General features: G+C 42.7%; 1 long non-coding RNA gene and 2 other non-coding genes across 10 annotated transcripts in view; 2 read left to right on the top strand and 1 right to left on the bottom strand.

The window, feature by feature from the left end:
• The window catches only part of LOC144305956 (uncharacterized), a 22,182-nt gene extending 4,704 nt beyond the window's left edge, over positions 1 to 17,478 (top strand). For 4 of the 8 annotated variants that reach the window (XR_013372985.1, XR_013372990.1, XR_013372988.1 and 1 more), the window contains exon 4: positions 1 to 160. This exon is cut by the window's left edge and continues 104 nt beyond it. This is a non-coding gene — a long non-coding RNA (uncharacterized LOC144305956). Of the gene's footprint in view, positions 161 to 14,575; positions 14,643 to 14,778; positions 17,107 to 17,210 lie in introns of those variants that run through there. The other 4 variants (XR_013372987.1, XR_013372986.1, XR_013372991.1 and 1 more) reach the window with 4 other exon arrangements.
• A 34,614-nt stretch (positions 17,479 to 52,092) lies between these two features.
• TRNAF-GAA (transfer RNA phenylalanine (anticodon GAA)) lies at positions 52,093 to 52,165 on the top strand. Its single transcript has one exon. It is a non-coding gene; the product is annotated as a tRNA-Phe (tRNA).
• A 14,970-nt stretch (positions 52,166 to 67,135) lies between these two features.
• Positions 67,136 to 67,282, bottom strand: LOC144306285 (U12 minor spliceosomal RNA). Its single transcript, XR_013373360.1, has one exon. It is a non-coding gene; the product is annotated as a U12 minor spliceosomal RNA (small nuclear RNA).
• Between the last annotated feature and the right edge of the window lie 4,807 nt (positions 67,283 to 72,089).

The following is a 72,089-nucleotide window of genomic DNA, read 5'->3' as shown; positions in this document are numbered from 1 at the left end:
CCACATAACCAGCCAGATGAGCTGGATCAACCCTGCTGATCAATGTGATGACAGATGTCACAGCCATCTTGCCCTCACATCCTAGAAGTGTGATTTTTAAAAATTCTTTAGCTTCCAATTTTTATTTTTGATGTTAATAAATATTTTGCTTTATTTTAAATCTAAGGAAAATATGCAAAGATAGAAAATATCAAAACCAGAAAATACCAGAGCATTTTCTCATACTTAAAACTAGTTTTCAGATAAGAGGATTTTTTAAAATTCTCTGATTTTTAGTGCCTACTGCCTCTAAACAAGGTCCCAAAAGATTTGGTGTACATCCGTTAGTCTCCAGTCTCTTAGTCTATGGCGAATAATTATTCTAACTTAGAGCAAATTAGCTTAAACAGATAAACAAAAATCTAAGTCATCCCATCTGAAAACCAGGCCTTCCACTTTTTTTTTTTTTTTTTTTTGGCATTCAAGCCTTGCAGCCTAGAGATTATGTTTACTGTAGAGGTAACAGATTCTCATTTTCTTGGACCATTTTGAAGGATGGGCCACTCCTTGGAAGGGTGAGGTCCTTTCCAAAGTTAACTGGGAGGGAGAGAAGTCTCTCATAACCAAAGCAAGAACTTCGAGCCCACGTGAACTGCAGGGAGGGGATCCTTCTTGGATTCGTCATGTAGATATCACCATGTAGGCAGCAGGTCTTAAGTGAGGGGTGTTAAGGTGGCGCCTCCACATGGAGAGAGACTGGGAAATTGTGCCAATTCTTTGGAGCTGAAGAGGATACATCATCTATAGTAGTCTTCTCGGGCTGCCATAACATGATTCCACATGTCTTGTGGTGCAAACAATGTTTATTTTCTCACAATTCTGGAGACCAGAAATTTAAGATCATGGTGCCAGCAGATTCAGTTCTGGTGAAAGCTCTCTTCCTAGCTTGTAGATAGTCACCTGGAAGTCCTTCTAATGGGCATGCACTTGGGGTGGGGGGGGGGAGAGACAGAGACAGAGACAGAGAAAAGGAGGGGGGGAGAGAGGGAGAGAGAGAGAGATGGTTCTCTAGTGTCTCTTCCTATAAGGCCACTAGACATATGGAATCAGGGCCTATCCTTATGACCTCATTTAACCTTAATTACTTCATTAGAGACCTTATCTCCAAATGTAGCCACACTGAGTTAGAGCTTTCAACATCTGAGTCTGAAGTAGGACACACAGTCAGTTTCATAACAACATCCTAGGATGGTGTTTGGAGCAAGTCACCTGGAAGCCACCACTAGACATCATGACAGCTTCGTGATCATGCCCAAGTAAGAAATCCTCCTTCTTTGCAGTCCCTCAGGGCTCTAAGTTCTTGTTCTGTTGTGAGAGGCACATAGGGGCAGGATCTGAAAGTTACTCTTTAAAAAACATGCTGCATTTAACCTTTATCTGTAAAGCCTCTGGATTTATTTCTCTTCTGCTCTCCCTTGGCATATGTAACGTCTGCTCTGAGTTCCCCTTGTCTGCATTCAGATAAACTAAGGGAAGGGGACTGTGGCTGCACTTGGGCTAGAGATCCGGGCCATGGAGCACTGACTTCCCAGAGTTACCACATACAGTCATCACTGGGGGTGACAACTAGGAGCCCAAGTGAGCCCCAGCTGGAGCCTCTCTTCTCAGGTCAAATTCTGAAGGTTCAGAGATTATTAATTTAATAAATTAGGAAGTGTTTTCCATAATCCTTCACTTCTTTTTCTACTGTTATTTCTCCATTATTTCCCTTGGTCTTAGAATCTCAAAATGTGAGCTTTTTTGGAGATACAGTCTTTACAGAGGTAGTTAAGTACAACTGAGTTCATGTAAGTGGGCTCCAATCCAATATGACTCTAATCCAATATGACTGGTGTCCTTATGAAAAGGGGAAATTTGGATACAGAGACACACACACACAGGGAAGATGACGTAAAGTTGTGCACCTAGGGTGGCACCGTGTGAAGACTGGCTTATGGTACCTGAATCCAAGGAATTACCAGAAGCTGGGCAAAAGCATGAAGCAGATCCCTCCCTAGCACCAGAGAACATGGTCCAAGGCCAACAACGCCTTGACCTCAGACTTCTAGCCTGCAGAACTGTCAGACAATACATTTCTGTTGTCTAAGCCAGCGGCTTGTGGAACTCTGTTACAACAGCTCCAGAAATACTTCGGTGAAACAGGTTGAGGCTGGTTCTCATTGGCATTAGATTATACAGACCTTATTTGTTCGTTGCATTATTAGCCACTGATCATCTGGGACATTTATGGTTGATTGAAGAGTTCATCTTCAAAAGAAGAAAGACTGAACAGGGCCAGATGGGCATTTCAAGAGAACTGCTTTGAAAATATCAATTGCAAGGTAGTGAGGGAGAGTCTAGAGACAAAATTTTAAAGATGACAAAAATGATAGGAATGGAGACTAAGTCAGGGTTGCCAGGATTTAGAGAGGGAGAGAAGGGAGTGACTATAAAGAGGTCTAGGGAGTTCCCTGGTGGTGGCAGAGCAGTCCTGTGTCTTGATGGCTCTGGTGGTTGTACAAATCTGTACGTGGAATCAAATGTAATAGAACCATGCACACACTTGCCCAAAAAATAATAAGTGCACTCAAATGCTGGTGAAATCCAACTAACATTTACAATCTAGTGAGTAGCATTGTTCTAACATCAATTTCCTGGAGTTACTTAAGTTGTTGGTTACCATTGGAGGAAGCTGGCTGGTGGATACACAGGTCCTCTCTGTCACATTTTTGCAATTTTTATGTGACTCTGTAATAATTTCAAAATAATACATGTTTTACCAAAAAGAGAACTTGGCTGGGAGACAGGGGAGAGAGATTTTCTTTCTTTCAATTTCTACTACATACGTGGCTTCAGCCTGTGACCTCAGTGGCCCCAGTTTAACCAGCTGTTAAATTATTATCACAGGATGGGAATATTTGTATAATCCCAACCAGTTTTGAAGGACAGACTTCAAGGGCAGAGAGAGCAAAATATTGGGCATGTATCTTGGAACTTGTTAGAATTTCAGATCTTCATACAATATCGATTTAACCCTCTCTAGTAATTTCTGCTGTAGCTTGAACCCTGTGAAATAGTTGAAAATAATATAAAAAATGGAGCTCTCATGGAGCTGACACGGATGCACTCCAAAGTGACATCGTGTTTAATCAGCTGGCAGCTGGCAGTGGCTGCAATTATCAAGTGCAGATTATCTCTGATCCAGTACTGGCATTATTTTTAATTTTTAAAAAATGAAATAATTGATTCTGATAAGTGGTTCCAGACTTAGTCATTAGTATCTTTTGGATTTATCCCTGGTGTTTCTTTAGAGATCTGAGATCTAGTGCCCCTCAGTACAATTTTCAGGCAATATTCATATATTCCGTTTTCAAGATTTATTTTTAAAATGATGGTACTTAGGATACTTGGTAACTGAATAAACAAGGTAGAGAACAGGATTATGGATGGTCACATTTCTGTATGAAATATAAGTGCGTGGGTACATGCACATTGCATTTATTTTAATATATGCGTGGAAAGAATCTTAGAGAACAGACTCCATGCTGCTAACTGTGTTTATCTCTGAAGAACCGATATTGCAGGAGACTCATTTTCTGAGGAATATGTTTCTATAGTATTTAATCAATAAGGATTAAATTGTATTTGATGCCCCTTCCCAATCATACTGGCCAACAATATGCATATATTGATTCCATTCCTACATCACTACACGTGCGTGTGCACACACACACACACAGAATATATATTAGCACATCACTAACCCTGCAATAATGATGCACAGGGCAGTCTAGATTATAAGGGAAATCATGGGCATTTTACCTCTGACATTTTAATCCAGCCTAACCTAGCCATACAGCTCAAGGCTGCTGGTCCTGTTCCTAATACTTTGACCTCTTTGTCTGCCTCAGTACCTTTGGGATCGTCACACTGACCTCCAGTTCTCCTCTAGTCCTAGGAACTTGGTGTTGACAAGTAGTTTGTTGTGTTCAAACTGTAGCTTGTTTTATTCCTATGGCACAGAGATCCTTTGGGAATTCTTTCCCGGGGCACCATTCTTGCCAATCCCTGAGCCCTTCTGTTCTGCTAGCAATGGCCAGGGCGAAAGATGCCTAGCAGCATGGATAAGTTGTGAGGAAAAAGAGGGAGCTAAGTGTCGCACAGCCTGGCAAACACGCAGAGAGACGGAAGATGCTTGTTTTGGGTAAAGCATAACCGCAGCACCGTGACATCATTTACGCGAAGAAATTAAGGACATTATGAAAGAACAGAAGGTCACTGCCTGATGTGGCTTTTGTGCTTTTGTGTTTTTAAGTCTGAGAATTAAAGGGAGACCTGGAGCTCTCCATGAGGTGAGGAAAGCTAAAGACGACAAACACAATGTGTCACCAAGGTCTCAAAGAGCAGAAATGTGGAAAAGGAGCAGGTGGGAGGGGAGGGGCCTCCTGAGAAAGGGCCTCAGAGTAGCAGGCAAGCCTTCAAGGACTGTTGTCATGCTGAGAAGTTGGCCTTTTGGGGTCACCGACCCAGGACAGAGTATGAACTTACTGACAGCCTGAGTTCCCTTCTACTGAACCCCACTCCCCAGCCTGCATATAGAATTGAGTCAAAAGTTAAGACGTAGTCATGAAGAAAAGCCACAGGCCTTACCGTCTCTGGGAGAAGCTGGAGATGACAGCAACTAAGTACCAGCAATATTGTGGTGAGGGGACCCCAGCTCTGAAACGTTCATGAATCATATACTTGAACTCTTGATGAGAACCACTGCCCTGTCCCCCAGGAAACACGTCTATGCAGACTCACACGGATGTTTGCTAGTCTCAGGGATTTCAAGAACCCTGTTTAAGAACATTCAAATCAGTAAATTTCCTGGGAAAAGGTTAAAACTCAGTGGAAAAATAGAAAGTGGAATTTAGAATATGTAAGAAAAATACCGGGGGAGGGGGGAAAGAGAGGAAAATTAATAACAAAATAGAAGCCAAGATTAATAGGCTTAGCATAATAGCAAAAGCTCTTTGGACCAGAATTTGAACAGAAAAGTCATTTAGTAAAGCTGAATTTTTCTTCAAAGGAACAATAGAAAGACCCCATGGGTCAGTGATGGGAATGGGAAGCTATCTTCTATGAAACAAACAGGAATGAGAAGCCTGGTAGCCTATGCGAACACCTACATAATTTAAAATGACAAAAAGAAACTTGGTCAGCTTACCCAAGAGAACACAAGGGAGATTGCGGGTAATTGAGCTAAAATCAGAAAAAATAAAAGCTGGAAATGAGATGCAAATTGTAAGACACAAACAAAGAACTGTGCAAAGTTCTTTAAATACAGAAGGCATGAGAGACTGTTACAAGGATGTAGGCTTTTCAAATTGCTTTTTAATAAATGCCAATTTAAAAAATCTCTTAACAAAACTTAAAACTGTACAGGAATTGGGTTTGCAGAGTTCCTAGCCATCAATAATAACAAAATGGTGAAAAAAAAAAAAACAGTAATAGGCATGACACAAACCCTAAGCCTAAAACTTCATTCTCTTAGTTTTGTTGACTGTATCCTTTGCTGTGCAGAAGCTTCTTATCTTGATGAAGTCCCAATAGTTCACTTTTGCTTTTGTTTCTCTTGCCTTCGTGGATGTGTCTTGCAAGAAGTTACTGTGGCCGAGTTCAAAAAGGGTGTTCCTGTGTTCTCCTCTAGGATTTTGATGGAATCTTGTCTCACATTGAGATCTTTCATCCATTTTGAGTTTATCTTTGTGTCTGGTGAAAGAGAGTGGTCTAGTTTCATTCTTCTGCATGTGGATGTCCAATTTTTCCAGCACCATTTATTGAAGAGACTGTCCTTTTTCCAGTAGGTAGTCTTTCCTGCTCTGTCGAATATGAGTTGACCATAGAGTTGAGGGTCCACTTCTGGATTCTCTATTCTGTTCCATTGATCTATGTGTCTGTTTTTGTGCCAGTAACACACTGTCTTGATGACCACAGCTTTGTAGTACAACCTGAAATCTGGCATTGTGGTGCCCCCAGATACGGTTTTCTTTTTCAATATTTCCCTGGCTATTCGGGGTCTTTTCTGATTCCACACAAGTCTTAAGATGATTTGTTCCAACTCTCTGAAGAAAGTCCATGGTATTTTGATAGGGATTGAATTAAACATGTACATTGCCCTGGGTAACATTGACATTTTCATATTAATTCTTCCAATCCATGAGCATGGAATATTTTTCCATCTCTTTGTGTCTTCCTCAATTTCTTTCAGAAGCATTCTGTAGTTTTTAGAGTATAGACCCTTTACATCTTTGGTGAGGTTTATTCCTAGGTATCTTATGCTATTGGGTGCAATTGTAAATGGGATTGACTCCTTAATTTCTCTTTCTTCAGTCTCATTGTTCGTGTAGAGAAATGCCACTGACTTCTGGGCATTGATTTTGTATCCTGCCGCACTGCTGAACTGCTGTATGAGTTCTAGCAATTTTGGGGTAGAGTCTTTTGGGTTTTCTATGTACAGTATAATGTCCTCTGTGAAGAGGGAGAGTTTGACTTCTTCTTTGCCAATTTGAATGTCTTTTATTTCTTTTTGCTGCCTGATTGCTGAGGCGAGCACTTCTATACTATGTTGAATAGCCCTGGCGAGAGTGGACATCCCTGTATTGTTCCTGATCTTAGGGGAAAGGCCCCCAGTGCTTCCCCATTGAGAATTATATTTGCTGTGGGCTTTTTGTAGACGGCTTTTAAGATGCTGAGGAATGTTCCCTCTATCCCTACACTCTGAAGAGTTTTGATCAGGAATGGATGCTGTATTTTGTCAAATGCTTTCTCTGCATCTATTGAGAGGATCATATGGTTCTTGTTTTTTCTCTTGCTGATATGATCAATCACATTGATTGTGTTACGAGTGTTGAACCAGCTTTGCATCCCGGGGATAAATCCCACTTGGGCATGGTGAAAGACAACCTAGAGAATGGGAGAAGATATTTGCAAATGACCTCTCAGATAAAGGGCTAGTATCCAAGATCTATAAAGAACTTATTAAACTCAACACCCAAGAAACAAACAATCCAATCATGAAATGGGCAAAAGACATGAAGGGAAATCTCACAGAGGAAGACACAGACATGGCCAACATGCACATGAGACAATGCTCCGCATTACTGACCATCAGGGAAATACAAATCAAAACCACAATGAGATCCCGCCTCACACCAGTGAGAATGGGGAAAATTAACAAGACGGAAAACAACAAATGTTGGAGAGGATGTGGAGAAAGGGGAGCCCTCCTGCACTGTTGGTGGGAATGTGAACTGCTGCGGCCACTCTGGAAAACTGTGTGGAGGTTCCTCAAGAAGTTAAAAATTGATCTGCCCTGACCCAGCAATTGCCCTGCTGGGGATTTACCCCAAAGATACAGATGCAGTGAAACGCTGGGACACCTGCACCCCGATGTTTCTAGCAGCAATGTCCACAATAGCCAAACTGTGGAAGGAGCCTTGGTGTCCATCGACAGATGAATGGATAAAGAAGCTGTGGTCTATGTATACAGTGGGATATTCCTCAGTCATTAGAAATGACAAATATCCACCATTCGCTTTGATGTGGAGGGAACTGGAGGGTATTATGCTGAGTGAAGTAAGTCAGTCGGAGAAGGACAAACATAGGTCTCATTCATTTGGGGAATATAAAAATTAGTGAAAGAGAATAAAGAGCAAAGGAGAGAAAATGAGTAAAAATATCAGTGAGGGTGACAAAACATGAGAGACTCCTAACTCTGGGAAACGAACAAGGGGTATTGGAAAGGGAGGTGGGCGGGGGGTTGGGGTGACTGGGTGATGGACACTGAGGGGGGCACTTGGGATGAACACTGGGTGTTATGCTATATGTTGGCAAATTGAACTCCAATAAAAAATTTAAAAAAAACTTTATTCTCACTCATTGGTTCATTCCATCAATGACCAATTATCAGAGCATTTTAATGGACATCTGAAATTAATAAATCCACATAAAGCACTCATTAGTTATTGGCTATTAGCATTGTTATCGATGTTTCTGCTTGCCAAGCATGCATTTCTCCTGTTGTGGTACATGAGTCCCTTTTCTCCCTTTGGAAATCATTCTCAGTCCATGTGGATGGGATGCGGCTGACCTCTGCTGCTAGTTTCTGGAAGATCCCCTACTAAGAGACTAAGGCACCCAAGGTAGCACATTCCTCAGCCATGATGGTGAACTCACGGATGGACCTATGACCCATGCAGACCAATGAAAATCTTCCTTGAGATATTTGCTGATACATCCTCTAAGGGACAGGGTTCTGAAGGTCAGATAAGCCTGGACCACCCAGGGCCACCACAGTCCCTACAAAGGCAGAACCTGTCTAAGAATAAAAGAAAAAAATCACCCAAAGAACAAAGTTTGAGTCCAGGAACACAGCTAGGATGAAATCACCCACTTCTATCTCCAGCTTTTTCAGTTACATGACCCAGAGATTCCTTTTTCTTGCATGAATTGGTATGAATTGCATTTCCATAGCTCACAAACCAGAGTCCTAGCCTGAAGAGCTTGCTATGTGCATACGTGCTGGGGAAGTATCAAGGTCTAAGGCAGATGAGGACTCTGTCCTATGCAGCCCAGAGTCCACCAAGGCAGTCTGCAATGAATGACTCATTACAGTGTATTAGGAGTCATTAGAGAGGAGCTCAGGAGTTCAGGGCTCAAGTTTACTAACAGGTACATCTCACCTGGTCTTCGAGATGAAGGAAGACTTCCTCAGTGAAGAGACACTAAGTCTGAGACATGAAGGAGCGAAAGGAGTTCCTCTGGTTGAAACAGTCAAGGATACACATTACATGGAAATGAAAGCATCTACAGATTTTTTAAAATGTGAGATATATTAATTTCTGTAACAATAAGAAATTCTATATAAAGGAGACAGTGAAAGAAATATAGACATGTTCATGAACATACAATGTCAAAGATTATTCCTGTAATGAGCCTCTGGGGACCTGACACTGTCCAGGCAGTTTAAATGGCAGATCGGCATTCTACTGAGGAGGTGACACTTTAGGTGTCCTAAGAACTAAAAATTATGTTAGTGGCCTTAGAAAAGTCATGTAAGCTTTTAGGCATTAATTTTTTAAACTCTAAGAGCTCTTGCACTAATTAAATCCCATGATGCGTCTCCAAGTCTAGCTTACCACAGCTTAAATTGGACATACTGAGGTATCATTCAGATACTGACCAAGGGCTCACTTTCTCCAGTCCCTACTTCACGAGGGCCTTTTCACTGCATATCCTTTAGCTGTAAGACTGTAACTTATCTAGAGGTCTTGACTTTTAAAGAAAGGTAGAAGCTCAAGTCCAGGTTTCACATTATAGAACGTAGAATGCTGGCTTTTGAAAATCAAACAGCCCTCCCAGAGCTATTCACAGAAATGTGTCTGGATTGAGAAATGATAGGAAATTAAGTACGTGAGGTACAAGTATAAAATAATGTGTCTGGCTTCAAAACAAACATACCAGGTAGGATGGGGTCGTCCAAAGAAGTCCTGTGGGACATGACACCTCATCGCAGACACTCAGCTATACACAAGGTATTTTTGGAAACCACCTTTTTTGAGTTGCCTTTAGAGGCATTGCTTGTTCTTTTAACTACCATGATAGTGATTCAATGTGTCTTTCGGACGACTTTTTTTTTTTAAAGATTTTATTTATTTATTCATGAGAGACACAGAGAGAGGCAGAGACAGAGGCAGAGGGAGAAGCAGGCTCCATGCAGGAAGCCTGATGAGGAACTCGATCCCAGAACCCGGGATCACACCCTGGGCTGAAGGCAGATGCTCAACCCCTGATCCACCCAGATGCCCCCTTCGGATGACTTTTGAAAACAATGTAAAGGTACTTGGCTCCAAGTTAGATGAATAAAGTGGATAATCAAGCTGTAGAATTCCACTTTGACGTGAAACATGAAGCAGTGAGTTCGTCCCCCCAAACTGACTCTAGGGTGATTCCCTCTAAGATCTAAAAAGAGCAAAGTTTTGAATGATGGCCTCTTTTGAGAGTGTGTCTCCCACTAGGATGACTCCTCAAGAAACATTCCGTGTCTACTGACACATAGAACATTTCCCAATCCTCTGTTACACAAAGTTGAAGACATGTAAAATTAAGGTTGGGGACGCCTCTGATAATTCTGCGAATTCGTCATTCCAAAATATTTCAGAGCCTGCAACATGAGCCATGCCCTGTACACAACAAGCATCTAAAGAATAAGCACTATTGCTAACTTCAAAACAAGGCAAAAGCAAATGAGACCTAGAGCTCACCCCTAGTTTACATTCCTCTCACGGGACCCCTCACAGAGAGTGTCTGGCAATAGACAGTGACAACAGCCTGAAAATTCAAGACTAGAGTGATGGGACTTTCAAGAAATTAAACTTAATTTCTGAACAACATTGTGAAAAATAAATAGAATCCAACCAACTATATTATATATATAATATTATATTATATTATCAGAGACAAGAAAAGTTTTGTAAATTGTATTTGGAGTAACATCTTTAAGTAAATCCACAACTTCATATTACCTCTAAACGTCAAACCAAAGTACTGTAAGTACTTGAGAAATCTAGACTATGGTCTTTCCTGCATGTTTTCCTCTTTGTCAGTGTAAATCATTGTAAAAATTCAAAGAAAATTACTTGTTAATTTTTCTAACTCTAATAAAAAAATCATGTATTTTAGGGGTGCCTGTGTGGCTTGGTCAATCAAGCCTCAGTCTCTTGATTTCAGCTCAGGTCATGATCTCAGGATTGTGAGATTGATCCCCACCTCAGGCTCTGCGCTCAGTGCAGAATTCGCTTGAGATTCTCTCCCTCTTCCCTTCCTCCCACTTGCATGTGCTCCCACATTCTTTCTCTAAATAAATAAATAAATAAATAAATAAATAAATAAATAAATAAAATCTTTTAAATAATGATCTATTTTAGTATTCTAGCTTTCCCACTTTACTGAGAAATACTCAAAAGGGCAGTGGGAACAAAAATTTCCTCAATAATTTTAAATGCTTAAGATGCTTGAGGAAAAAGATGGATAATTTACATTACTCTTTTTTTTCTGAATCTATGTGTATACAGAGGTAAATTTTTTTAAATACTAAAAAATGAGAGAAGACCAAAGAACAGTGGGATGGTCATCTTTTACCAATAGCATACCCAATAAAACATTACACATTTACTCTGGCAACCATCTTTAATTTCCACTTGAGAGAACTTAAATGCCCTCAAATAGAATTTACTTCAGGTCAGAAGCCATCTAGAAGCATTTCTCTAAATTTAACCTTAGTTACTCATATTGAAGCCAACATTACTCTTAAAGCAAATACAGTAAGCACCGATACATGATTTTTTCCCCCTAAGACAAAGGAAAGCACACTTTACTTCATCCATCTAATAAAATAACCTGACTCAAAATTGTGACTGCATCAGCAGATCCATCTGCCCAATTCTCTGTTAAAAGATTAGGGATATGTCATTTCAGGGTGTAAATTCTGCAAGAGAGCTTGTACTGCTCTGCTCATATGGAATTGATTTGAGCCAAAAGTGATTTTACAAGACCAACATTTTCATGTTTTCCAGGTCAGCACAATCCCACAGAGTAGAGTGGTCCCAGAGGCATGGACCAACATCTCCAAGAACCTAAATACGGCCCCTGGGAAATGGGTCTCTTTCAGTTGACATGGTCAGCATTTCATCATTCTAGCTCCTTCTCATCCTTAAATTCACATAGAAAAAAATGTATTTCTAGAACACAGATCGAAGCTCTTCTCACCTCACTTGATATTCTTCTACAGTTAAACACTAAAATCATCTTGCACGTTTTCATGATTCACATGTTTTCTCCATCTCTAATCAATTGACAGGTACTAGTTGAGGCTGCTGTGGGGACCTAGGGGACATGGCCTTTGCCTCAGCTGGATTTCAAATTGTTGGGTAGATAGTTGGCACGTGGGAAAGAATAGCAACAGCTGTGGGTGAGTGTTCATTTGTGGGGGTTACACTGTGCGTTTAGGGGGAATTAAGAGACAGGGACCTGCTTGGGAGCTGTACTGTGCCATGAGCAGGGAAAGGGGTATTGGTACAGGGTGACAGATGAATGTCATGCTGGTAACATGGCATGTTCAGGACCCCATGACTGTTGCTTGCTTGCAGAGTGCTGGTTAGGCGAGCTAGCTCACTGCGAAAAGCGTCCATGTCCTTGGCTGTATAAAGAAGATAAGAACATTAGCATCTTCATGGGTAATAATGAGGATTGTTGGAAATGATGCTTAGCTATGGCACTACTGAGTAGTCAGGGCTTCAACAAGGCTTTGACTGATGGATAGGATTTTGTTAAATAAAGAGAGAGAAAATTTCACAACAGGGAATGTTATGTGAACAAATTCAGTGGCAGAAATGATGCTGTTTAGGCATAAACACTCCTGAGATTTTCAAGCTTTGTACCAACTTACATGAGGAAGATCTAGGCTCATAAAATGAATATTTCACATATTTAACCAGAGGAAGAATACAGATTCCTGCTCCCATTTCCCTGCAAATTCTGATTCAGTAGGTCTCTGGAGATATCCAGAAATCCGCCTGTTAAAACACATTCATGTATTTTGATCAATTTTGGAGACACACTAAGCCGATGGGTTGATGTCGTGCCCAGTTTTTCTATCACTCTGACACTCTGGCTGTTTCGTGATTCTCTGAAAGTACATTTTAAAAAATTATTATTGAAGTATACTGGATGAAAGTGTATTTTAGCATAATCATTAGATGCTAATTTAAAGAAAGATTAATAACTCATGGCTGTACATTCTAGAGACAGAGTGTGGAGTAGCTAAGAGGGAGCTGGAAAGTACAGAGAGAATCCCGGAATGGTGGGGTGACGGTAGTCACACACACCCCTGTGTTCTACAGACGAAAAACCTGAGACCCAAAGGAATGAAATGACTTGGAGGAGCTGGACTATCAGAGACCTTGGATGAGAAAAAGCCTGCTCTGTCACTTTGCATAAGCCCTTTAAAGACTCCAGTATTGTGCAGCGTGCGAGTTAGTGGCTGGACAGTAGAAGGCCCGGGACCTGCCGACTTGCTCAAAAGTGGCGCTTCAGCAGGTGCAGAGGCAAGGTCCTGAAAGGTACTAAAGAAAACAGGTAGTGATTGCCCTTGGATGCCATCAAAGGTGTACGGAAGGTGTCCGTGGACAGACAGGTGGCCGTGTAACGTCCCTGCCAGGCATGGAAATCCGCAACCCCGGTCCGCCGTATGAAAGCAGTGGCATCCCAGCAATCCCTCCCCGCTTCAATTTGGAATCGGACAGACTCTTAGTAAGTGGCGCTAATCACACCTAACTCCAGCCCTCCCAGTGACACAGGACGGGACTTGAGCCATTCTGCACACCTAGATAAAAACAAACTTTCGTAATACTGAGCACTCCATCCCATGCGTCGGGTTTGCCTTGGGCATGTGTAGTTGGTCTGTGATTTTGCCTGGAACATTTACTCACCCAAGTTCAGAATCTGGTGACAGATGTGTGTCTTCACCTCTATCCTAAAATGTAACTTTTCCTCTACTCATTTTTGGTTTATGACTACCCTGAATTGGGATGTTCTATTAACTGCTTAATTCCTAGAATATGTCCAGGCAAGGAGGATACTTACTAGAGTCTCCCAACTGTTGTCATTTTTAAGATAAGGTGACCTCACTAGGCGTGGGTCATGGTCTCACTCATCTTCTAACCTCTGTGGTGCTATGTCTTTTTAAATTGCACTCTTCTCTGAAACGTGGACCAGTCGGTGCCAGTCACATCGGCCGGAGACCCCGAGTTATTCCTGATACCTGCCCGTTTCTCACACCGTAGACCCAGCTCATCACCGATTCTCTCCAACATCTACTCCTCTCACCATCTCCGGGGTGGCACTGCTCTAACTGAATTAAACACACTAACACTGGGGGGACATTTGTGCACAGCACACCCCTGGGACCTCCTAGATGGCAAAGATCATGCTTAACCAACTGTTAAAGATCAAGATTCTTCCATCTGGGCAGAAATTAATCCTTGGCGAGGAAGTTTTTCTTTGGAAAGCACAAGGACAATGGAATTGCTCTGGAAAGAGGGGACTTTAGGAAAGGGCAGATTTTGAAGGTGAAAGATTTTGGAAGACCTGGAAGAGTGAAAGTGCCCAGGGCCCGGCACACCCCTTCTGTGCCACCTGCGGGGGGCTGGTGACCAACCAGGAGGTCGGGGCTCGCACTGCCTGCAGTCCTCAGCTTCCCATTTGCATTGGCCTCTCCAGCCCTTTCTAGCCCAGTGTCCTCCAACCTGATGTTTATCCCATCCCTTCCTCTCCATCTACAACAAGGAAGAGGAAAGAAAAAAAGGAAAAACAGCAAAGGGAAAAATATCAAAGAAAAAGATATATCTGTACTGTTTTTTATCAGTGGGGAGAAGAGGTTTAATTCACTCTGTCACCAGCTTTGCTTTCTTCCTTTAGTACCTTTATTGAATACTTAAGCCTCCTTTTCCCACAGACGACAGTCCTCGTGAACCTCTGCTCACCTCAGTGGATCTCCACCCTGCTGGGCGCTGGATGGGCTGGTAAGCTTTCTGGAAATGCTGATGTCTAATCCAGTGAGTGGGAGGTGGGGAGCGTAAAGCTCTCTCTCTATTTTTTAAAGTATCCTAGAGTCTCACCTCTGTGTAGGGCTGAGAAGCACTGTTTTTGTATGTCAAGGGTCTCTTGTAGCCAAAATGGAGGAAAAGCTGACAAAACAGAAGGAAGTAAATGGAGAAAGCAGCCCTGACATTGGGGGGAAAACAGGAAATGGGAACGAGAAAAGGTAAGAAAGCTTCATTTAGACTCCTTGGGAGATTCGGTCACGTGCAGGGCTCCAGCAGGAGTGAGGCCTGGGGTGGCAAGCCTTGTTTCCACCAGGCAAGGATCCTCTGGGCTGGGGCCTGGCACTGCTGAACCTCAGTCCATTGCTTTTTGACCTAGTGGGTTTTGTAGGGTGAACCAAGTTTGAATCAATGCCAGCTCTGGTGGAGTTGGGGGAAGTAGGTATTGGGAGGCAGGCGGGTCTACATTGGAGCTTGGGTTCATGGACGCCCAGAAAGATCTAGTCCCTGTTGTTCTGCCCTTGGAGCTGGGGTCACAGCCTGACCAGCTGGGTCAGGAAGATCCGAGGACCTGCAGGGTTGTGAGGAGGTGCCTAGGCAGGGAGGCAAATGTGGAAGCAGTCACGCGGAGCGAGGTCCTGTAGGTCTCGGCTCACACCAGCACTGCTGCCTGGACCAGCCTGGACCAGCCTGACCTGGCTGGGTCTCCCCGGCGAGCTCCACTGGGGACGGATGCACTAGAAGAACATCAGCAGGAATATGAAGCAGATGAGCACAAACAGGTAATGTGAAGCAAACCGAAAAGGTCTGCAAAAATGTAACTGCTAATAAGTTAACCAAATATTAGGATATAGTCTGAAGATAAAATGTGATTGATGAGTTCACATTGAAAGATCTTCTTTATAAACAGCATTTAAAATATATAAACATAATAGAAAGCTAAGTGATTTTGATTGAAAGGAAACAAATGTCTTGACTTTCCATTGGCTTCTGTTGAGATGGTTTTCCATTAAAGGTGCTGGCGGCCTCTTCACCCATTCCCATGATCTTCTCCTGGGGCCAACAGGGGACATTTGAGCCCTGATGGCCTGGGGTAAGACCTTCATGGCATAAAATAGAGCAGGTGGGGATGAAAGCTAGGGCTCCCTTCTCATTAGGATAGTACCCAGTCCAGACAGAGCCATGCCCAAGACACCTCAGTTATTTGATGAACTTAGTCTTCTCTTCTCTGCAAAAACGTCAAGCCTGGAGATGACCTTTAGCGTCCAGGAAAGGAAATTTGAGGAGATAGCATCCCCTGCTGGTAGATTTTATTATCACCAGAATTTGAGGTCTGAGCGTCAAAGGAAGGGTGGATGTGAGATGCTCAGCAGATGAAGCGTGGTTAGTGTGAAACCTTCTTGCAAAAGTGTGATTCCTTCCAACAGGTCCCCTGACAGCTCCAGAGCTTCACCTCGCCCTGCTTTCACATTTGGCCTGGTGCCTCGTTCATGTTTAGGCAGTCACCACCTCTTTTCTTTTCTCTAACCCAAGTACCAGGAAGAGTAAAGCCACGGGATGCCTTTGGATGCCAGTCTCCTGCTACCCCTAGCCTTTTGTTCTTTGAAGTAAAGATAAATGCCCTAATTTCTTATCCTTCAGTTGTAGATTATCTTTTTTTCCTCCAAATTCACTTTTCAGAGAATTTCCCTCCTTTCAAAAAAAGAGCTTTTCAACCCACATCGCAGAAATCTGCAGCCTAGCTCTAGAAAAACAAATCCCTTCTTATTCAAGGAGAGGGGAAAAAATCTAAATACAAATACACTGTAGTTCAGTTCTTGACATGCCCCAACACCACATCATGTCTTGGTTGGCCAAATTCTATGGAAAACCTCACCATTGTTTGGTTCATGGCCATGGCCAGCTTCATCCTCAAGACCTCCTCCCCTTTGGTTGACACTCCTTCTCCAGGGTGGGTGTTTCATGATGTCTCTTGGCTGCCTGAGACCCCCAGTGGTGGCTCCCACTCTCTCTTGTTCCTTTTGAGAGCTATCTGTTGTGCTCAGACTTTGTTCCTCCAATATCACTCTCCCTAGACTTAGAAACATTCATCATGGTCCCAATCCCCTTTCTTATGCGATAGAAAAAAACTCACCATAAACAACATCCCAAAGGAAACAACCTGTTCGAAGTCCTCTTTTCTTTCCAGATAAAGTCACCTTCACGTAAGGAAAGGACATTAATAATGTAAATGCAAGTAAAGCAAGACCGTCACGGCACAGATCCTCCCACACGCTCACAGTGCACTTACGGGAGAGCAGCTGGAAGCTTTGGAAAGTTTGCTGGGTAGGTCAGCATCTCCAGAATGGTGTCCAAAGTCTCTTCCAGTATCGGGTATTTGCTGTTGTGAGTGGCCATGGGTCTCTGAACTTGTTCAGTTCTTCTTCTCTAAATAAAATAAAATAATAACAGTAATAATAGGTCCATGCATTTAGTATGGTTTAATTGCATCCATTTATAGAATATAATTCTTTTAAGTTTGTAATTTTCTCTTTTCTAAAAATACAGCAAATCAAAGGAACTGCGAATTACAGCATTTTGCCAGGATGCCAAGAAATCAGTAGCAACAGAGACTTATTGACCACATTCTGTGATTCTTGATCTGTTAATCAACTGAGACATGGCTTTACTCTTTAAAAGAGGCAGGGAGAGAAATACCTCAATTTCTAGCTATGTTCCATCTCTGTGTCATCGGGCCAGATGAGATTATACCAAAGTTACAGAAACAAGACCTGGAACGCTGGCTGATTACTAAGTCACCTGTGAAAAATTCAAATATTCAAGCAAATTTTACCCAGAGCATATCTTTGAGGGTTTTTTTTTTGGGGGGGGGTGTTATGTTTTTGTTTGGCAGGAAAATTTAATTGAGTCATTTTAATCCTTTCTTCATTTTAATAGGAACATGTAGGCAGAGGCCAAAATTGCCAATCAAGAGTCTTTATCCACATGGGAAAATCCTAAGGACATTACTTATAAATGGTTTAGCAACATGTCAGATATTTGAAAGGCATGGGGTGGGAAATTTTGCTCCTCAAAAAACAAGAGCTTTTTCCTTCACTCCTTCGGAAACACCTAAATCATGGGTTCCTTCACTATCAACTCAGCAGCTGGGACTTACCTTACCGTTGCCCTATTAAGCAGCTATCACTAATCATATATCTGCAAGTACGGATGTCAACTAGGTCAGGATTCTCTCCTGGAAAGTCTCGTGTGGGGGATGGACATGGACCCAACTCCAGGTGGGGTGACCCTGTGTATTACGGTTCCACTTGTCAAGGTCATTCACTCGCTGACAGAAACTTCTTTCCTTACTAAGTGCATACTCACCATAAAAACCAGCTTTCACTTGGAGCGGTGCACTGCCACCCAAGGTTCGTGAAGAGGCTGGGGCATCTTATTGTCAACCGCACTACAGGGGATCCTCGTGAGAACGGGCAAATGCCCCCCACCCGTCATGGGTGAGCTTCCTGCTCTTGCCATTGCCACTCGGATGTTGGTGCTGCTGGCCCAGGTCTGCCTGTGGCTGAGGTAAAGGCTACAAATGCTCAGATTTCTCCAAACAAGACACAACACACTCTTAGGAAAACAAAACAGAGCAATAAGCTGCCTGACAAAGGCTCAACTCCAATATAAAAATGTGCATTTTTGAGGAGCATGTTGATACCAGGCCCCAGGTGAAAGTTTAATTCAGATAATCGGGATGACGGTGAGAGGTAAATGCAGGGACTGGCAATAATCTTTGTCATTTTCCGAAGTCTCATCTTGATCGTCTCTGTCCTCATCACTGCTGTGAAGGAGGTTCAAATGCCTGCCTTGTCCATTTCCTCATACACTGAACGGAACCATGACCACCAAATTATCACCCTGACTCAGAACATAACCCTTTTCTGAAAGGGCTAAGTCCTCAGTGATTTAACTCTTTCCAAGGAGTCAAGAAAACTCACAGGTAATTGTACCTGTGCTCTTCTCCAGTCTTTATGGTTTACATGCTGTCAGACAAAGTCATATTGAAATCTGAGTTTCCTCAGTCAAAAAAAAAAAAAAACCCTCTAAATAAAAATGTACTATTTAGTTACTTGTCAGTGCTATTCCTTCCAAAAGAAGATTTCCTATAAACCTAGGATTTTCTTTTTTAAATCCCAATTTTTGAAAGGAAAAAATCTCTCATCCTTGACCTACTCAATTCAAGCCGTATAATGCTATTTATTCTACGAGGAACTGAATACGAATTTAAAAGTAGACAAAGGACTTATGACATTCACAAATAAAGAAATACAAATGACCAGCTAGGATATGAGAAAGTTTCACTCTTTTGATTACCAAAGTAGTGCAAATGTAATTGAGATAGTTTTTCTTCTCATCAAGCTGGCAAAGATTCTTACTTCAGATGATCGTACTCAGTGTTGGCGTGGAGGGAACGAGGCAGGCTTTCGCGTGCGCCACTCGTGGAAGCATTGAGTGTAGAACCTATCTGGAGGCAATCTGTCTTCATATAACAAGGGTTTCAAAAGACAAAAAATAGAGCTTGGCTCAGGAATTCCACTGCTGAGAAACCATAGCCGACTTGCAAATTCTCCCCTAATAATCCATTCTCTCCGTCATCCTCAGGTGATTAAATCCCTGAATTTTAGCTGGGTCCGCAGCTGCCCAGAATAAACACTGCAGCTCCAGCCACCCTTACTGCCGGACAGGGACCGGCTGGTGAAGTTCAAGCCAATAGGGAGTACTGGAAATACTGTGTGCAAGCTTCCAAAAAATGTCCTTAAGAGACAACTGAGGTGTAAGTACATTCTCCCTCCTTTTGTGCTCCCTGGAATGTGGATCCTGAACCAGGAGATGAGGTCTTTGTTCTATTAGTATCAGATCAGAAAACTGGAAGTAGCCTGGGTCCTAGACAACTGTGGAGTCACTGTGCCATTCTAGGAACTTAAAGTGCTTTTCCTTTGGTCTTGTCAGCCTCTCTGAAACATCACTGCTTTTCATTTAGATGATGTGTAAGCCCAAGTTCTACCATCCCTTTGAGTTCCTCATGTCTGGGTGCTGCCATGCGTGTGTGCAACATACATGCTAAGAAACTTCTCTTTGTTTTCTTTTTTGCTGACCTATCTGTCGCTGGTCTAATTTTCCAGGGCCCCAGCTGAAGAATCCAGAAGAACAGAAAGAAAAAAGATTTTTTCCCCCTCTCTTACACTGAAACAGTTACCTTACCACCAAAAGTGAAGCCACTTAGAATCCAAAATCACTTTTGTTGAGTCACAGCTAGAAAGAGGCTGGTGGAACCTGTAGTAATTATTGGTCTGTCATAATAAGCAGTCCCAAGAATTATGCCTCATATAATAAATGTATCATTTCACTGACACTAATCACATTCTCAAGGTTGTAAGGAGCAATCTTTACTTCTTATTTAAATGAGAATAAAAGACTTTGACATTACATGGGGGTTTTTTTCATAACCTTCAGAGACACTTTTTAAACTCCATTCTATTTGCTTGACTTCATGCAATGAACAGTTTATAATTATAAGCAAGTAAGCTAAAGATATATCTTTCAACTGACAAAAACAAAATGTAGGAAGCAAGAATAAGCTATTGAGGCAAAAATAGACCTCATATTCTTGCTTCTCGCTCTGCCACTGCAGGCTGAAACTATAAGATACTGGTTACCACTGATGAACTATTTTTTTAAGATTGTATTTATTTATTCATGACACACACACACACATACACAGAGTGAGAGAGAGAGAGAGAGAATGAGAGAGAGACAGGCAGAGACACAGGCAGAGGGAGAAGCAGGCTCCATGCAAGGAGCCCGATGCGGGACTCGATCCCAGGTCTCCAGGATCACACCACGGGCCAAAGGCAGGCGCTAAACCGCTGAACCACCCAGGGATCCCCCTAATAAACTATTTTAACAAAAGGGTCATCCCTGCTTCCACGGGGAGACTAATTTTCATGTAAGTTCCACTGGAATACAAAAAAATTAACAGGCATATCATTTTGCTCAACTATGTCCAGGAGAATCTAAAATTTCAACATGAAATTATAGTACAAGAAGAGTACAGTTTATTCAAAAGAAACTTCACGTAAATCTTTGTATCAAGCAAGTCACTCCATCTCCATCATCTACCTAGAGTTCCTCTTTTTTATCATTTGCATTTTCAAATATTCAGCTTCTGAAAAAGGAATGCAGTTAGAGTTAAACTGCCTAAAAAAAGGAAGAATAACAGCAGCAACAAGAACAGCTACAAAAAAAGGAACCCTGAGACTGACCCCACTGTTTGGCCATGTCTACAAAATCTGTGTTCCAGAAGTCAGCAGGAGGCTCCCAGTCTCTTGGCATTGGTAACCAGGTAACGGTCGGTAACATGAGTTTCCACTGGCAGCTATCTCCCCTCCAATCACTAGAAACCTGGGCCTCCAGGTTTATAGAAGTCATGATAAATGAAATAGCTCTGTAAGAAGAAAGCATTCTTATAGGTCACTAACTCCCCAAGCCTTGCAGCTTGATAAGTGGTATTTGATAAGTGAATGGCACACAATTTAGTTTGTCAGAAGAAAGATCTGTGTTATGGGTTCTGAGATCCCATCTAAATCAATGATCTTGCACAAGTCTACACATTGGACAAACGTATTTTTTCTTTTTAATTAGAAAATTTTCCAAACTATGCCTCAGTACAGGGAATAAGATAATGAATTACCATGTGCCCATCACCCAGTATAATAAGCTGAATAGTAGCCCCCCAAGATACCTGAGTCCTTAATCTATAGAATCTGGAAAATCTTTAAAATAAGGGCACCTGACTGGCTCAGTCAGAGGAGCATGTATTTCTTGGTCTCAAGGGTCCTGAGTTCAAGCCCTATGTTGGGTGTTGAGATTACTTAAAAATAAAGCCTTTAAAATGTGTGTGTGTGTGTGTGTGTTTGTAGACACATACACACACACACACACACACATATATATACACACATAGAGATATACACACATACATATTTATATATGTTTATAGAATCCAGGAATATTTCTTTATATGAAAAAAGGGTCTTTTCAGATGTGTTTAAGTTAAGAATTTTGATATAAAGTGATTGATTATTTTGGATAATCCAGGCAGGTCCTATCACATAATCACAGGTAACCTTATAAGAGGGAGGAGGCAGAGAGAAATTTGACTTCAGACAAAAGAGAAGAAGGCCATATGATGGAAGCAGAGGGAAGTAGATGTTGTGCTGCTGGCTTTGAAGACAGAGGGAGGGGACCTGAGCCAAAGAACACAAGGGGTGTGCTCACAATGCTGGGAAAAGCAAGAAATGGATTCTCACCTTGAGTATCCACAGGGAGTGTGGACCTGCAGACACCTTGATTTCAGCCCAGTTAAAGTGATTTTGGACTTTCTGCCTCAGAACTAACTGTAGAACAATAAACATGTATTATCAATGGAACAGAATAAAGAATCCAGAAATGGACCCTCAACTCTATGGTCAACTCAACAAAGCAGGAAAGAATATCCAATGGAAAAAAGACAGTCTCTTCAACAAATGGTGTTGGGAAAATTGGACAGCCACATGCAGAAGAATGAAACTGGACCATTTCTTCACACTATACACAAAAATAGACCCAAAATGGATGAAAGACCTAAATGTGAGACAGGAATCCATCAAAATCCTAGAGGAGAACACAGGCAACAACCTCTGCGACCTTAGCCACAGAAATTTCTTGCTAGACACGTCTCCGAAGGCAAGGGAAACAAAGGCAAAAATGAACTAGTGATACTTCATCAAAATAAAAAGCTTCTGCACAGCAAAGAAAACAGTTGACAAAACGACCTACAGAATATTTGCAAATGATGCATCAGATAAAGGGCTAGTATCCAAAATCTTTAAAGAACTTATCAAACTCAACACCCAAAGAACAAATGATCCAATGAAGAAATGGGCAGAAGAAGACATGAACAGACATTTCTCCAAAGAAGACATACAAACGGCCAACAGACACATGAAAAATGCTTCACATCACTCAGCATCGGGGAAATATAAATCAAAATCACAATGAGATACCACCTCACACCAGTGAGAATGGCTAAAATGAACAATTCAGGAAATGAGAGATGTTGGCAAGGACGTGGAGAAGGGGAAGCCCTCTTGTACTGTTGGTGGGAATGCAGACTGGTGCAGCCACTCTGGAGAACAGAGTGGAGGGTCCTCAAAAGTTGAAAATAGAGCTGCCCCATGATCCAGCAATTGCACTACTGGGTATTTATCTCAAAGATACAAATGTAGTGATCCAAAGGGACACCTGTACCCCAGTGTTCATAGCAGCAATGTCCACAGTAGCCAAAGTATGGAAAAAGCCTAGATGTCCATCAACAGATGAATGGATTAAGAAGATGTGCTCTATATATACAATGGAATATTACTCAGTCATCAGAAAAATGAAATATTGCCATTTGCAATGACCTGGATGGAACTAGAGGGTATTAAGCTAGGTGAATAAGTCACAGAAAGACAATTATCATATAATCTCATTCATATGTGGAATTTTAGAAACAAAACAAGATCATAGGGGAAGAGAGGAAAAAATAAAACAAGACAAAATCAGAGAGGGAGACAAACCATAAAAGATTCTTAAGTATAGGAAACAAACTGAAGGTTGCTGGAGGGGAGAGAGGTGGGAGGATGTCACTGGGTGACAGACATGAAGGAGGGGATGTGATGGCATGAGCACTGACTGGGTGGTATTATGTAAGAATGATAAATTACTGACCTCTATCTCTGAAACCAGTAATACATTATATGTTAATTCATTGAATTTAAATTTTAAAAAAAGAAAAAAATGAGGTTAAATTGGCAGCAGCCAAAAAAAAAAAAAAAAAAAAAAACGAACCAGAAAAATATGAACTGTAAAGAAAAAAAAATTTCTCTAGAAACAGTTAAGTCTAGATAACTCAGATACACACAAGGAGGAGGACACTCACACACACTGGGAGAGAAGTCTCTAAACGGCTGAGGACAGCATATCCAGATGTTCATAGTAACCAGACCATTTTCTACATCTAAAAAACCCAATCAATTAGTAAAAATAACAACAATAAACATCTTTTGTAAAATGGTATATGGGCAGCTCTATTGTACTAGTGGTAAGTAGTTCTGGAATAAAGTCTAATAAGAGCTGAAAAATATTAATTGCAAAACATAAACCTGATTTCAGAGGCTCAAATACTTATCTTCAGTATCTCTATAGAAGAGTATTTCTTATTCCTCCGTTTTAGGCCTAGGTGAGAAAATATTGATCCAGTTTCCAGAGTAACGAAGAAACTCAACTAAGCTTGGTAGACTTCTAAGATCATGTAGGATTTTAAGTTAAGCTCTAACCTATAGGAGTTTTGTCTAAAATTTATTCTGTAAAATAATAGTATATTTTTACTTATAATCTTCTTTCAAACATTTAATAATAAAGAACTTAACCCCCCCCAAAAAAGAATAAATGTGTGTTGTTTTAATCCAAGCTTGTAGTAACTTATTACAGCCACCATTCGTTGAAATGGATACTACCAGTTTCATTGATCACCAACATAAATCAAATGTTGGCCACATATACTCCCTCTTCCTATATTCACTTGCTCTATCCCAATAATATATACAACATATACATATTGGAATACAAATTTGGTATATTATTAAGATATCATTGAAATGAATAATATGATTATTGGGAACTTCTTTCTGCACAGTTGTGTATGTGTCCTTAGGATTTATCCCATGTAAGCTATAAAGTCAATGTACTGTACTTTCAATTCATTTGAAATAATCCTTTCTGGTCAAGTCACAGACCTAGTAGACAATTAACTGTGTTTGTTTCATTTTATTTTCAATTTTCAATGGTTTTAAAACTATGTAAAAGCATGACATGGTTTCATAGGTAAAAAAAGAAGCACATTTAGAAAAGGCTGATACCATTACTGTTTCCTCAAGTTTACCTCTCTCCCCTTATATAGAACCAGTTGTACTGATTTTATCTCTCATTATTTTTTGTTAAAAACATAAATGTTTCATTTTTCTGTCTTTCCTTAGAAAAGGTGCCATTCTGCACTTTGCAAATTTTCATATAACAATGTTTCCTGGAAATCCCTATGCAGAAATACTTAAAGATGCAATATTGTTCCTCATTCCTTTTTTTACAGATGTCTAGCATTTTCTATTGTCAATTAATCCATTAAACCCATAGTCTAGGGATCCCTGGGTGGCGCAGCGGTTTGGCGCCTGCCTTTGGCCCAGGGCACGATCCTGGAGACCCGGGATCGAATCCCACATCGGGTTCCCAGTGCATGGAGCCTGCTTCTCCCTCTGCCTGTGTCTCTGCGCCTCTCTCTCTCTGTGACTATCATAAATAAATAAAAATTAAAAAAAATAAAATAAAATAAACCCATAGTCTATTGAAGAACATGTGGTTCATTTTTCACCTTTTCTTATTCTAATCGGTGCTTCAATGGGTAATTTGTGCACAGAATCATTTCATGTATTTGTTAGTGTATCCTTAGGGTAGATTCCTAGAAGTGGTTATAATTTTGACAAATATCAATAAATTGTCCTCCAAAAGGGTTGTGCCGTTTTTCATTTCTACCTGCCATGTATAAAAGTGACCGTTGGGATCCCTGGGTAGCGCAGTAGTTTGGCGCCTGCCTTTGGCCCAGGGCGCGATCCTGGAGACCCGGGATCGAATCCCACATCGGGCTCCCGGTGCATGGAGCCTGCTTCTCCCTCTGCCTGCGTCTCTGCCTCTCTCTCTCTCCTCTCTGTGCATTCTCATAAATAAATAAAAAAAATCTTTAAAAAAAATAAATAAAAAATAAAAGTGACCGTTGACCAGCAAGGTGTGTTGAACTAGAGCAACAGTACTGGCCAGCACTTGATAACTGCATCCGCAGATTTCCCCCAGGAATTAGAAGAACTTAATGACAAATCATTTCTATAAAAAAATAAATCAGAGCACAGATGAAAATCTTCCAAAAGAAATGAAAAAATGACATATAGAGATGAAAACCACAATGAACATGCTCAGAAGACAAGCAGAACAAAACCCAATTTGCTTATCATAGAAATAAAGGTTATTCACAAAAGTGAAGACTCGAGAAGACAAACCAGAGGAAAATCAGCAAAATCAATGAAAAGGTGCTTAAAAGAAGTCAAATAAGTGAAAGCTATGGGAAATAGACAAAGGACATTCAACACATGCATAATTGATGACTTTGAAGAAGAAAACCTCACACACAGAACAGAAAAAAATATATAATTCAGCAAAGTTTCTGTAAAAGGAAGATTTTAATCTACTGATTGAAAAGACAGACCACATCTCAGGAAAAACTGATTCCAATGCCTCAACACCGAGAATGTGTTCCAGGAAATGTTATTTACTTCAAAGAAAAAGAAAGGATGTGTCAGGCATTAAGACAGGAAGTCCCTATCGGGCAGGACTCCACTTGCTGAGCTCAGTACTGGAAGAAAGTCCAACGGCGCATTTGAGCTCAAGGAAGAGAAACCAACACATCTGAACTTCACCCTAACCAGACAACAGACAAATGTTAAAATTCACGAAATAGACAAATTCTTTTTTAAGAAGGTTAGTGAAACAAATCTCTTTATATATGACAAAGTCCAAAACAATCCTGAGATTCTAGTTATCAAACGAATGTCAACACCATAAAATCTGAAGATGAGAAACAGAACGATCACAAACAAAAATAGGGAAGCAAAGGCAGGGGGTAAGAGGAAAGCTAATGTGCAAAGAAACAAAGGGCTTCATATTTTATAAAGTCTTTAAAATTGGCACTGCGAAAAATGATAGAACCAGCCAAAATTGGGTTATAAATTGTCTTACTTTAGAGATTTGACCTATGACCATGAAAATACCCTAGATAATTATAAAACAAAATTAAATCTTATGAAACTAATACTTTGAGAACTGAAGCCGGGAGCTGAGAGCTGATAGATTAAAAGAGACTTAAAATATAGTAATCCATCAAAATCCATGGGTCTTATTTGAATCTTTATTTAAATAAGGTTGTTATATCATTTATGTTATAATTGCAAAAACAGAATAGAGGGAAAGAAGGAAAAAAAGGGAGGGAGGAAAGGAAGAAAGGCAGGAGAATGTGGAAAAAACTAATTTCATCATAATGAGAAGTTGGTCAAAATTAAAGATTTAAAGACTGAAGTGTATTACACAAAATTATAAAGTAATCCCTAGAACTAAAAACTGAAGTATGAACATTGCAAATTACTAGAAGCAAATTACTAGAAGCTCACACACACACAGGATAAAATATTTCACTTAGTGAAATACAAAAAATAAAGGAAAATAAATGTTTTAAAACCAAATAACAACATGACTGAGACAAATGTTGTCATATCAAAGTTACAACAGGATAAACTCATCTATGAAAAGCTCTTGGATGGGATTTGAAGCGGAGCCCAACAGAGTGATGCACATAAGTGAAGACTCAAACTCAGAACTGCTGAAAATCAAAAGCACATACATGCAAATGCAGGAAGAGGAAGCTAGGGTCATGGTCATGGCGGCAGATGGGGTGGGATTCAGGCACTAGATTGTTAAATGAACCAAGAAAAATGCTTTATAAAGCAGATCTTAAAGTGACGCCTATCTGTGTGCCATGTGACATTGGGTCAAAATACACAGAGAAAAATCTACAGGAAACACACAAAGAAATAAAGGAACATCAGCAAAAGGAGAGACCTATATACATCTTTTGGATCATGACACATTGGGCGAGAAAAAAAAAATCCAAGTCACATATTAACAATGTAGATGTGATTTATAGATATCAAACTTTAGACACTAAAAACTAAGAATTCACCTTCTTTTCAAAGCCTGTGAATACTGGGCATTCCATTTATAGGAATTTACCCTGAATGTCACAGGGGAAAAAAAACCACATTCACAAGAGCATTCGTTGTGTTGTTATTGGTAATAACAAAATGATAGAAAGAACCTAAATCCCATATATTGGGGATTGAATAAGTAATTATGGTAATCCACTCAGTGAAAAAGGATGTTGATGTAAAAAAAGAAAAGAAGAGAAAAGAAAAAAATCTGTATAAATTGAAATGGACTAATTTCAATAATGTATTGTTAAGGCTGAAAAAGAAAAATCCAAGATACAAAAGAAACACCATTTGCATAGGGAGAAAAGGGGAAATAAGAATCTACTACAGGGACGCCCGGGTGGCTCAGGGTGTGATCCTGGAGTCCCGGGATCGAGTCCCACATCGGGCTCTGCATGGAGCCTGCTTCTCCCTCTGCCTGTGTGTGTGACTCTCATGAATAAATAAATAAAATCTTAAAAAAAAAAGAATCTACTAAATATATGTTTATTTTTGCATACAGATAAATCAGAAGCTAATACCACATGTTACCTTCTGCATTTGGGTGAGAAGAGGTAGCCATGAGGCTCCTGAGAATATACCTTTTATTTTTTTAAATTTAATTTAATTTAATTTAATTTTTTAGAATATACCGTTTAAAATAGTTTTCACTGGGGCACCTGGGGGCTCAGTCTGTTAAGTGTCTGCCTTCAGCTGAGGTCATGATCCCAGGGTCATGGGATCGAGCGCCGCATCAGGCTCCCTGCTCAGTGGAGAGCCTGCTTCTCCGTCTGCCTCTGCCTCTGCCTCTGCCTCTGCCTCTGCCTCTTTGTGTGCTCTCTCATTTTCGCTCTCTCTCTCTCTCTCTCTCTCAAATAAATAAATCTTTTTAAAAAAGTTTTGACTTTTAACCTATGTTAATGTTATGCATCTTCAGAAAGCAAAATTAAATTAATACAAGTGGGGAAAAAATCCTAAAACTTTTTTTTTTTTAAATGAACCTGCCTATGGGATCACCGGATAATTTTACAGCTAAATTCTATCAAAATATTAAGCAACACTAACTTCAATGCTATTTCAACTACTCCAGGGCATGGCAAGAATAAGAAGTAAGAATCTTCCAAATTGTTTTCATAGAGTGTAACACTAACATCTGACAGAGGGAACACACAAAAAAGAAAGTTAGCTTTTCAATTATGATTCTTAAAGCAAAATTTGTAAATCATTCATATTTGAAAACAGGTTTTAGCAGCTCATTGAAATAACATTACCTGATGAGCAGGTGGGATTCAGAGCAGGAATGCCAGGAAATATCATTATAGGAAATAAAATAATGTATTTCAGCATTTTTATAAATCTAAGTAGAAATAGAAATAAAATGATCATCTCCAAAGATGCCAAAAGGCATTGGATAAAATTCAATATATATTTATTTAACAGGAAAGGAGAGATGGGTAATGCCTTAATATTGGAATAGAATATATACTTTTTTTTTTTTTTTTTAAGAAAAGGAGAGAGAGAGAATCCTAAGCAGGCTCCACACAGACTATGGAGCTCCATCTCATGATCCTGAGATCATGACCTGAGCCAAAACCAAGAGACCCATGCTTAACCCACTGAGCCACCCAGGCACCCCTAGAATATACACATCCTAATGATATAAATGTACTTATTTATTTATGTGTCTCTGCAGAATTGTATCCTCTATAAAAAGGAAGCATCTGATGACATGCCAAAGGGGAGCCTCTTTCAAGACCTGGTCAACCAGAATGTTCCATATTCCTGAGCAGGATGGTCAGAAAAGGTTTAGGACACAGCGCAAGCCAATGAGATCTTAGCCCCAGATTTTTGCTGGGGATCCCGAGAAAAAGGTTTTCCTACCCTGAGGAGTCAGACCTTCCAGTTGTGCTTATAGAGACAGATCAAGCCTTGAAAGTTTCACAGGATCCATTCAGACTTCTCAAAGAGAACTGATGCTCTGGGATTTATATCTAATACATATGTTGACATATCTCAGCATAGACTAATCATGATCTAATTAGCCTGTCTCTCTACTAGGACTAGAAAGGAATTAAGCAAGATTCAGCACTTCTAGATTATGCAAAAAAAAAAAGAAAAATCCTGTAAGTCAGCAAGAAAGAGAGGAAATGCAATCTTAAAAAAAGATAAAGATTAATTCACATAAAAACGAGCCAGGGTGATGTCCCGCCCTTCCAGTCAGGGAAGAACAAATGAAAACACTATTGCACTGTCTTGAGCTTATCAACAATTCAATCATTAGAAACTTAGCAAATGCTAAACTCTGGTGAGGCTGTTGGATGATAAGAGTCCTCAGACACAGCTGGTGGGACAGCAGTGAGCTCAGCCTTGGAGAGCAGGACTGGAGCTGCCCTGGGGCCTGACAATCCCAAGTCTGCGTGCAAGGACACCCCACAAAAATTACTTTGCAAATGCAAAGGATAATGTAAACTGGTGAGTGGGCAACTGATTGCTTCCAGTAGCAATGGGCCAGACATCCAGGTGTCAGTCCAAATGAGAGCTGTCGATAAGATGGAACACTGCGCGGTGGTCCAAAGGATTAACTAGCTTCATGGATAGATATTTAAAATACTCTGTTGAATGAAAAAGGAAGAAAGTGAGAATTATTCTATTAAAGTAGGTTTTTCAAGACAAAACACTATGCATTTGAGGCAATGTGCATCCATGTAAATAAAATGATGGAAGAGTAGTTGGATGTGTGTACATGGCAAGAAGAGGAGGAGGAGGAAGAAGGAGAAGAGGAGGAAGATGAGGAGGGGGAAGAAAGAGAAGGGGAAGAAGAAGAAATGAGGCTCAGTATCATAAATGGAGGGAGCAGTAAAATTTTTAAAAACTTAAAAGCCTCAGACAAGCCAATGTTATGCCATAAATTGAGCGTAGCCAACTAGATTCATATGAGGTCAAACAAAAATAAATTTTAGGTTATGATTTTTAGGTCGTAAACCCATTCCTTTTTTAAAAATTTAATTAAAACACATATGAAGTGATGATAGTCATGATTTAGAATTACAAACACACACACACACACACACACACACACACATAAGAAAAAAAAAGTAATACTAAGAATAAGTCTCCAAAAATAAATGAATCTACAGAGGATGGCATACTGGCTGAATGAAATGTTCTCAGGCCATCAAAACTTACTGTTAAGGTCATAAAGCATAAATAAAATTTGCAAATCAATCTATGGAGAGCTAGTTTTGGAAAGACAGTGCAAAGTATCGTTTTTCAACTAGTAAAGTCAAACAAAAGATAAAAATGCACACAATACAAAATCTACAGAAAATTTCAAAAACTGTGGGCTTTATGGATGTGCATGGGATTATGGATGAAAGTACCTTTAGTGACAAAAGTTCTTAAAATTAATAATGCAAATATAAGAACGAATAGGAACAAAACACGGACTAAAAATAAACTGAGAAATGGTTTCCATCGCAAGGTTCTCTGGGTTTCAGCCGGATTGCTCATCTGCTTGTTTTCTTAATTGTGGCAAAACATACACACCATAAAATTTACCATCTTAACCATTATTAAACATATCTTTCATTAGCATGAAGTACATTCACATAGTTGTGCAACCATCACCCTCCAGCTCCAGAACTCCTCAGCTTTGTATCTGTTGAACAGTAATTCCCATTGCCCCCACCCCCCAGCCTCTGGCCACCACCATCTACTTTCTGTTCCTACGAACCTTTGTCCTTTGATGTCTGGCTGATTGCACTCAGCACAATAACCTCAAGCTTCATCCATGTGGTAGCCTGTGCCAGAATTTCCTCTTTTTTTAAAAAAGATTTTTATTTATTTACTTATTTATTTGAGAGAGACACACACAGCAGTGGTGGTGGGGTGGGGGGGAGGTTTAGCAGGAGAGGGAGAAGCAGACTCCCCGCTGAGTGAGGAGCCCGACCCGGGGCCCTATCCCAGGGCCCAAAGATCATGACCTGAGCTGAAATCAAGGGTCATTTAACCATCTGAGCCACCCAGGCGCCCCAAAAGTTTATATTACTTTCAGGTGAATGAGCTATTATTCCTGTGAATGGCATATGTGCATGTGTGGTTCACTTGCAGTCGATGTGGAATGTTGCTTCCGATGGCCACTGCCTGGGAAGAGCTGGGTTTGGCATAAACCTACCTCACGGAAGAACTGATGTGCTGGGTTCTTGATTTCCTTGCTCATGAGAAAGATGCAAGCTGCAAATGGAATGCTGGTGATTTCCGATGAGGAAATTTGAAAGCTTTGCTTGTAAATGAATTTAAAAGTTGAATCTATTTTAATATCTTGAGGGCTCGGCTGTTTGCCCTGAAGCTATCAAACGAGAGGTGGTGTGCAGAGGTGTAGAGATGGGGGTGAACGGGTGCCGGGCGATCTGTGAGGAGGCCCCGGTGGACAGGAACACCACGAACTCACTATTCTCTAAATATCCGGCCCACACCCAAGGTTTGTCGTCTTATTGTTGGACCCTTTAAGGGAATAAAGTCCTTGAGTTCTTAAGGTAAAGGCTTGCAAATTATTCTAAGACTAAAGCAAGAAAACGAAGAAAAGAAACCTAAGGAGACAGGATAATGTGCATTTTGGCAGGTATTACCCAATGACCTCTCATAATGATTGTGGCTCGCTCTCCGTCTCTCTCTCTCTCTCTCTCTCTCGGCCGATGAACTCAATTCAAAGGGAATTTGCAAAGGTCAAATACTACAAAAATGAACTGAGAGCGCTTATTATAATAGGAAGAGTTATTATAAATATGTGACGTCTTTTTCTTGTTGAAGCTTATGTTTTTCAATGTAATCAAATAGTGGAATGAATTTTGACTGGAAGGCTGGGGAGACTCAGGGATGTGGTCCTTCCACACTTCCCCTCAACTCTATCCACACAGGATGGTGGCTTCTAGAACAACGCAGATCTGCAGAAGGCGCCTGGGAGAATTAGCAGCTGAAGCGCTTAGACTCGACACCTGCGGGACCCGGGGACTTCCCTGATGCGCCCGCCCAGGAGTGACTGCTCCTGTATGGCGAGCTACCCCTCCTGCAGGCTGCAGGCTGGCGGGATCTCCAGGGACAAGTCCGGCCTCCCACCCCGCAGGTGCAGAGGCCCGGGCCTCATTCCTCCCGCAGCGCCGTGGCTGCTGAGGGCTGCAAACACGGCCAGGGCCCAGGGCCCCGTGGACCCCCCAGCCGGACTTGGGGGGCTTTGTGGGGGACAGAAGCGTGAAAGGTCTCGGTGTGTCGATTCCCCGTCGGATGACCCTTTGTGAAATACAGTAGGTTAAATTAAATAGATTTCTAAATTTAATGTCACCTGTTTCTCTTTTTTATCTTTTTTAGACGATTTTATTTATTCATTTGAGAGAGAGAGAGCATGAGTGAGGGGGAGACAGGGAGGCGGAGCAGCAGGCTCCCTGCTGGGCAGGGAGGGGCACGCCAGCCCCAGTCCCAGGACCTCAGCTGGAGGCAGACGCTTCGCCGACGGAGCCCTCCGGCGCCCCCCTTTTATATCTTTTATTGCAGATATTAGAGAATTTTAAATTACGGGCGCCTTGGATTCTGTGGCATCGGGCGGCGCTGCCCCAAGGGGCGGGGGCTGCTTTGCGGGTCGCAGCGCGGCCGTTTCCTGGCGGCTCCGCAGACTGGGGGGTGTGCCGCGGCGGCGCTGGCTGCCCCACTCCGGGCCCTGGGGATCTGGGGTGCGCCTGCCTCGCCCCGGGACCTGGGGATCTGGGGTGCACCTGCCCCCCTCCGGGATCTGGGGACCTGGGGTGGGCCTGCCCCTGCTCTGGGATCTGGGGTGCGCCTGCCCCCGCCCCAGGCCCTAGGGATCTGGGGTGCGCCTGCCCCCGCCCCGGGATCTGGGGATCTGCGGTGCATCTGCCCCCCGCCCCGGGCCCTGGGCGCGCCTGCCCCTTCCACCCAGTCGGTCCTTCCAGCCACGGCCGGCGCCCGCACGCCCGCATCTTCCGGTCTCGGATCAGAGTCCGGCCCGGTGGGCTTGGGAAGCTGCCGCGTGGCTGCAGCGGACGCCTGCCCGTCCGCCTGTCGGTCCGCCTGTCGGTCCGCCTGTCCGTCCACCTGCCCGTCCGCCTGTTCGTCCGCCTGTCCGTCTGCCCGTAGGTCCGCCTGTCGGTCCGCCTGTCCGTCCGCCCCTAGGTCTGCCCGTCGGTCCGCCCGTCCGTCCACCTGTCCGTCCGCCCGTCGGTCCGCCCGTCCGTCCGCCCGTCGGTCCGCCCGTCGGTCCGCCCGTCCGTCCGCCCGTCCGTCCGCCCGTCGGTCCGCCCGTCCGTCGGCCCGTCCGTCCGCCCGTCCGTCCGCCCCTCGGTCCGCCCGTCGGTCCGCCCGTCCGTCCGCCCGTAGGTCCGCCCGTCGGTTCGCCCATCCGTCCGTCCGCCCGTCGGTCTGCCTGTCGGTCCGCTCGTCCGTCCGCTTGTCCGTCCGCCCGTCGGTCCGCCCATCGGTCCGCCCGTCCGTCCGCCCGTCGGTCCCCCCGTAGATCCGCCGGTCGCTCCGCCCGGCCGTCCGCCCGGCCGTCCGCCTGTCCATCCGCCCAGGGCCGAGCCTCGGGCATTGGCGGGCGCCTACGGGGGCCGGCAGCGCGGGCGGGCGGCGGCCTCCAGGGGGCAGCCCGAGCTCCCGACTCCCGCAGCGCTCCCCGCTCGGGGACCGAGGCCAGGAAGGAGCCGCAGACGGGAACTAAGGGGGACCCACCCTGCGCCACGGTACCCTCGAGGGCCCTTCGCAAACAGAGCGCTGCCCGAGGACGCACACCCACAAGCCCGAAGCCACGGGGGCTTGGCACCTGCTGTGACTGTCTTTGCTGCTGTAAAAGTCTAAAAGGAAACTACCCCTTTAATATGAATTCTCGGCCAGCATTCTAAATGAGTGAGGCACCAGCACCTTGCAGATTCCTAGCCGTGTGTGAATTATTAATTTTTTTCCCACCTCTTAGATTTCAGGGGGTTGGGGAAAAAAATTTTAGCTTCCCATTTTTCTGTTTAATTAAAATCAGTTTCACAGTTATCTGGAATTTCCTTTTCACACCTCACCTGTTCAGAGTTAAATTAAGAAAATAAAAATAAATTCAGGATGATGCGTGGCCTGAAGGGAGAGCTAAATCAGACCACGGGTTCTCAGCTAATGATCTCGCATCCAACTTTACTGAAAAACAGTTAAGGAATCAAAAGAAAACGTCTCCCACCTGCAGCAGGCCCTGTCTATGCACCTACCCCATCCTTCTTAACAATGAATATCCGACATCAGGTTATAAAAGCCTCTGTGGCTTATATTTAATGTGATTACTGATGTAGTTGAAAGCTACCGTCTTGTCTGTCTTCTATTTGTTCCATCTATGTCCTCGTTTTATTCTTTCACTGTCTGCCTTTGGATCTCTCGCTGGGGTGTTAGCTATAATTCTCTGTACATTGTTATTGAGCGGCTCCTTGTGGCTTTATACCATCCTCTTTAACGTATTTATCATCTACCTTCTAGCAGATTTCCTGGATTGGATAAGAATTTTAAAACCATGTACTTCCATTTCTATCCTGGCTTTCAGGCTCTATACTGTTGCCATAAATTTTACTTCTACTTATGTGTTAAATACCGTACTACATTGTTATTATTCTTGTCTTAAACAAGAAATTTAAAAACAACCAAAAAAATACCTTCACTCACAGAGTTACCATTTCCAGAGCTCCTGTTTTCCTGTGTAGAACTTCAAGCCATCACTTGATGAGATGAGCACTGGGTGTTATACTATATGTTGGCAAATTGAATTTTTTAAAAGTAAAATAAATTAAAAAATAGGGAAAAGAAAAGAACTTCAAGCCATGACTTAGACTATACATGACAGCTAAATTCAAAATGGATCATAGACCTAAATGCAAAACCTAACTGTAAAACTTCTAGAAGAAACATTAAAAGAAAATCTTTATGACCTTGGTTATGGAAAGATTTCTCAGAGATGACCAAAGCCATGAGTCATAAAAGAAAAAATTGGACTTCATCAAAATGAAGAACTTCTGTTCTTTGTTTGAAAGATACTTTTAATAAAATGAGCAAGCCACAATCTGAGAAAAAGTACTATGAGAAAGTATATATTACATATACTTTACATACATTTAATCATATAATATGATATATAATATATAAAACTATTATATAAGTTATGTGTATAATTATACATATGTGTATTATAGTTAACATATTATAAATAGCAATTATAAGTCTATAATTATAAATATTTAATACATAATATGCTATAAATAGAAATTTTATGTAAAACAAATATCAATAGTTATATATAAAATGTATAAATATAAGAAAAATTAAAATGAAATTTGAATGTAGAACATATAAAAACTGTTATAAACTCTACTATGAAAACAAACCTAATAAAACAAATGGGCATAAGATTTTTTTGGGGGGGGCCATAAGATTTGAGCAGACACTTATTAAAGAGGATATACGGATGGCAAATGAGTGCCTTGAGAGATGTTCAGCATCACTAGTCATTAGGGTTGTACAAATTAAAACCACCGCTGCATACAAACTAGAATGTCACCTATGTGGGAAACAAAGGCAGAAAAATAATTATTAAATTTCCTTACTACTTACAGTCCACTGACAAGTCCTTGAAACAGGCAGACTGACCTTCCCCTAGGGACTCGATTGCCTGGCTTTTGACACTTTGCTAAGGCCAAAAGGCCATCTTAGCCCAACCCCCAGGATCCTGTAAGTCTATTTAAACACAAAAAAATTCCTTTGGAGACTTCTTTTATCTCTACCCACCCAGTACAAGATACATGTTGGCAATCATGCCCCACAAGTATGACCCACTGATACACACGTGAAGGGTAAGGGTCGCATTGAGCAAGGGACAGGCGGGGCTAGGTAGGGAGAGAGAGGTAGGGGGCAACATGATCAGTCTCACAGAAATCCCAGAAACACTGAGGCATAAGGAAACCAGATCCCTGCCCTGGTGTCAGAGGTGGGGTCTTTTTACAGCTGTCATATGTGACCAAGAAAGAATAAAGACCCCAAAGAAGAAGCAAGACATTAAAGATGTTATTACCAGTCCTCATTCAAACCAAGACGTCACTGGGATGCCTGGGGGCTCAGTGGTTGAGCATAGGCCTTCGCCTCAGGGCAAGAACCCAGGTCCGGGGATCAAGTCCCACACCAGGGTTCCTGCATGGAGCCTGCTTCTCCCTCTGTCTGTGTCTCTGCCTCTCTCTCTGTGTCTCTCATGAATAAATAAATAAATAAATCTTTAATTTTTTTTTAAAATAACCTATCTGTTGATTCACTCCCCTTTGCAAGATTCATTCTTCGGCTCTGTGAGACAAGAATCTTGCTCTCCTGCTTCGTCACGGCTTACAAAACAAACTGGCCCTATCCAGTGTGGGCAAAAATATGGAGCAACTGGAACCCTCACTCACCACTGCTGAGACTGCAGAATGGTTCAACGGTGATGGAAAAAACCAGTTTGGTGATTTCTTAAAAAGTTAACACCTGCCTGCCACATGCTCCAGCCGGTCAATGTCTAGGTGTTTTCCCTGAGACAGACAAAAGCGTATATCACTATGAAGACTTTTCCCTGAATGTTCATAGCAGCTTTATCTGCAACAGGCGAAAACTAGAAGCAATGCCAACACCCATCAATGAGGAGGTGGGTGGACCAACCAGTGTGTCCCAGTAATAGACCACTACTCCACGGTGAAAAACAGTGAGCTGCTGGTTCACGAAAAGACAGGAATGAGTCTCAAAATAATTCCGTTGAGTTAAAAAAGAGAGACTAAAGTGTGCATACTAAGTGAGTCCATTTATATAAAATTTTAGAACCTGTAAGATCTGTAGTGGCAGAAAGCACATTAGTGGCTGCCTGGGGGCAGGAGGGGATCCTAGTTTGGGGACAGACAGGAAGGGGGAAAACAGAAGAGCACGAGAAAACCCTCCAGGGTAATAGCATGTTTGTTGTCTTGAATATGACGATGGTCTCCTGTGACAGAACTTGTCCAATTATACCTTTTAAATAGATATAGTTTGTGGCACCAATTACACCTCAATACAGTTGTGAAAATAGGCAGAGCTTCTCTGCTTTTCTGCAGCTTATATGTCACTGGGTACCAACAAAGATAAGTGTATTTTATTAAGTTGAACCATATGATGTTGCTGATTTCGTAGGCAAAACCCAAAAACGTTGCCAGTTTCCTGTGATCCGACCTCATGGATGTAAATGCCGCAGAAGAAACTGGTAAGGCCTTCGGGCAAATGAGAAGGAAAGCAGGGTGAAGCAATCAGAATTTCCAGGCAGAGACACAGTTTGCAAATTTTAAAGAAGTTGTAGTGTGCCCAGGGCAGATTTCTTTGAGACAGTGGCGTGCAGCAAATTCAGAAGAGAGACGGAGAGGGGTCACGTGGATCTGAGGGGGATGGGACAGGAACCTTGCATGCAAAGCAAAGAGCGAGTTAGGGAGCCAGCATGCCTCACCTGTTGAAGGAGTAAGAAGTCCAGGGTGGACTTTCAGAAGCTGAAAATGATTTTTTTTAAAGATTTTATTTGTGAGACAGAAAAAGACCCTCCATTGAGCAGAGAGCCTGATGTGGGGCTGGATCCCAGGACCCCCAGATCATGACTTGAGCCAAAGGCAGATGCGTGACTGATTGAGCCCCCTGGGCGCTCCTGAAAATAATTTTTTAAAGAGATATTGAGGAGTTCTCAGAACACAAGGCAGAAAACAAGCCTTTGAAGAGACAGAGAAACAAGCAAAGAAAAACAGCAGGAGCCACAGACAAAGCCGGGCTGGAGAGACCCCCCCACCCCGACCCTAGCTGCACTGGGGTCTTACCTGGGCCCGCTTCCCTCCGTGCCCTGCGCCCTGGCGGGGGTGTCCACACCACTGTGGCCAGCTTCGGGGAGACCTCTGCCGTGATCCGGAGTCTTCCACTGTCAGCTCCACATTCACACTCCGGTGGGTACATCTGTCCCACCAAGGTTGGGAGGTGTCCCCAGTACTCCGTGCCAGGACGGGAGGGACAAGCATCTGAAATCTTCAGCTTTTGCAACAGGAAGGAGGCCCTGCCTTCCTTTCGCACCTGCTCTTTTGGGGCATCCACCCTCCGCGGTGGAGGCCGGGGAATGAAGTCGTCTTGAGTTTACCCACCAATGCGCCGCCCACAACGCCCACCAGGAGAGCTCTGTGAGAGAGGGCACCGTTAGTCTTGAATCCGCTGTGCCATTAAGCTCAAGGAGGGGACAGAGGGGACCAGAAAAGGATGGAGGAGCCTCGGTAGCTGCACTAAGGATAGCAGCTGGGGGCCAGCTAGGGGACGGGGGGCTCCATGCCCTGAGCCTGGGGTGTGATGCCCCGCAGTGCCTCCCTTGAAATGCTCGATGACCTTATCTTTGGGTTCATGTGAGGTTGGACAGGAGCATCCACGAGGGTCAGGGCCTCCACTTAGGCACCTCCCGCCTCCCAGGAATAGGTGTTGGGGACCTGTCTCTGCTGCTCTGGCCCTTTGGGGGCCTGAGCTCCGGCTGACCTCGGGGCTTCAGAGGGTCAGGGGTGGGCTTGCGCCCCGGGATCCGAGGGGGCCACTCTCACCCCTCAAGTCTCCTGGTACCAAGAGATCACAACAGTCACTAGCAAATAAAAGCCACCACAGCCAGCGGAGGGAGGGAGACCACGGGAGAAAGGGAGAAGCTCTCTTCCCCACTTTCGGAGCAGGACCCCCACGCTTCCACTTTGCACAGGGCCAGGCTGGTTGGGTACCCAGCTGCATTTAGCACGGGCGGGAAGGCTGGAGCTCCTTTCTTTCTTTCTTTCTTTCTTTCTTTCTTTCTTTCTTTCTTTCTTTCTTTCTTTCTTTCTTTCTTCTTTCTATTTAAGATTTTCTTTATTTATTTGAGAGTGAGAGAGAGCGAGCTAGAGGAAGGGCAGAGGGAGACACAGGCTCCCCGCTGAGCAGGGAGCCCGACTGGGGACTCAGTCCCAGGACCCTGAGATCATGACTTGAACTGAAGGCAGGTGCTTCACGGACGGAGCCCCCCCAGGCGCCCCCCGTGGGTATTTTCATTGACTTTGCCCCCTGGAGAGTGCTGACAGGCTGTTGCACGCTGGCTGTGATCTGTATTAACTACCATGAGCTGAGATCAAGTGCCTTCTGGTGACCTCCAGCTTTCCCTAAAATACCATTTGGGATAAATGTGCTCATTCAGCAAATCTTGCTTAAGCGCCTCTTGTGTTCAAAGTCTGTAGGAGAAACTGAGGAATAAAACCTCCAGGTTCTTTGACATCTACCAGTGGGCAACAAACAAGTACCTCACCCTGAGAATTTGATGAATACCACAAGAGATACAAACTGTAGCCTTGCAGTCCCTCTTATTTATGGGTTAGTGGTGAGAGGTTCTGTGAGCTGATCAAGAATCCTTGTATATCAAAAACCAGTTATAATCAGGTTAAAAATATATCTTAATAGAAAACTCAGAATTTTGTCTATCCTAAGTTTTCCAAATTCTTCCTTAATTTAGAAGCTTATCTAAGCATGTTTTAAAAATTAGATTCCAGAAGTGCCTGGGTGGCTCAGTCAGTTAAGCATCCGACTCTTGATTTTGGCTCAGGTCATGACCTCAGGGTCCTGGGATCAAGCCCCACGAGAGGCTCCCTGCTCAGCAGAGTTTACGTGAGATTCTCTCCCCCTGCTCCACCCTTCCACTTGCGCACATGCTCTCTCTGTCTCTAAAATAAATCTATAAAAATTAGATTCCGAGTATGCTCCTTTCTTTTACCAAAATTTTCCATGAATCAATTTGCAAAATGGGTAAGATAAAAACAGAAGTCCAAGAGACATTTAGCATTTTCAAGTTGCCAGTTCTCAGGAACAATGCAATGTAAAACTCTCAAGATGACTAACTCACAGTCCTGGTAAATCTTGTTGCTACACCATGTTTGGAGATGCCTAGGATTTAGACCTCAGTGTACTTTATAGAACACCTTATTCCATCCTTACTTTCAGAAATAATAAAAATTGAGGTCCGAAGAGTCACCTGGCTTAGGCACAGCTATGCCCTTCTCTTTCATTGTCTATCTAAGAGTTGCTTCTCAGAATCCATGTTTTCATATAACAAATTGCACAGACTTGTAAGTAGTCCTGTTACCCAACCTGGCAATAAAGTGAAAGACTCAGAAATAGACATGAAAATAGCTCATCTCCAGGAGAACCTCTGCGAGCAGGGGCCCACTTTACACTAGGAACCCGTGATAGATGAGCAAAATTATGAGCCTTGAAGATGTCCATACCCTAATTCCCAGAACCCATGAATATATAAGGTCACTTGCAAAAGAGAATTAAGGTTGTTGGAAGAATTAGGGATGCTACAGTACCTGAGTGGTGATGACATTTAGTGAGGTTACTCAGGTGAGGCTTCCCTGAGCAAGACATGTTTGAGCTGAGATCTCACGGTCAGTAGGAGTGAAATGAGGCCACAAAGGCCAGGAGAAACCATCCAGGTGGAATAATAGTGTAGGCAGAAGTCCTGTGGCCCGACTAGCTTGGAGGGTACGAGGGACATACCCACAGTGTGACCAGAAGGGAGAAAGAAAGGGAAACTGGTATAAAGCGAGGGTGGAAAGGCCAGTAGAGACACAAGTGTTCAGATTTCTGTAAACCAGATGAGCAAAGTCCACCCTCGTCCTGGAAACAATAGCAAGCCATGGAATGAGGGCCTCCGCTCAAATGGAGGTCAGAGACCATTTATTTTCAGGATACAAATTAACTTGGATACTACATCTTCAAGGAAAGATGCAAAGTAATCCAATAACGTGTTCAAACATTATGTTTTAGAAGGATGGCTCTTAAGTCTTGAATTCTGAATAAGTGTAACTTAACAATAAGTATTGCTCTTTGTAGAAGACTACGTGTCATGATAACTCAACTTTTTTTACAAATTGAAAAATTCATACCCTTTTGGTTAACTGAGTGTGTTTTCAGAAGAACTGAAAATAAGCTGGTCTGAACAGAATGTTAATCAAGTGTTCCTGCTGGTGTCATTGAGAGTGTGTGACAGACGTGCGTGCCATGCATTCTCCAAGCTCCTAGCGGACTGGGATCCAGAGCTTCTCAGAGATTCTGGTATGCTTTATGCATTATTTTCTGAACAGCTGATGTGATCACAGGACAGGTACGGCAAAAACCCCTGGTGTAAGGAATATAGGAAGGAGCCCCTAAGCCCAAAGTGTAATCCTACCCAGACACACATACACACACACATGCGCGCACGCGTGTAGACAGCTAACGAGTTAATCGAATCACGCGTGTACATTTCATGAATGGACTTTACTAAAAACAATAAAACTACATGAAATTGATACCATCCTAGGAAATCCAAGTCTACATACTGTCGTTTCTATGGCAACCAACCAGTAGGCCATGGCCCTGATTCTCCAGCATAATGAATTTCTTACATGTTGGAATGATCCAATGTTTCTAAACATCCCAAAGAACTTGAGGAAGTCTCTTTAAAGAGACTTAAACACATAAACTGAAAAAAAAATACATATAAAATACATGCACACACTCTATCTAAATCTAACACAATTGTCCTTCCATTTGTTCTCACTTCATCCTTGCAGTTCTGTGTCTTAGCGGAAAATGAGAGGGCAGATCGCACATGTAGTGGAGCTTTTCTTTCTCAAAAGTCTCCTATGTTTATTAGCGTGAGTTAGTTCAGTCGAATCATTATTTTGGTCTGGATACATTTTTGCACAGTGAATTGCACCTAAAATGTGAAAAGGAAAGATCAGGATACCTATACAATAAGTATTCTTAACCCTGCCTGCATAATAACATATTGTAAAATTATTTATGCCCAGGCCGATTCCTAGAAATTCTCATTTAATTGTCTGATAGTTATTAAAAATACTTATTATTCTTTATTAATTACTAAGTGGTACAAATAAATGTAAAGCTATAGAAAAATACCTAAGCTTGTCAATTTAGAGATTAATGTTTTTAATTAATCTCATTCTTTAACTCAGGATTGTAATATGATTTAAGCCCCCAGGCTATGAGTTTATTCCCTGGAAGTTACAGGCAGAAAGTTATCAGCTACGAGGAATAAGAACAAAAGAATGGTTTATAGTTTTGTAGAATTTTAAAATATTTCTTTTTTTAAAGATTTGTATTTATTTGAGATAGAGTGGGGGAGGTGGAGAGAGTGGAGGGGGTGGAGAGAGCACGAGTATGAGTAGGGAAAGAGGCAGAGGGAGAAGGAGAAGCAGGCTCTCCACTGAGCAAGGAGCCTGACATGGGGCTCGATCCCAGGACCCTGGGATCATGACCTGAGCCAAAGGCAGACACTTAAGTGACTGAGCCACCCAGGTGCCCAAAGATATATCATTTTAATTAAGTAGGGCATATCTAGTCCCTCTATTTTACAGACTTAAAAAAGAAACAAAGGAAACTCGAATAGTTTTCTTGCAGTTACTGATGAATCCTGAACTAGAGCCCAGTTCATCAGGCCCCAATGTCTTATCTGTCTTGACTTGACAGTGAGCTAGAGATATAGGGGCCACACCCCCACCCCCAAATATTGAATACCTGACTCTTCTTTGATTGATCTGCAGGCACTGTAGGTTGGGGAGGGATCTTTGAGCTTGAAATCACCATGACAGCTTTGCAAATATCACATTCACATAACAAGCAACAAAATTTGATTTTGCAAGAGGATATAACTTGAACATCTCATCAAATACTACAATTGGATTATTTGGGTCATTATAAAGCTCACCAGTAATCTCCAACAAGTGAAAGTTAATTTTTGGTCGATGGATCCTTGCATCCCCCATGAATTACTGATCTAAGAACTAAGCAGACATGGTCATCGATCATTGGACACATGGTTTGCCTTTTGCCTAGCATCCAAACTTATTTAAACAAAGCAGCTCATTTTAATAAGTAATAAGATTCCTGAAAGAACGTAACCTCATGTTACTTGATTACTGAAAGGACTTGTAGGAAAACTTTCAAGTCTAATAGTTAACCAGATGGTTCGTCTTGTCACTCTTTGGATATTCATGACTGTGTCCCCTTCAATGTAAAGAGCTAGCAGACCTTCCCTCACATCTTTTATGACTCCCGGGATCAAGGGAATCATAGGGAAGGACAGGCTTGCATCCTGTCTCATTTAGGCCACCACAGAACTCACTTGTGTCAGGAATAATCTGAGCTATTGAAACTCGGAGCCAAAATACCTGAACATTGCTGACATCAAAAACCACAAGGAAAAAAAAAGGTATAGGGGTTGGGGAAAGATTGAATTTTAGATCCCAGGGAGCAGAAATGAGGAAGTATAAAGAGAAAGATTGTAGGGACTGATCTTTTTTTTTTTTTTTTTTTTTGCTTTGTTTTCTTCTGCAAATCTGGATTTCTTGAAATGGCTAAAGCAATCCCTGCTTAACCTCTTAAGAAAGAAATTCCTAAAAACCCAATGACCTCAAGGCACCTGGATGGCACAGTCAGTTAAGCGTCCAACTCTTGGTTGCAGCTCAAGTCATGATCTCAGGGTAGTCTTGGAGAGAACTCCACGGTGGGCTCCTCACGAACACTCTCTCCCTCTCTGTCTGCCCCTCCCCCTGCCTCTCTCTCTCTCTCTCTCATAAATAAATAAATCTTAAAAAAAAGAAAGAAAGAAAAGAAAACCCAGTGACCTCAGTACAGTTATTTCTCATGGAGAAATCTCTTCAATATGCTAACTTATAACTTCTTTGCCACATACCTAAAGATAGCATGATACATTAAAAGAGCTTTTCACTTGGCTGGTGCCTATATTTACATAAGAATGTTTATATACATAATATTCTTTCTTTGTCAGCTGAAAGCATGCCCTGAGCCCCTGTTCTCTGGACTTTCAACTGCCTGTGTATATATCAGAGGTTGGATCCAGACTAAGCAGAGAAAATTAAACATTTCTTAACCTAAGAAATCACAGTCAAGCTGAAATAAATTCCTAATATCGAACAAGTCAGCATTTAGGAAATGCTAAACTTCCTAGATGAGGTCGCAATAGTGACGTTGAATAATCAAATGCAGACTCCTCGGTAGGGTGTAAAGGCCTTTAATGGTCTGACCCCACCCACGGGTCCGACCTTATCTCCCGCCACTGGGATATCACCCCCGCTCTGCTCACCTCTCAAGCTGAGCCCCACGGTGGCACCACAGCCCCGTGCCTCTCCACTTCTGTCCTCATCTACATAGAACAATACGCCTCTCCCCCTCTGATGTGCAAATTTCTGCTCCTCTTGCTGCCTGAACTCAGTGCTTCTTGTGAACTTTTCCTTCAGCTTTCACTATTGTTTCCCATTCCATTTTCAGAGCTACCTTCACACCCCTGCACACTCATTCTGGGCATCCACGATTGTACCTGGCTGGCAACTACACCAAATAATCAGAATTATGAATAACGGTTATAAGCTGGACTCATCCAAAGTCTAGCTGCTGTATCAAGAATCTAGGCATCATCATAATAGTTTCCAGCTCTTGGGAGATAGAGACAAAATACAGGAAAAGTGATCTTGAGGGCTGGAATGGAGTGACAGACAGGTGATAATTTCAACGGGGAGGATGGAGTGGGCATCCCTGAGAAGGTCGCCTAGGCAGAGACATGAAGGAGATGAGGAAGTGAGGAAGAGCTCGTCCCCGACTATCTCAGTGTGCCTTTCCCAGAGTGAGGGGGATGAAAATAGTGGGAGTGACGTCCGACAGGAATGGGGGGACCCTGCCTGCCTGCTGTTGTAGGGACAATGGCTTTCCTCTAAGGGAAGAGACAATCATTGCACAGTTTTGAGCAAAGGAGTGGTCCTGAGGGATCGCTCTTGCTGCTGGGGATAGGATAAATGTAGAGGCCAGGGCAGGGACACAGACGCGGGGTGGGAGGCTGTTCTAACAACCCACCTAACAGCAGGTGCAGCCACAGAGGCTGAGCAGAGAAGAGCTGGAGTCTGAGAAATCATGGCTCCAAAAAGATTTAAAAAGTCTTGCAAATAGATTTTATTTTTAAAGATTTTATTTATTTATTCATGAGAGACACACAGAGAGGCAGAGACACAGACAGAGGGAGAAGCAGGCTCCATGCAGAGAGACTGATGCGGGACTCGATCCCCAGATTGGGATCACACCCTGAGCCAAAGGCAGATGCTCAACTGCTGAGCCACCTAGGAATCCCTTGCAAATAGATTTGAGGTTTTCCAAGCACATACATCCTTGGAACATGGTCTTGAAAAGGTTTCTAGCTCTAACTTAGACAAGATATTTGGAAACTGTGATGTGTGGCAAGTATATTAAGAACACAAAAGCATCTCTGGTTTTCCTGTCAACGTCCTCTACATAGTTCTCTTTTTATGTTTACATTTGCACAATTTGACAGGGGTGTGCAGTCAAATATAGTAATGCAGACTTTAAAAAAAAAGACTATTCTCATCCCCACAGGCATACAAGGATTAGTTAATGCACAGCACAGTGACCCAGGCCCACATTTCTCAACTCCCAAACGTAAAAGCCTAGTGTCAACAGGCAACACATTACTCCCTTCCTGCACCCCGGCCTTCCCAAGAAGGATCGATCGGCTGGTGTCTCCATGGATTTCTTGTAACTTGGATCCTGGCACGGATGGCTGGACTAGTTAAACATAATACACACAGCTGTTGCCTACCTCTCATACACCAGGTGAACCAAGGGAGGCGTCGGGCATGGTTGTATACAGGTCATCAGTAGTGATCTCAGATCCCCGCGCTCGCTATAAAACCAAGATCCCCCAAATCCATAAAAGAATATGCATGCTTAGCAATAGAAAGGAGTAAACCTTCCATACAAAAAACTACATGGATGAATCTCAAACGCACTATGCTAAGTGAAAGAAGGCAAATTTAAAAGGCTACAAGGCTGCCTGATTCCATTTAGAACATTTTGGAAGAGGCAACACCATGGGGACAGAAAACTGTACACTAAAAGGAGTGAGGTTACCATATGTAAATTGTACCTCCACTTTAAAACATTTTTTAAAAATATGCTTAGGACTCATCTCCTGTCTAAATCAAATTTAAATTTGAAACTTACTTGTGAGTGTCTAAGTGATTTCTCTCATTCAAGGAAGATACAAATGTAAAAAACACAGTCTATAGGATGGGATTTCCGGTCCCTAGAAGGTGACCAGGTCACTGGCCTGGGAGATGACTGTGCACGACTATTATTTATTTGGTTTTTCCTTTGTGAAAGATGCCCTCCAAAAAGTCTCAACTCATCTAAGTGGGTTGCAAAGGGTCTTAAAAAGCAAGTTGAAAATCCCCTTGTGTGATTCTTGTACAACCGCTAATTTGCTTTGGCAGTGGTGCAGGATCCCTGGGCTTTTTGGCCCGTGAATAAATGATGGATCTGCAAGAGATTCTAAAGTTCCAAGACTTGGACTGTCATTTGCCATGTCCTCAAGACAGCGGCACACAACAGACGTGTAAGGCAGCACGCTCGTCTCAGGGAAAGCCAGTCTAGAGGAAATGACAGGTGTAATATAACGGATAACACACAAAAATTAGCTGCCGATGGAACTTTGCAGACAGGAGATCAATGTGAGGTTGAATAATTATTGGAGGCTTCAAGCAGGGACTGAGCTAAATCTGGGAATTTGTGCAAAGACCAAAAATGAGTGCATTTCTGGCAGCAGAAACGACCAGCGTCTAAAGACGGTCAATAGGAAGGAAGGGAGGAAACAACCTGGCACCAAACTTGCCTTTCATCTCAGCAGTAGGGTCATGTCTTTTCAGCTAAGGGGTGAATCTGTTTTTTCATGGCTCTGGCACACCCTGAAGCCTAAGCTTGGCTTTGCTTACATCCAGGAGGGTTTAGCTGCCAAACCTCATTCCAGCCAAGTTCACACCTACCACAGAGCTTACATATCCAGGGGTCTCCAGAGCTGGTTCACAGACTCTAACCAATGCCCCATTATTACAAGGCACAGGTTAAGATAGTTTTGATTAAACAGGGGGAAGAAGTCTCAATAACATGTTTGCTGAGTATACAACATGTAAATGATGCCATATGAGGTGTCCTGGGATGAGTAGAATTTCCTTAGTTCTCTGGGGCTCTCCAAACACACATGTCCATTCTTACAGTAGAAATACACGTTGGGGTCAGGATAAAGAAAACCATAAGATGGGCAAACTACTTTCTATCTATAATGCTAGAGGGACTTTCGTATTTAACTTTAGTGCATTCTCAGATGAAAGATTAATTTTTTTAATGGAAAGCTTGAAATTTGCAGCTACCAACCCACTCATGTTCAAGACAGATTAGAGTTCTAGGACCTAAAGCAGAAGGTAAAGTTCTGAAGAAGAAGGAGAAGAAGAAGGAGGAGGAGGAGAAGGAGAAGGAGAAGGAGAAGAAGTGGGAAGAAGAAGAAGGAGGAGGAGGGGGAGGAGGAGAAGAAGAGGAAGAGAAGTATATTTGGCAAATCAGAAAAAAAAAAAAATCAAAGAGAAAATTCCAGTCCTTCAAAATGTCGCTTTCAGTTGCTTTCCAAAAGACGCCACCCAGAGACTTCAGGTGTAGTTTGTTAAAAGAACCAAGCTAGCATGTGCTGGTTGGTTGGTCAAGGGCAAGGTGTCATGTGAATGAGAACATTGGTTGTCATCAAACGACACTATCAGCTCCAGGAAAACTTTATTCTGGCATCAGCAGGGATGGACTGAATCCTGCCCTGTCCCTAGTTCGCTGTGTGACCACGGATGGATTACCTGTCCGCACACCAACGTCCTTACCCTAGAGTTGAGAATAATACTGCTCGCCTCCAGAGCTGTCATTACAAGTAAAGGAAAGAATGTGGAGCTGTCCAGCTGAGGGCCCCGCACATAATCAGTACCGGTAAATCAATGCTGTCCCCACGACACTGAACGTTTAATTTACGAAAAGGAGGTAAGGATGAAAGTATGCGATTAATACAAACCCTTTCATTTAAACCAATGATACGTGGAATTGATCACCAGACCACTCATCCAGGAAGGGACATCGCAGAGCAAGTGAGCCAGGGTTTGGGAGGTCAGACAAGTTTAAGTGCTGACCTGATCCATCGTCAATGAGATGTTGGGCAAGCCACCGACACTCCTTACATCTGGGTTCCTCCTCTGTAAAATGGGGCCAACACGGGGATGTTGTTGGGGATTACATAGGAGAAAGAACGGAAACTACTGAGAATGGGGCTGAGGCCAGCTGAGCCCTGGTTTATGGAAGGCATTATTTGTAAACCACATGGAACATAAATGTTCATTTCTGGGCAAAGTTACTTTTTTTTACAAGGCCGAAACATTGACAAGAGATCAAAGTGTGTATTCTTGGTCTTCTGGTTGAACAATTTTATCAGCTCTGTAAAATAACCTCTGAAGGCTTTCCCAGGTCACTGTAGGCTAGTCAGTAGGTCCTGGATTGGTTGTCATCTCTGCAGAGAATTCCTGCCAAGTGAACGGGAGAGGCAATGTCCCAGAAATAAAGTAAGTGATCCCTCCTTCCTTTTCATCAGAAGGCAGGATTGATAGGCATAAAATTAGTGATACGTGGGTAAGAGAAGCTAAGAATCCCCCCCAACGGGGAAAGGCGCTGATGGTAGAGATGGATCTTACATGCCTATAAAAAGGCATATTCAGTCAACTCAGATCTTTAACCTGATAGGAAAACTCAGACCAAGCATACAAACGAAGTGAAAACATGCAAATTATGTAGCATTTCTCAAATCTACCCTTCGTTATCCTAGCAGAAAGATATCAAGGCTGCTTCTAAAAGAGAAAAGAGGATAATTGTGATCGTCATCAGTTACACAAAATTATCCAGGTGTATTTCATTCAGAATGAAAATAAATAGAGATAATTTCACACATCTTGGAGCTTTTGACACTGTATTTTTGGAGTGAGGTTCTTGAGAGGGTTGGGTACATGGCTCTAGTCTCTCTGTGACCATTCTTTTCCACTGGCTGTATAGGATTACTCCTATGAACTTTCTTCTGAAACGAACTAAAAAAAAAAAAAAAGGGAATTGTTTAAGACAGAATAAGAGGCAACTTATGGAAAGAAAAAAGAGAGAGAGAGAGTTTGTGCTTTCACGTTCAGTCAGGACCATTTTCTAAATTTTTTAAACCAAGATGTGACTGCATTTTGGCCTATAGTAATCACTGTTGTATGTTTCGAAATGGCTTTTACAGTTTTTAAATTTTTAAAAAAGATTTTATTTTTTTAAGTAATCTCTATATCCAACATGGGGCTCAAACTCACAACCTCAAGATCAAGAGATGCATGCTCTACCAACTGAACCAACCAGGCATCCCCCTGGCTTTTACAGCTTTTTAATGTAAAAGATGATTAAAAGGTGGAAATGTAGAATTTTAAAATAATGTCCTGAAAGATGTGCTCGTCCTTGAACATGTGCCAATTCTACACTAAGCCATCAGAGGTTCTCAAGACTGGAGATCCGTGTTCCTCAGTTTCCTTTCTAAGGAGAAGCCCACCCCCTGTGTACCTGGAAAAGTAGACACTGCAGCCTAATTTTTTCTAATCTACTCCTAATTTCTGAGCCCTTTCCTAAGAGGATACCCACATGTTCATGGGATGTCTGGGTGGCTCAGCAGGTTGAGCATCCGACTCTTGGTTGGAGCTCAGGCTGTGTCCTCGGAGTCGTGAGATTGAGCCCCCTTCAGGCTCCCTGCTCAGTGCAGAGTCGACGTGAAGATTCTTTCCCTTTGCCCCTCCCCTGGCTTGCTCTCTCTCCTTTCTGTCTTTCTGTCTGGAATAAATAAATTCTTTTTATTTTTTATTATTTATTTTAAAAATATTTTTATTTATTTATTCACAAGAGATGAGAGAGAGAGAGAGAGGCAGAGGGAGAAGCAGGCTTCATGCAGGGATCCTGTTGTGGGACTCGATCCCAGGACTCTGGGATCGCACCCTGAGCTGAAGGCAGACGCTCAACCACTGAGCCACCCAGGTGTCCCTAAATCTTTAAAAAAATAAAATAAAAGAGGATACTCACTTTTTCTTCCCTGTTCTTTCTCTATCTCAGTCCTTCTCCTCCTCCATTAGTTTACCTGAAAAGCTCTGTTGTCTCTGTGACACTGAACAACCTCCATAAAATTATCCACCAGACTTTTCAGGAAATAGGTTGAATGCATTTTGGAGTTAATTTGGAGAGCATCACAGACCCTGAGGGAAAGAAAAGCGTGAACACAATTTTAATTTCCATTCCGCTGATTACAGATCCCAAATGTAGAAACAAAATGAACTCATGCTGGAAGAAATACTAGACTTTAAACCATTGATACTGTTTCTAACAGGTTTAGATGGGCCACGTTATCAGTTCTAGCTGACGTTTTACGTTCTCAAAGAGAATGATTTACAAATGTAATTCCAGAGTACTCTGGGTGCCACTGGAGTTTTTAAAGGGATTTCATGCAAATTATAACAATTAATAATAATAAAGATTATAAATGTGTATTTTTTTATTTATTTATGATAGTCACACAGAGAAAGAGAGAGGCAGAGACACAGGCAGAGGGAGAAGCAGGCTCCACGCACCGGGAGCCCGACGTGGGACTCGATCCCAGGTCTCCAGGATCGCGCCTTGGGCCAAAGGCAGGCGCTAAACCGCTGCGCCACCCAGGGTTCCCTATAAATGTGTTTTATATCGTGAATTAAACACCATACTAAGAATGAGAAATTAAAGGAAGAAGTTTAGTATTTTTGTGATCAGTATGAGTTCGATGATAAATATGTAAGCTATCACCACTTATTTAATTTTCTATATATTATTGAATAGATTGTACTCGACCATTTATGATCTCTGGCCTTAAAAAGATAATGGCAGCGTTTTCTCTAGATGCTCTGCACACTGCCAGTGCCCACCTGTTCTTGCTTGGACCCTGTGACATTGGTAACTTCCTACTCCTTTATAGAACCCCATCAAAGGTACACTGCTCCCTCCACCATCACTCAGATGCTTATCAATGCCTATTCGCTGCTTGCTTTTTAGATTTCTTCATCACTAATTCCTATAAATTGCTCAAAACAGAGTCTGACACAGAACAAAAATCCAGAGCAAATTATTCATTCATTATGTTTCATTTACTGTTATAATCATTGCTACTAATGGGATTCATTTGCCCCTCTCACTTTAAGATTTTGTAGAAGTGGGGACGCCCAGGTGGCTCAGTGGTTGAGCGTCTGCCTTCGGCTCAGGGCGGGAGCCTGCTTCTCCCTCTGCCTGTGTCTCTGCCTCTCTTGTGAATAAATAAATAACATCTTTTAAAAAAGAAACAAACAGGAAACTTGCCTCATCATCTCTGTACTGTTTGTTAAATGTCTACCCCCAGCTGAACCTGAATATTGACTTTTTCTTTTTTTTTTTTACTGTTGTAAGACAAATATTATTCCATTATAGTTCTACAGGAAAAGCTGCCTGAACAAGCTGAAATAGCTCAGTTGGGAGAGCATTAGACTGAAGATCTAAAGGTCCCTGGTTCAATCCCGGGTTTCAGCAGTGTTTTTGATGTTTATGCTAAATGTACCTTCTGACAGTCTTAACCCACATATAAGCTGTAAGGCTTATATGTAAGGCTCCCACACGTATCTCTGGGGTGCATCACTGGCTTTTCAGGGAGGGGGTGGTGTCAGGTGTCTTGGGAGCCCCTTCTATATAAGCCCAGTAGCTCTGTTGTACCTCCTGACTGTAATAATAATAGCAGACTTGTCTAGAATACTTGCTAAGTGTCGAGTTCTCTTCTTGGCTCTATGTATTAACTTATTTTAAATGGCCACTAAGGGCCCCTGGGTGGCTCAGTCGGTTGAGGTCGTGATCTCAGGGTTGTGGTCGAGCCCCATGTCAGGCTCTGTTGGGGTGTGAGGCTGCGTAACATTCCTGCTCTTCCCTCTGCCCCTGCCCCTGCTCTCTAAAACTAAATGGCCACTAAAATTCTCAGTAACTACCTGTTAAATAAACGAAGTTTGTGCCTGGGGTCTGGAATGTGGGAGGTATATGGTCAATGGTTTTTACCTTGACCACCATTATTGTTCCTATTGGCTGGAACTTCCCAAGCTGTAACTATGAGATGTGGGTTAGTTCTTCTTATTTGGAGGGTAGGGGTGAGGCTTACCTGTCACTTCCAATTGATGGGAGTCGTTTCTAAGGACCTTTGCCCCGCCCTCTGCCACCTGATAAGGTAGACCATCGTTTCCCTCCTGATTATTTTTAAGTTCTGTATTAACAATTCCTTGCCTTCATATGGTCAGTGGAAAAGGATATTTTCCCACCGGCCTTTAACTTTGCAGAATAGGATTTACCTTCTTTTTTTTTCCCCCAAAGATTTTATTTATTTATTTACTTATTCATGAGAGACACAGAGAGAGAAAGAAAGAGAGAGAGGCAGAGGGAGAAGCAGGCTCCCTGCAGGGAGCCTGATGCGGGACTCGATCCCAGGACCCCGGGATCACGCCCCGAGCGGAAGACAGACGCTTGACCCCTGAGCCCCCCAGGTGCCCCAAGCTCCCCATTTCTAAACCGGAAGTGATAAATGATTTTACTTTTCTCGGTTGTGCTTGTAACTGTCCTGAAATCTGTGTTTCCCATTTAAAAAAATATCATGGGCTCTTCTTGTGTCAAAAAAATGTCTCTAGTTGGCATGGCCCTCCAATAGATGCTGGATTTCTAGAGAAGTGGCAGCACAGCCACTTAATGAAATGGCAGTGTCCACCGAAGCCCAGTTCCGCCGCCCCGCACAGCCGGCCTGGAAGCCAGCGGGGGCCTGCGGCTCCCAGGACACCGCGAAGGGGAAGGCGACACAAAGGCCGCGAGGCCCATGAAGCCAGCTGAAAAGCTGCGGCCTCAGTCACGGCTCCCCGAGTCCCCCGTGTTCTAGGCAACCCCAGAAACAGCCGTGAGGAGCCCACGAGGGACTCGGAAGGTCACCGGGGCCCGGGGTGGCTCATCGGCCGGACTGGCACGAGGAGGGGACCCTGGGTGACCCAGGTGGGCTCACGGTGACCGAGCGCAACCTCGAGGCCGGCCACGTGGAAGGCAGCATGAGCGGGCAGACACCGGGCACTGGTGGCTGCGGGGGGACGGGCCACCGGGAGCGGGACCGCCTGGGTGCTGGCTGGCTGGCTGCTGGGCACTCCCGGGCCTCTGCCGGCGAAGGCAGCCCCGCTGTCACCATGGCCCCGGCCCCGATGGCACATGGTCCCGGCCCCGAAGACATGGCAGTCCCGGCCCCGATGACGCGGTGGTCCTGGCCCCGATCACTTGGTGGCCCCAGTCCCCCTAGACTCGGCGGTCCCAGCCCCAGTGACACGGCAGTCCCGGGCCTGATGACACGGCAGTCCTGGCCCCAGTGACTTGGCGGTCCCAGCCCCCCTAGACTCAGAGGTCCCGGTCCCGATGACTCGGTGTCCCAGCCCCGATGGCACGCAGTCCCGAGCCCCTTGACTCGGGGGTCCCAGCCGGCCCCACTGTCACAGTGATAGCGGCCCGTGGACACTGACCGGGCCTGGTCACCTCCACAGCCGTCAGATACCACACTGGCGGGGTGGCCGGTCACAGAGTGTGTGCTACTTTGTTACGGCAGCAGCGAGAAAGTAGTGTAAGCTCACAAAAGGTGTATTTATTTGTGCCAAGGAGCAGAGGTGAGACTCCCGTCACCAGCCCGCCGCCGAGGGGACCCGGAACTGTCTGCTCCGGCTGGTGGCACACGCGGTCCCGGGGTAGCCACAGACCAGAGCTGGTCTGCATCGGGAGTGGGCGGCTGGCCACTGGGGCGCCCTCCCAGAGCCCGAGAGGAAGCCCCAGTGGCCCTTCTGCAAGCCCCTGGCAGCTGTGCTTGTCCTTTTTTTTCCAAGTTTTTATTTACATTCCAGTTAGTCAACATGCAGCTTTCGATTAATTTCAGGTGTAGAATTTAGTGACTTGGCTCCTCCAGACAGTGCTCGGGGCTCGCCACCAGTGCCCTCTTGACGGCCCGTCAGCCCACCCCCGGCCCCCCCTTCAGTAACCGTCGGCTTGTTCTCTAGAGTTAAGAGTTTGTTTCTCTATTTACCCCAAAGATACAGATGCAGTGAAGCGCCGGGACACCTGCATCCAATGTTTCTAGCAGCAGCATCCACAGTAGCCAAACTGTGGGAGGAGCCTCGGGGTCCATCGACAGATGAGGGATAAGGAAGCTGTGGCCTCTGTGTACAGTGGGATAGTCCTCAGCCGTTAGAAACGACAGATCCCACCATTTGCTTCCACGTGGAGGGACCTGGAGGGTATGATGCTGAGTGAAGTCAGTCCGTCGGAGAAGGACAAACATCACATGGTTTCACTCATCTGGAATATAAGAAATAGTGAAAGGGATTAAAGGGGAAAGGAGGGAGAATGAGTGGGAAAAACTAGAGAGGAAGACAAATCCTGAGAGACTCCTAACTCTGGGAAACCAACAAGGGGTTGTGGAAGGGGAGGTGGGCGGGGGGTGGGGGTGACTGGGTGACGGGCACTGAGGGGGGCACTTGGCGGGATGTTATGCTATATGCTGGCAAATTGAACTCCAATAAAAAAAAGTTTGTTTCTCAGCTTGCCTCTCCTTTTTCTCCCTGTGTTTATTCGTTTTGTTTCTTAAATTCCACACACGAGTGAGATCATATGGGATTACCCTCTAGCTCCATGCACGTTGTTGTGAATGGCGAGAGTTAATTCCTATTTTTGCTAATACTCCACCTCTTCTTTATCCAATCATCGGTCAATGGACACTGGGGCTGTTTCCACAATCTGGCTACTGCGGACGATGCTGCTATGAACACTGGGCTGCGTGTGTCCCTTCAAATTAGTATCTTCGTATTGTTTGGGTAAATCCCCAGCAGTGCAGTTGCTGGGTCACAGGGCAGCTCTGTTTCTAACTTCTTGACGACCCTGCACCCTGTTCTCCACCGTGGCTGCACCAGCCTGCGTTCCCACCAACAGTGTAAGAGGCTCCCCTTTCCCTACATCCTAGCCAACACCTGTTGTTTCCTGATTTGTTCATTTTACCCGTTCCGACAGGTGCGAGGGGGTGTCTCATTGTGGTTCCATCTGTGTTTCCCTGATGCGGGGTGATGAGCATCTTCCCATGTGCCTGTTGGCCATGTGGGTGTCTTCTTTGGAGAAACGTCTGTTCATGTCTTCGGCCCATTTTTTACCCGGATTATTTTGTTTTTGCTGTGCTTTTCAATGAAAGAGAAATCGCTTCCTCTGCTAGCAAAGCCTAAAACCGCGCCACTTGGCAAAGGAGATATTGTTCGAGGGGAGCTATGGTATCACCGAGCAGGACGCAGGAGACTGGAAAACAAGGCACTGACCGACACCGGTAGAGTGTACCGATCCTGCTTTCGTAAACAAAACTGGGTACGTGATATATGTGCATAGATATTATAATAATATTTGTTCACACTTATTATGTATTTACTCTGCACACCAGGAGCAACTTTAAGTATTCTGCATGCATTAACTCAGTTGCTTTTTATAATGACCCTGAATTGCAGAAATTGCTGTTCTATGAATGAAGAAGCTGACACACCACGATATTAAATAACTTGCCACAGGTTACACGACTGGTAAGTGGCACAACAAGAGTCGTGATGGCTTCATAAGAATGGAAAGAAGAAACAAGAAAAAATATATATAAATATATTAAAAAACCAACTGAATCTTAGAATGTATGATATTAGAAATTCTGATGCCTTAAATGCTTTATTTTATGCCTCCAAGGAATTCTATAGTTTGAAGGTAAGTTATCTTTGGTGAGTTAAAGTTTCAGATTCTTTTATCCTAAATAATTTAAAGATCTATAAACTCAATAAATAAGGTAGGTAAGATTGTAGCTAAATTCCAGTGTTGGTTTAAAATAGATTCTATGTGATTTGACATAGGAGACTGAATCTAGCATCACTTTATCATGGCCATACAAATTTCCACATTTCTTACATATTTAGGTAGAATCAGTGTGGTAAGAATCTGGTGACGAGCCTCAGTTTCCTCATCTGTAAAATGGAAATGACATCTGTTAGGGCTGAATTTTCCTCGCCCCCAAAATTTCGATATTGAAATCTCGACTCCTAGGACCTCGACATGCTACTGACATGTTACTGTATTTAGAGAGAACATCCGAAGAGGTGATTAAGTTAAAACGAGGCTGTTGGGGTGGAACCCCAATCCACTCTGACTGGTGCCCTTATCAGAGACACCAGGGTGCTCCTGGGGAAGGAGCAGCATGTGAAGACACAGCCACAAGAGCGCAGCCACTGGCAAGCCAAGGAGAGTCTCCCTCGGAGGGAGCCAACCCTGCCGCACCCCGACTAGGACTTGTAGCTTCCAGAACTGTGAGAAAATCCATTTCTGTCACCGAAGGCACAGATCCTGAGCTATTTTGCTGTGGCAGCCCCAGAAAACAAATACAACACCCAATGCACAGAGTGAGGAAGACTGAGCAAGGTCATCGATGGCAAAGGTACTAGATAACTACCCAGCGGTAATGGTATTGGGAGTAATACACAGATGTGAAACCAAAGACAGAATGCCAACTCTATTTTTTTTTTTTTTTACAGATTTTGCTTTTAATTTCAAGGATTGACTCTCTGTTAATCCCTTTGTTTTGTGCAGTAAATGTTTATAGAATAAAAGCACACTGCTGTCCCAAATGTAAACCTCCTAATAAATATGCCAGGTACTCTGGGGATATAAAACATTTTCCAGTTACACAGTCTTCTGTCCAAAACCGGGGCTCTGATAATCAGATGATCAATGTAGTTATACTTCCTTTCTACAACAATTTGGTAGAAAAATATATATACTTTTTAATAACAGAACATTGCTTCAGCTTCTGGTAAGGCACAGGTTCATTTCTCATGTTTCTTTGGAATATAAAACTAAATCATTCTATGGCAGGGTACTTTCAAGCTGTGGATACCAGACATTAGAGTTTGAGAGGCTTAACCATTTGAACGAAAAATAAAATGACATTTTTTTTAGCAAACCTCTGAATGTTGTGGAAAAACAGCTTTTACCAAAATGAAACCCAAAAAATGTCAGAACGAAGGACTAAGAGTCTTTAACACCAATCTTCTCCTCAAGTCTATGACATTTCTCTTGACAGTTTTGCTCATATAGGCCTATTTCCCAAAAGTGGTTTCCCTCAGGATAACCCCTGGTGGTGGTAGACTTATAACAGCCATGTCTTGGATTTCTTTTCCAACCGGTTTTTTTTTTTTTTTTTTTTTTTTTTTTTTTTTTTTTTTACGAACGCATCCACAGAGGCTTCCTCCTCCTGTGTGGCTCGTCATTCCATTTATCCCAACACAAGGGAAACATTGGCTCTAGGAGCCAAAAACCTGAGACTCTAAGTTATTAATTATGACACACGCTCAGTTTAGGGAATTAATTCATGGCATGTCAAGTATTAGAAATTCTTTTTAAGATTTTATTTATTCATGAGAGACAGAGAGAGAGAGGCAGAGACACACGCAGAGGGAGAAGCAGGCTCCATGCAGGGAGCCTGATGTGGGACTCGATCCCGGGACTCTAATCATGCCCTGGGCTGAAGGCAGGCCCTCAACCACTGAGCCTCTCAGGCGTCCCCAAGTATTAGAAATTCTGACGTTCACATATTAACAGGTGCTCTTCACAAAGCTGGGCTTCCAACTGCTTCCAACTGCTTCATATGAAGCAGTTCCTGTTTATGCTCTTCTAGTGCATCGGTCCACAGTAGGGATCACCTGGGAGACCCGGCTAGGCAGCTCCAGGCCAGTCGAGGCAGCGGTGCTGGTGTGACCTACCTACAGGACAGGGCCTGCCTGCTGCAGTCTTGAGCCTCCCTCCATGTGACTGCTCACACTGGGGACACAGCTGTCATGCTCCATTTGCCTCCCTGCCAAGGCACGGCCTCATAATCCCACGAACTCCCGGATCCTCCTGACCCAGGTGGTCAGGCTGTGACCCCAGCTCCAAGGGCAGAACAGTGGGATGGACCAGGACCATCTGGGCTTCCAAGGCCCAAGCTTCCAAGTTTGAACCACATGACCAGTCCGCAACCTGAGCTGGAATCTGACTCAAGGTCCATATAGCCAGATTTCCCCAGAATATAATTTACTCCTAGAAAGCGGATGAAGTACCTTTTAGGAGCTGTGTTGACTGTTAGGCATGTCTCTATTCATTGTGGCTTCACCATACCGAATGCAGGTTTGGTTGTGGTGAGCATGACCTAGTTGTGGCCTTGATGTCACATCTTTTACACAGTGGAACAAATGGTCCCTTGGCCTCCGATTACATTCTTAACTTCCAACTGGCCATATTGAAATCTTATAGTCAAACATCTCTGGGCCTCAGTTTCCTTAGTTCTGAACTAGGCCATTTAGACCCTGGCCAGGTCCAACTTCTAGGATTCCCGGGTCATTAGCCAGGGGTGGGACAGAAGAGACCAGGGGACGGAGGCGTGGTTACGACCTTCAGAGTACAACCCCCAGGACTCAGGATGATACCCCTGTGCCTGAAAGCCTTGTAGCTTCTACCCTGTATGCCGTGTTCTCCTGGTATGTCTCTCCGCTGCTGCTGACTGACTCACTGTTGACAGGCTGCATATTTTAAGCTAACTTCTCATTAGAGGCGCTAGATTTACACCACCACATTTACAGTTGATGCAGCTAGAAGCTCTTTTGTGGCACAAAACAGAGCATCTCTCACGCTCTGAATCACAGTAGAATGAGCCTCTAATAGGCTCCATAGGACCCTGGTTTCCAGTACATCAAGTCAAATGTTACGGAATTCCAAAGAAAGTAACTAGGAGCTATGGTTTAAATACCAACTTAAGTTGAAAATTGCTTCCACCTAGGGAGTTTTAATTGGTTATGATATTGTTTTAAAGTTTACGAAAATTTTAAAACAAAATAATAAGGAACTTCATCTGATTAAAAGAAAAGGCTGTCCATCATGGTTCTACCATGTTAGGTGCCAGAGTGATTGGTGAGGTGAGAACAACTGTGAAGTGCCTTGAGATGATCTTCTAAACTGGGATTTCCTGCCCTGCCACCTCCCCTCTAGACTTTCTTACCCAAACTTTGTGAATTTTTAAGTCACCCTTAACTTGGATGACACAGTTGGTCACAGCAGCCAGGTTATTTCATAAGCCTCAAAAAAACCCAGCAATTCACTTCCCACTTTTCTGCCAAGATCTAGAACCTTTGGTTTGGTCCTTGGTTAACTGTCAGGTGACCTTTGCCACCTAGAAAGCAATATTTAAGGAAATGATCTCCCCTGACTCTACTTCCTTCCCGTCCACACCAGTGAATTTGATTATGAAAATTAATCCTTGGGAAGCCAAGGGAGGGACAAAACTGTGTGTAATGGTTGATTAAGTCCGAACACAAGGTTTCTGTGTCTCATGAGGGTCCCTCTCTCTAGCAAACTCCCCATTTTCCAAAGTAGATCATCGGACAGTTTTGGATGTGCCCCTTGACCTTTCTTTAGCATTTGAAATAACAAACGGCTTCTTAGGCCCTCCCCTTTATTCTTAACCCTACAACCTATTAACATACACAACTACATGTAGCCTTTGAGGGGCTGACTCCCAAGACAGCTGAGATCACTCTTCAAAAACACATTGAGAATCATTACTTTCTATCCTGTGATTATATCTTATTTTCTTCTTCCACACTCTTCTCTTCAATAGAATTCTCTTATTTTCTGAGGAAAAGTTCTTTTACTCTCATTTAAAGCCACACTCAAGGGGCGCCTGGGTGGCTTAGTGTGTTAAGCATCTGCCTTCGCCTCAGATCTCAGGGTCCTGGGATGGAGCCCCATGTCAGGCTCTCCACTCAGCGGGGAGTCTTCTTCTCTTTCTCTCTCTCTTGCTCTCTCTTTGTCTCAAATAAATAAAATCTTTAAAAAAAATAAAAAAATATGGGATCCCTGGGTGGCGCAGTGGTTTGGCGCCTGCCTTTGGCCCAGGGTGCGATCCTGGAGACCCAGGATCGAATCCCACATCGGGCTCCCGGTGCATGGAGCCTGCTTCTCCCTCTGCCCGTGTCTCTGCCTCTCTCTCTCTCTCTCTGTGTGTGTGTGTGACTATCATAAATTAAAAAAAATAAAAAAATAAAAATAAATAAAAAAATAAAGCCACACTCAAAGCAGCCCACCATCTACAAGACTTTCATTATGCAAGAGGAAGAACCATCCCCAGTGGAAAAGATACTTGTGCTCAGCCCCCGGTTAATGTAAGAGAAATACTGTGTGGGCTGGTGACCAGTGTTGTTCCCTTCCCTCTTGGTGCCTGCTCCTTCTCTAGGGGACTTTCTGGTACCCCTCTGCACCTACTCTCCCCTGTCCTCCTTGAGCTTTCTGCTGCGGAATCCAACATCTTTTTCTCTGATCTTTATTCTCCTCCCCATCCCCACCTCCACACCTGAAAAGTACTATTAAGGTTGGGACCTTACACGATGGTGATAAACTATCAAAATTATTTGGTAGTGCTACAACTAGGTAAGTTTCCTCAAAACAATAAGTCCTAACTAAGGGAAATGTTGGTAATGGTGGAAAATTCAAGTCCCTGTCAAGTTTTCAGGACTGAGACTGTATTATCACATATAAACCTTGACTTATTTGAAAACTTTAACTTGATTAAACTTTAATCAGTTTAATCAGATTCTGGGCTTTCCAGCATCTCCACCATGACCTTGAAGCCAGTCTCACCATTTCTTGCTGGTCCCTATTATGTGAAGGCGGAGAATTTTGAATGGCCTCAAGGTATTCTAAGATGTAGAAAAAAAATTACACAAAGTCATTTAATATGATTTAATTTTGATAATTCAAGCACCAGAACACTAGAATAATGCAATTCTTCTAAGTGCTCTGTGACCTCTTTTTTATATAGAGATATAGAGATTGAAAAATTAAATGGCTTACGTCAGGAGGGAACAAAAAAGTCAATAATAGAGCAGAGAAATGCAGCCATATTCTGCAAGTCTTAATCTATTAATCAACTAGGACACAGCTCTGCTGCCTAAAAGAGGCAGGAGAATAAAGATTCGGTTTGGGGACGTTACAGGCCTAGAAGTCAATACGTGTGTAGTAAGATTGCAGAAATTGAAAATACTCTGATATTCAAAACTTGTTCACCATTGAAACATTTCAGTGCTATAGCAAATACTGCCTAAAGTGCAATCTGAGATTATTTGCTTCAGAAGTATTTATCTGATTAGAAGAAGTGTAATGCCTTTCTCAGTTTAATGAGAAGGATGGGTGTTTAGTCATGTGCACCCCAAATCCCAAGACAATAATTCTATATAATTTACCATCAAATAGTTAATTCTTGTAAATTATTGAAGAGAGAAGAATTAAAAGGCATCTCTGAAATTAGAAAGTTACACCCATCAAAAATAAAAGCTTTTCTTTCACTTCTTTGCAAATTCCAGGTGATGATTTACTATTCAAATCACAGTTGAGATCACCCATTTTTTTAAATGATTTTATTTATTTATTCATGAGAGATACAGAGAAAGAGATAGGCAGAGACACAGGCGGAGAGAGAAGTAGGCTCCATGCAGGGACTGACATGGGACTCCATCCTGGGTCTCCAGGATGGCACCCTCACCTGAAGGCGGCGCTAAACCGCTGGGCCACCAGGGCTGCCCAAGAGATCACCCATTTTAAAGCCAACTCAGCCAGCTGCCTTTAGAAATGGATAAACAACTATCAACTGTGTGTAGCCCAGGCATCTCTCATGGAGTTGTATCACATGGTGGGTTGGGGTAGACACAGCTTAAATTGGATGACCCTGTGAGTGATCAACCAATGTATCAAGTGATCCACCCCACTTCCAGAAATATTCTTCTATATTAAATGCATATTCCCCAGAAAAGTCAATGTTTGCTTGGATTGGTGCACTATCGCCCACAGCAAACAGAACAGTGTACTTTATTCTCAACCATACTATGAGGGATCCTGCCTGGGAACCACCAAACGAGACCCAGTTATGGTTGGTGAGCCCCATTTTCCTGCCACAAAGCTTGGGAAGTTGGTAGGGCTTGCCTGCTGCTGAGGTAGTAGGGTGCGGGTACTTAGGTCTCTAAAATTAAGACACAACCACACTTCCTTATGACAACCATTAGAACACAGTGACGTGTCACTTAATACATGCTTGACCTTGTGGCCAAAGAGCATATGTTGAAAGCCCACTGAGATTTTTATTCCCTTGGAACATTTGACTACAAAGGGGCAGAAGGACGTCTGGTTAACAGTGATGCAGAAATGCAAGCAGCAGAAGGAGGAAGAGCTTTCATTTCTCAAGTCTCATTTGTGTTTGTCCTTCCCATCCTGGGCACTTGATGGGAGCTCTGGACACCCTCCCATCGCAAAACAGCCTTCCCTTGGGCGCTGGGCCCACTGACCACGCTGGACGATCAGCTGTCAGCCTGACTCCAAGGGTAGCTCTTATTGGAAAGATAAGCTGGCATTGCTCCACTACTTTTCTGAGAATTTAGAGGATCCATGGTTAATCATGTGGAGGGTATGATTTCCAGTCTTTTTGGTTTGCCTGCTGCATCCTGATAAAACCAATATAGGCTTGAGTTTCCCAAGTTATAAAGGAGCCAAATAACACTTTACCATTTTGTTGTTTCTCAGTAAGGTTTTCTACAACCCTAAGGAAGTCTGTTGTTTGTGTTAAAGTCATTTTTAATCCTTAACACACACGTACACAGAATACCCTCTCTCTCCTTGCTAGAGATACTAATTTCAACCAGCATAATGCCCCAAATGACTGAATACAGACATCAAAAACGGGCTAAATACATAAAAGGGCACTTCACAAAGAGGAAATGAAATGCACATGGCCAATGAACACATGAAAAAAATTTAGTCCTACTAATAAGCATGAAAATGCAAATAGTGATGACTTGTTTTTTTCTCCTATCAAACTGTCAAACAAGTCATTTCAATGATAGTACTAAATGTCGGCAAAAGCCAGATGAGCTAGGCGGTCTTGTGCATTAGTGGAGAGAACTAAGTAAGAGGTCATTTCTGAGGAGCACACTGGCCACCTATACTAGGGCCTTCTAGAAGGCAAAGGAGCTTTTGTCTCCGTATTTCACTGCTAGAAGCCTGTGTGACAGAGAATGCTAGCTGGCCCCAAATATCCAGGCTCCCTTTCTTCTCTTAGAAAAAAAAAAAAAATTCAGCTAGGTTCATAGAATTAAAACTAGATTTCCCAGCCTCAACAACATTAGTAGAGAAAAACAAATAGGATATAAAACCTTAAATGCAGTTTGTTTTGAAAAAAAGTTCTACATATTTAGCCATATGAAAAGAATACACAAATGTAAGCCAAGAGTTTAGCAACAAGTACCTCTAATAAGTCAGATTATGAGTAACATTTCTTTCTTTTTTTATATCTTCTATACTTTCCCCCCAAATGCCAATTTTAAAACCAGAAAAAATTATCAAAAAATACCACTGAAAACCAGAGGCTTCTATGATTCAGAAATGTTATACAAGTGTCAGTACAGTAAGAATCCCTATCATATTATATGATAATCATAGACCACAGCAGCATGACAAATAGCAGTCCAGGGCAAAGTAATGCATGCTAAATATTTTGCTCTTTAAGTATTTATTTAAAAAATTGTTGTTTCAAAAGGAAATAGTGGTTTCTTAATCACTGCCATCTTAAAATTTCCATTCTAGATCCATAGAGAGCCACCTTGGATAATGATGACGGGGGTGGGGGTGGGGTTTCACAGTGTTTAGGGTCCACTCTAGGAGGTCAGGTGTTTTTCTTTTTAAGATTTTATTTATTTATTCCAGAGAGACACACAGAGAGAGGCAGAGACACAGGCAGAAGGGCTCCCCATGGGGAGCCCAATGTGGGACTCAATCCCAGGACCCCAGGATGACTACCTAAGTCGAAGGCAGACACTCAACTGCTGAGCCACCCAGGGGTGCCTAGGAGGTCATGTTTAAAGAAGAAGAGGGGGCCTGGGTGGCTCAGTCAGTTAAGCATAGGACTTCAGCTCAGGTCAGGATCTCAGGGCCCTGAGACTGAGCCCTAGGTCGGGCTCTATGCTTCTCCCTCTCCCTCTGCTCCTCCCCTGCTCATTCTTTCTCTCTCTCAAATAAATAAAATCCTTAACATTCATTTTTAAAAAATAAAAAACGAATAAAGAAGCACCATCCAACAACCAACAGCAATGAAAAGGGAAGTCTATTATTAGCTGGTGTATCTCCAAGTACATCAAAAGGACTAAAAGTCATAACTCAGCTGAGTCCCTCCTTCTGCTTCCTAATTCTGCTGAGGAAACTCTCATACACCAAACACTTTCTCTCTTCTTAGCACCAATCCAAGCACCATTTTCTCCCTCTGGTCAGAATCTTTTCTTCATGTGGCTTAATCTAACGTGCTTCCTGGCCTGCGTGGCCTTCTCCTCCTTCGTGATTAGAATGTAGAGAAGGCGATGGGGAGAAAGGGACCTGGCTAATAGAGGATTCTACGTAGCAAGTGGGGAAAGGAGGAGTACATGTAGGGCTAATAATATTTGTCCCAGCAAGTAAGGAGCAATTCTACCCCAAAACAAGTGATTGGATCCCTTTGATGGGTTATAAATTAATTACGTGGAGAGTATTAGTCAATCACTGTTCCTGACTTCATCAATACAAGCTGTGAATTTGGTCAATACAAGTACTTCCATTTCTGAAAAATGTCTCACGACAATGTAGGAAACCTATTCTTGAAACTTTTGGTGGAATGACAAAACTCTGACAACACCCACACACAAATCACAGTGTCTACTGAAGAAAGGTAGAGCTAGTGGAATTACTGGACTGTCACCACATCATGAAATAGTCAGTAACTTAGAATTCCAAAATCACTTTTTTGAAGCTAAGAAGAGACCTATGCTATTAACCTAAAGTTATTAATAGTTTTCCACTGTTAAACAGTACCAAGAATTATGACTCATATAATAAAAATATCATTTCACTGACATTAATGGCATTCTCGGGGTTGTAAAAAGCACTGCATGTTCCTTTGAAAATGAGAGTAAAGTTCTTTGCACCAAATTTCCGATATTCTTAAAACTTTTAGAAGCACCTTGTAATTCATTTTGTCTGATGGCGTATATATTAATTATAAGTAGGTCAAAAAAATCACATTTTTGTATCACACACAAAAATATAACAATACTAAATGGGAAGAATAAGATCTTGAAGAACAGCTAGGTCTCCTTACTCTGCCCCTGTGTTGCCACTGCAAGCCAAAATTTGACATTTCACTTAACAATGACAAACTGTTTTTAATAAAATGGTCACTACTACCTCCGAGTGGTGGGTCATTCTCAGAGCTTAAATTTCATTAATTTCAAGTCCTCTCAGCCTAATGGGAGAGAATTTTGAGACTGAGGAGGTATATATTGTCTCAAGTTTAAATTCTGAACATGATATTGTAGTTTAAGGGACACAAAGAGTATATTTTAGTTAGAAAAGTGTACGAACAACTCATAAGTCTGTGAGGTTGGCCGGCTTTGCCCATAAAATCTGTGTTCCACAGAGAAGCAAAGGGCTCTCATTTCGTTTTCCAGGTGATGCTCATTGACGTCCATGTTTTGCTGGTGGCACTTCCATCTCCAATCATCAGAAACACTGAGCCACCAGGAATATAGAACTCTTCACTCAGGAAATGCTCTGTGGAGACAAAAGCATTGTTTTAAATCATTAATGCAATAGACTGGGATTGTCTGTTTGCTATTTCTAATAGTTTGTCAAAAATAAAAATTTGGATGATGGTTCTGAGGACTGGTCTGAGCTAGTGATGTGGCAAGTAGCTGATCCCACAAATTGCATAAATTTGTTAAAAATTAGCAGCTAACAATATAGTTGCCCAAATCAAACCCTGTATAATTAGTACATTAGATTTGGGATGACATAGTAGATCAAAGGCGCCTCTTTTCTTCCACTTTGAAGTGAACCGAACACACGAGGGAAAATAAACAATAATGGCAACTCAGTCTTTGAGGAGAATAGAAAACACTAAATAAACAAATCATGGAGAGAGCTGGGAACTTTGGGAAAAGCTGGCAAAGCACAGACTTCTTCAAAGCAATGAAGCATCCATGGGACAAGCCAATGACTTCTAGTATGGAACAAAAAGATCTATGTGCTTGGGCTGGGCTAGGGGATACAGAACCCCCCTGCAGCCCACTGGACTCCACGGAGTGGCAGGGAACTGGTAAGAATGTCATCAGTAAATGAAGCAGCCAACCCAGTTAGACCAACAAACAAAATGAATCTAAAGAAAGCATAAAAGAAATAAAGACTTTTCAGAACTAAATGACAGAACTAAAAGGATGAATTCAATGGTTCTCCGTTCCTTCCTCCCTTCCTTCCTTCTCTCTTTCTTTCTTTTTTCCCCATTCACCCTCGTGTATTACCTTCATACCAGTCTACTCCTCCAGCGTCAGAGGCCTATGGGCAGACGGCGACTCCCAGGCATCCCACGAAGTAGGCAGGGCACCTCAGAGGCAACCTTTACCCCCTCAAAACTGTCTCACGTTAGCAGTGAGGATTCTGGCATCACTCCAAATTGTCGTTTTCCTTACTCGTAGTTTAAGGCATCCAACAGTGGTTTCTTTAAATACAAAATGAGTTCTAGCAATCTTGGGGTGGAGTCCTTTGGGTTTTCTTCGTACAGTATCATGTCATTTGCGAAGAGGGAGAGTTTGACTTCTTTTTTGCCAATTTGAATGCCCTTTGTTTCCTTCTGTTGTCTGATTGCTGAGGCGAGCACTTCTGTACTGCGTTGGACAACAGTGGTGGAGGGGGCATCCTTGTGCTCCTGATCTAGGGGGAAAGCTCTCAGATTTTCCACATTGAGAGTCATATTCACTGTGGGCTTTTTGTAGATCGCTTTTATGATTTTGAGATATGCTCCCTCTATCCCTACACTGTGAAGAGTTTTAATCAGGATTGGATGCTGCATTTTGTCAAATGCTTTCTCTGCATCTATTGAGAGGATGATACAGTTCTTGGCCGACAAGCACATGAAAAATGTCCCACATCACTTGCCATCAGGGAAATACAAATCCAAACCACAATGAAATACCACTTGACACTGGTGTGAGTGGCTAAAATTAACAAGACAGGAAGCAACAAATGTTGGAGAGGATGTGGAGAAAGGGGAACCCTCTTGCACCATTGGTGGGAATGTGAACCGGTGCAGCCGCTCTGGAAAACTGTGTGGAGGTCTTCAAAGAGTTAAAAATAGCACTACCCTATGACCCAGCAATTGCACTGCTGGGGATTTACCCCAAAGATACAGATGCGGTCAAATGGCTGGACACCTGCACCCAATGTTCATAGCAGCAATATTCACAATAGCCCAACTGTGGAAGGAGCTTTGGTGTACATTGAAAGATGACAGATAAAGAAGCTGTGGTTTGGGGATCCCTGGGTGGCTCAGCGGTTTGGCGCCTGCCTTTGGCCCAGGGCACGATCCTGGAGTCCCGGGATCAAGTCCCGCATCAGGCTTCCCACATGGAGCCTGCTTCTCCCTCCTCCTGTGTCTCTGCCTCTCTGTCTGTCTGTCTGTCTCTCTCTCTATATATATATGTATATATGTGTGTGTGCTTATATATATATGTATATATATATATCATAAGTAAATACATACATACATACATACATACATAAATCATAAAAAAAAAGATGTGGTCTATGTATACAACAGGATATCACTCAGCTAGCAGGAAGGACGAATGTCCACCATTTGCTTTGACATGGATAGAATTGGAGGGCATTATGCTGAGTGAACTAAGTCAATCAGAGAAGGACAATCATCATATGGTTTTACTCATACGTGGAATATAAGAAATAGTGAAAGGGATTATAAGGGAAGGAGGGGAACTGAGTGGGAAAAATTAGAGAAGGAGACAAACCATGAGAGACTCCTAACTGGGAAACAAACAAAGGGTTTCAGAAGGGGAGGTGGGCGGGGGTTTGGGATAACTGGGTGATGGGCACTGAGGGGGGCACTTGATGAGATGAGCACTGGGTGTTATACTATATGTTGGCAAATTGAATTTAAATAAGATTATTAAAAATACAAAATGAAAATTTAAGAATCTAAAAAAATTAATCTGGTCATTCTCTAACATGGGTGATTTTGCCTACCACTTTCCAGATTATTCCAGTGTAATTTGGATTATTCCAGAGCATATAGCAAGGAGAAAAACTCTCCTTTTTAAAAAAAGATCAGAGTTAACAATACCAAAACCTGACAAAGAAAACTCATGGAAAATAAAATTATAGGGGAATCTCAATTATAATTATCAATATATTAAAATAAAATATTAGCCAGAAGATTCTATTAGTATTTTAAAGCAATAACACATGATTCTAGGTCAGATTCATATTAGTGATGACAGTTTGAATATTAGGGGAGCTAATACAATTTACCATTTTTAAATATAATTTACTTTAATAAATCACATAAAAATAATATGATCGTCTTCATGATTTCTGAAAGGCAATTGTTAAAATTCAACATCTGAAAAAAATTCTATGTCTGTCCTTTAAAAAAAGAATATATAGATATTTTCACATCATGATTTTATGTACCATAAAACTTTCTATGAGATGCACATACATACATTTTCATGTTTTTGTTTAGTTGATTATAAATATAGATATTAAGTATTAAATGTATGTTTTCCCCTATGGTGAATATAAGGAAAAGAAAGCCTCTTTCCCAAAATAGGCTATTCCAAATATCTCATAGTCAGATACAGAAATGATTTCAGAAGTGCCCACATGACTCAAACAGAACCAAGTAAGTGCTCACCTAGAACTGTAGGTTATACTTGGAAAGAGGCTTTTTCTGCTGTGGAATGTCATGAGTATGACCAGATTTGTGACTGCAGAGCCTGACCGAACCTTTGGAGGTGTGCAGCATCCAATGGGATGTACTCACAAAGTTGTTAGAGTTTCGGTCCTGCAAAATAAGAAGGATATGAAAGAGGAGGCTGGTGGCTCAGTTGGTAAGTGTTTGACTCCTGATTTCAGCTCAGATCATGATCTCTGGGTTGTGAGATTGAGCCCCACACTGGGTGGAGCCTGCTTAAGATTCTCCCACTCTCTCTTCCCTCTACCCTTCCCCTCTACTTCCTCTCTTAAAGAAAAAAAGAAAGAAAGAAAAGAAGAAAGAAAGAAACACATGAAAAAATTTCAGAATATAATCAAAATTAAGAGTTCACCAAATCCAATCAAAGGTTGAAAGGAGCACTGGGTGTTATACTATATGTTGGCAAATCGAACTCCAATAAAATAAATAAATAAATAAATAAATAAATAAATAAATAAATAAATAAATAAAATTAAAATAAAAAAAAAACCTAATCTGATGTCAGAATTAAATAATGTGTAGTTTGAAAAGGGCTACCAGGCCATCCCATTTGACATGCATGGACTTGAAGTCTCTCTTGGTTTAATGGCCATGAAGGAGGGTTCTGTTTGTCTGTCTGGATGGTGAGAAACCGACCATCTCAGCAGGCTACTCCAGATCTTATGTCCTGGCTGAGACCTCAGGCTGCATGCAACCTCATTAAATATGGAAAGAAAAAGAATCTGTACACAGTGGATATTTTTAGCATTGGTAATGCTTAAGAGCATCTGAATACTTAACAGATTAACAGTCACCCCAAAGTAAAAAGGCTTTGGGGTAATTGATTTAGACTTGTGTTTTTTTTAGGATGAAAGGAACAAGAGAAGTCGACTAATGTTGTAAACAGTAAAGACCATTTCGGAGAATGTATGATTCTCCATATGTTCAGTTTTAATGTACTTGATTTATCAGAATAGTATCTAAGAACCTGGGAAGGTTTGTTAGACAGTTGAAGGACTTCAAAGGAAATTAAATCTATTAAATTTATAAATGGAGTTTAAATATGTAAGGGAATTTTACTAGGTTATACAAGCACTCTTAAGAGCCACTGTTGAAATTTGCTAGGTTTAAAAATAGATGATAAGATGTATAATTTAGTTTGTGAAGCATCAGGAAGAATTAGGCTTCTACATTTGTAACTTATTACGGTCCCTAATGTGACTAGAAAGGAATTTATAAGTTATTAAGGTTACAAATTTCTCTAAAGTCACATTTTAATTTTGTGTGTGCTGATTAGTCTCTGAGTAATCTTGTTTAAGTACAAACTACCCCCTTGATGGCATCAAAACGCTTACCCTCCTGTGGAGATCACAAGCACCAAAGATCCACCAGCCTGGACGGCCCGGGGCCGTTTGCCACTGGAGAGGAGGCCTGCCCGGGAGCAAGGCCAATCCATGCAAAGGGCATCAGGAGAGGGAAAGATGATCTCTTTAAACCTCAGGGTCCCACCGTGCCTGAAGTCTGACTGCCCTGATTTGTTGTGAGTCAATACAGTCCTCCCTTATGCTTAAATTAATTTGAATTCACTTTTTTCTCACTTGCAAATAAAAGCTCAAGTGTTGGCAGCTCAGAGCATGTCCCCTCTTGTGACCTTCTCTTCTCTCCCAGCTTCGAAATCGACAGGTGACTGGAGGGCAACAAATGTTTGACCTTACGGGTCAGTCATCTGGACAGAAGTAGATTGGGACTAGAATCAGGCATGTTAAGCACTTTCATTATGTCAGTGGAACTCTTAGGATTGAGAGGGGGAAAAAAAGACAGCAAACCCAACAGGAGAGCAGACAAGAAGGAAATGGGCACATGAACAAATGGAAAAATGGAAAATGGACACGAATTCTATGTAATTCACAGAAGAAAGCTGAACTGGCATCAGAGAGGCAAATGTAAACAACCCTGAGATATTATTTCAATCCATCAGATGGTCAGAAATTCACAATGTTGATAAAATCATTAGTTGGTGGGGATGTGGGAAAACAAGAACTCTTTTTTTTAATTTTTATTTATTTATGAGTCATAGAGAGAGAGAGAGAGAGAGAGGCAGAGACATAGGCAGAGGGAGAAGCAGGCTCCATGCACCGGGAGCCTGACGTGGGATTCGATCCCGGGTCTCCAGGATCACGCCCTGGGCCAAAGGCAGGCGCTAAACCGCTGCGCCACCCAGGGGTCCCGAAAACAAGAACTCTTGCACACTGCTGGTGGCACCGTAGCTGGCGTGTTCATTTGGAGAGCAATCTGGCAGGATTTTGTGAAATGGAGCACACCTTCATCCTCAGACACGGGTCGTCTACTCCTGAGTCTGTATCTCCTCAAATTCTCTCTCAGATGCCCAAGAGACCATGTACTTGTGGTTTGGCTACAGCGTTGGGGGTTCCAGGAGTTAGAGACCACAAAGATGTCCGTTTAAAAATGTGAGAGTAAAGATAAGTGAAATGTCCACCGTATTACATTAGTCTCTGTGTAGAAGGAAGGAGAGGGGAAGGAAGG

The sequence above is a fragment of the Canis aureus genome, chromosome 36, assembly GCF_053574225.1.
Source record: "Canis aureus isolate CA01 chromosome 36, VMU_Caureus_v.1.0, whole genome shotgun sequence".
NCBI lineage: Eukaryota > Metazoa > Chordata > Mammalia > Carnivora > Canidae > Canis > Canis aureus.
The sequence above is the reverse complement of the archived record's forward strand: the minus strand, read 5'-3'. Positions and strand labels throughout refer to the sequence as shown.